General features: G+C 49.6%; 1 protein-coding gene across 3 annotated transcripts; it reads left to right on the plus strand.

The window, feature by feature from the left end:
- Nucleotides 1-20,322: 20,322 nt before the first annotated feature.
- Nucleotides 20,323-47,246, plus strand: LOC142465190 (uncharacterized). 3 transcript variants are annotated; one of them, XM_075569167.1, is made up of 16 exons: nucleotides 20,329-20,496; nucleotides 21,862-22,037; nucleotides 22,422-22,755; nucleotides 23,115-23,260; nucleotides 23,505-23,554; nucleotides 23,905-24,063; nucleotides 24,462-24,544; nucleotides 25,177-25,321; nucleotides 35,321-35,421; nucleotides 35,768-35,813; nucleotides 36,463-36,515; nucleotides 38,672-38,711; nucleotides 39,777-39,829; nucleotides 41,884-41,905; nucleotides 44,288-44,482; nucleotides 45,533-47,246. In XM_075569167.1, exons 2-16 carry the CDS (start codon nucleotides 21,889-21,891, stop codon nucleotides 46,387-46,389), a joined length of 2,433 nt encoding a protein of 810 aa, XP_075425282.1. In that variant the 5' UTR covers nucleotides 20,329-20,496; nucleotides 21,862-21,888; the 3' UTR covers nucleotides 46,390-47,246. The 3 variants fall into 3 exon arrangements, with proteins under 3 accessions (XP_075425281.1, XP_075425282.1, XP_075425279.1); XM_075569166.1 differs by having other exon boundaries at nucleotides 20,323-20,380; nucleotides 44,288-47,246; XM_075569164.1 differs by having other exon boundaries at nucleotides 44,288-47,246.
- Nucleotides 47,247-65,378: the final 18,132 nt, after the last annotated feature.

The raw sequence follows: 65,378 nt of genomic DNA on the forward strand, positions 1-65,378 counted from the left end.
GGGGAATGTTGCAAACTCGGTACTGAGTCACTCACAGTGTGGGGGCGGGGCTCGGGTTTTCCCGCCAGTCCTGGATAACTGTTGGCAACATTTTCCCGCGCGGCCGGGAACTTAGCACGTGGCTTCCTCCGCCTTGAGGGCTTCCCCATGGCGAAACAAAAATAGGACACAATTTAGAAAAAAAAACATACAGGGCACCCCAGGTCTGATCTCTCAGCAGCGCCTCCAAATGTAGCCCTTTTTGTGAACCGGCCGACCCACCCAATCTCACATTGGCCCCTCGTGGTCTAACCGGTTCCTTTCCCCGCAACACACCTGCTCTAAGGGACTACTGGTACTGAATCACACCTGTGGCTCCAGGAGATCTGAGCCTCCGCTAGCTGGGAGCCTGGGGAAACCCTTACCATTACCTGGTGCAGCGCCTCCACTTACCCAGGATCCCCGTTATGAAAGATAGCCCTGGGTAAGAAATACAATAACACACGTAGATAAAATACTAACACTTTACTAACACGACATGTCACACATCACATAACATAACATAACATAACCTGATGCTCTATCCGCATCACCTCAGCCCAATATCTGGTGTTCCCACCCAGTGTCCTGTGATCCCCCACACCCAATGTCCCGTACTCCTACGGAGGTCGTGGGTGACTGCGCAGTCACTAAATTAAGCTAGGGCCCAGTTGGTGCACTTATAATACTGAAGTACCTTCCGAGCACTCCGATGCTCGGGACCGCAACACACTTCTAAAAGGGTCAGACGTCCGTCTGATCCTATCCAGGTACTTCTCTCCGGGGACCCCAACGAGGGTTCCACCGCTTCCCGGGAACAGCAACAGAATCACGGCAACACCAACCGCATGGGAACAGCAACCGCCGCTATCCCTAACTAACCCTATCAGGACCGGAACCCTAACCTAGGGCCTGTCCCTGATGAACCGCAACCTGGGGTGGCTTGGGGAAAACTCCTAGGGCCTATGGAACAATAACCTGCCCCCTCCCCTAGCTACCCAGTCCTATCTGTAACTGCTAATCCTAACAGCCTAACGCACCTGCAGCCGACACACAGCTCACACTGTCAGCCTGCAGGGATTCACACACGCTTCACACACACTGCACGCAGCACATGCAGCGACACACACACAGACAGCTGCAATCACACACATCCACCTGGATTCCACAGCAAATCCACTGCTTGCACACTGTGCCTCTTTGCCAGTGCCCACAGCCCTCTCCGCTGTGGCACTGCCAAACCTGCACCTTCCAAACCTAAGGGTGACCTCCCTAGCTAGGGCCGTCCCTCTTCAGTTACCCCCTGCCCTTACCGGGAATTGGGGCCTGCCTGGGGATCTAAGGAGAACCCTTACCTGGTACCGGAGCCACGCGCTCCGTGCACCCTTCCTACTCCTTCCTTCTCCTCTGCCTGACTGACGCTTGCAAAGCCCGGGAAATGTATCTATATTCCCGGGCTGAGCTTCCTCCAGCCCTATTGGCCACACTCAGGCACCTGATGCCTGTCTCCCTAAGCCTCCTGGGGATTGTAGTTCCCAGGGGGCTGTCTATGTATTGGGGCCGCGTGCGCACTTGCCCTGCGCATGCGCGAACCCCTAATGGCCGCCTCAGCCTCCCTCTTCCCTGTCCTGCCCTCGCGCGATCTCTCTGGGGCCTTCCCTGCACTTTGTACCTACTGCGCATGCGCGAGCTAACGCGCAATGGCGGCGCCCTCTCCTCAAGCCGCCGAGCCGGTGGCAACGCGATCGCGGCCCTAGCGACGGCCCGATCGCGTCCCCGGCAACCACAGTCCCGATCTGCTCCCTGTTCTGGCCCCCACCCTCGCGAAGTGCCGGCGGGTCCGTCGCAGCCTCCGGCGGCACCCGCTACCACACGGCACTCGCGGAGAGGGGCCAGACAGCTCAAATTTACCTCGGGGCTACATATGTGTGCTCCGGTATTGCCTCTCTGTACATGTATGTGTGCGCCGCTATTGCCTCTCTGTACATGTATGTGTATGCCGGTATTGCCTCTCTGTACATGTATGTGTGCGCCGGTATTGCCTCTCTGTACATGTATGTGTGCTCCGGTATTGCCTCACTGTACATGTATGTGTGCTCCGGTATTGCCTCACTGTACATGTATGTGTGTGCTGGTATTGCCTCTCTGTACATGTATGTGTGCGCCGGTATTGCCTTTCTGTACATGTATGTGTGCGTCGCTATTGCCTCTCTGTACATGTATGTGTATGCGGTATTGCCTCTCTGTACATGTATGTGTGCGCTGGTATTGCCTCTCTGTACATGTATGTGTGCTCCGGTATTGCCTCACTGTACATGTGTGTGTGCTCCGGTATTGCCTCACTGTACATGTATGTGTGCGCCGGTATTGCCTCTCTGTACATGTATGTGTGCACCGGTATTGCCTCTCTTTTCATGTATGTGTGCGCTGGTATTACCTCTCTGTACATGTATGTGTGCACTGGTATTGCCTCTCTGTATATGTATGTGTGTGCTGGTATTGCCTCTCTGTACATGTATGTGTGTGCTGGCATTGCCTCTCTGTAAATGTATGTGTGCTCCGGTATTGCCTCACTGTACATGTATGTGTGCTCCGGTATTGCCTCTCTGTACATGTATGTGTGCGCCGGTATTGCCTCTCTTTACATGTATGTGTGCTCTGGTATTGCCTCTCTGTACATGTATGTGTGGGCTGGCATTGCCTCTTTGTAAATGTATGTGTGCTCCGGTATTGCCTCACTGTACATGTATGTGTGCTCCGGTATTGCCTCTCTGTACATGTATGTGTGCTCTGGTATTGCCTCTCTGTACATGTATGTGTGCGCTGGCATTGCCTCTCTGTAAATGTATGTGTGCTCCGGTATTGCCTCACTGTACATGTATGTGTGCGCCGGTATTGCCTCTCTGTACATGTATGTGTGCTCTGGTATTGCCTCTCTGTACATGTATGTGTGCTCCGGTATTGCCTCTCTGTACATGTATGTGTGCGCCTCTATTGCCTCTCTGTACATGTATGTGTGCGTCGCTATTGCCTCTCTGTACATGTATGTGTGCGCTGGTTTTACCTCTCTGTACATGTATGTGTATGCCGGTATTGCCTCTCTGTACATGTATGTGTGCGCCGGTATTGCCTCTCTGTACATGTATGTGTGCACCGGTATTGCCTCTCTTTTCATGTATGTGTGCTCTGGTATTATCTCTCTGTACATGTATGTGTGCACTGGTATTGCCTCTCTGTACATGTATGTGTGTGCTGGTATTGCCTCTCTGTACATGTATGTGTGCGCTGGCATTGCCTCTCTGTAAATGTATGTGTGCTCCGGTATTGCCTCTCTGTACATGTATGTGTGCGCCGGTATTGCCTCTCTGTACATGTATGTGTGCTCTGGTATTGCCTCTCTGTACATGTATGTGTGCGCTGGCATTGCCTCTCTGTAAATGTATGTGTGCTCCGGTATTGCCTCACTGTACATGTATGTGTGCTCCGGTATTGCCTCTCTGAACATGTATGTGTGCGCCGGTATTGCCTCTCTGTATATGTATGTGTACGGGAGGGGGGGGACATGCATGTGTATGCCGGTATTACCTCTCTGTACATGTATGTGTATGCCGGTATTGCCTCTCTGTACATGTATGTGTGCACCGCTAATGTCTTTCTGTACATGTATGAGTGCTATGGTATTGCCTCTCTGTACATGTATGTGTGCGCCGCTATTGCCTCTCTGTACATGTATGTGTGCTCCGCTATTGCCTCTCTGTACATGTATGTGTGCTCCGGTATTGCCTCTCTTTACATGTATGTGTGCGCCGCTATTGCCTCTCTGTACATGTATGTGTGCGCTGGTATTACCTCTCTGTACATGTATGTGTATGCCGGTATTGCCTCTCTGTACATGTATGTGTGCGCCGGTATTGCCTCTCTGTACATGTATGTGTGCTCCGGTATTGCCTCACTGTACATGTATGTGTGCTCCGGTATTGCCTCACTGTACATGTATGTGTGTGCTGGTATTGCCTCTCTGTACATGTATGTGTGCGCCGGTATTGCCTCTCTGTATATGTATGTGTGCGGGAGGGGGGGGACATGCATGTTTATGCCGGTATTATGTCTCTGGACTAAGGCCGCGTTTATAGTGCCCGTCGCCCGTCACCCGTCGCTGTCGCCACTTGCGAAAGTTGTATTTTAGTTTTAAGCGACATCACTGGTGACAAGGCCAGTGACGTCAACAAGGAGGAGGGCAGCACTCTGTGATTGGTTTAGAGACAGTTACAAGTGGTGACTGTGACTGGTGACTGGTGACTCAACTGGTGACCCAACAGAAGGGGGTGATGAGGATAAATGGAGGGGGGGTGAGAGGATGATGAAGGGAGGGGTTGAGAGGATGATGAAGGGAGGGGTTGAGAGGATGAAGAGGGGTGAGAAAGGATGAAGAGAGGGGGTGAGAGGGTGAAGGGAGGGGGGTGAGAGGGTGAAGGGAGGGGGGTGAGAGGATGAAGGGAGGGGGTGAGAGAGGATGAAGGGAGGAGGGGGGTGAGAGAGGATGAAAGGAGGGGATGAGAGAGGGTGAAGGGAGGAGGGGGGTGAGAGAGGATGAAAGGAGGGGATGAGAGAGGGTGAAGGGAGAGGGGTATGAGAGGAGACAGGGGGAGAGGGAAGGGGTGAGAGGATAAAGGGAGGGTGGTGAGAGGTTGATGAAGGGAGGGAGGATTTGAGAGGATGAAGGGGGGTGAGAGAGGATGAAAGGAGGGGGTGTGAGAGGATGAAGGGAGGGGGTGAGAGAGGATGAAAGGAGGGGGTGTGAGAGGATGAAGGGAGGGGGTGAGAGAGGATGAAGGGAGGAGGGGGGTGAAAGAGGATGAAAGGAGGGGGTGAGAGGATGAAAGGAGACTGGTATGGGAGGAGATAGGGGGAGAGGGAAGGGGTGAGAGGATGAAGGGAGGGGGTGAGAGGATAAGGGAGGGGGTGAGAGGATAAAGGGGGGGTGAGAGAGGATGAAGGGAGGGGGTGAGAGGATAAAGGGAGGGGAAATGAGAGAGGATGAAGGGAGGGGGAATGAGAGGATGAAGGGAGGGGTGAGAGGATGAAGGGAGAGGTGAGAGGATGAAGGGAGGGGGGATGAGAGGATGAAGGGAGGGGGGATGAGAGGATGGAGGGAGGGTGAGAGGATGAAGGGAGGGGGTGAGAGGATAAAGGGAAGAGGGATGAGAGGATGAAGGGAGGGGTGAGAGGATGAAGGGAGGGGTGAGAGGATGAAGGGAGGGGGGATGAGAGGATGAAGGGAGGGGTGAGAGGATGAAGGGAGGGGGGGTGAGAGGATGAAGGGAGGGGGGATGAGAGGATGGAGGGAGGGGTGAGAGGATGAAGGGAGGGGGTGAGAGGATAAAGGGAAGAGGGATGAGAGGATGAAGGGAGGGGGATGAGAGAGGATGAAGGGAGGGGGTGAGAGGATAAGGGAGGGGGATAAGAGAGGATGAAGGGAGGGGTGAGAGGATGAAGGGAGGGGGTGAGAGGATAAAGGGAAGAGGGATGAGAGGATGAAGGGAGGGAGGTGAGAGAGGATGAAGGGAGGGGTGAGAGGATGAAGGGAGGAGGTGAGAGGATGAAGGGGGGTGGGAGGATGAAGGGAGGGGGGTGAGAGAGGATGAAGGGAGGGGTGAGAGGATGATGAAGGGAGGTGGTAAGGATGAAGGGAGGGGGGTGAGAAAGGATAAGGGAGGGGGGTGAGAGAGAATGAATGGAGGGGGTGAGAGAGAATGAAGGGAGGGGTGAGAGGAAGAAGGGAGGGGGTGAGAGGACAAAGGGAAGAGGGATGAGAGGATTAAGGGAGGGGGTTGAGAGGATGAAGGGAGGGGGTGAGGATGAAGGGGGGTGAGATAGGATGAAGGGAGGGGGTGAGAGGATGAAGGGAGAGGTGAGAGGATAAAGGGAGGGGTGAGAGGATAAAGGGAGGGGGATGAGAGAGGATGAAGGGAGGGGTGAGAGGGTGAAGGGAGGGGGTGAGAGGATAAAGGGAAGGGGCTGGGAGGATGAAGGGAGGGGGGATGAGAGGATGAAGGGAGGGGTGAGAGGATGAAGGGAGGGGGGGTGAGAGGATGAAGGGAGGGGTGAGAGGATAAAGGGAGGGGGATGAGAGAGGATGAAGGGAGCGTGAGAGGGTGAAGGGAGGGGGTGAGAGGATAAAGGGAAGGGGCTGGGAGGATGAAGGGAGAGGGGTGAGAGAGGATGATGGGAAGGGGGTGAGAGGATGAAGGGAGGGGGGGTGAGATAATGAAGGGAGGGGGTGAGAGGATGAAGGGAGGGGGGTGAGAGGATGAAGGGAGGGGGGTGAGAGGATGAAGGGAGGGGGGATGAGAGGATGAAGGGAGGGGTGAGAGGATGAAGGGAGGGGGGGATGTGAGGATGTTGGGAGGGGGTGAGAGAGGATGAAGAGAAGAGGGATGAGAGGATGAAGGGAGGGGGTGAGAGGATGAAGGGAGGGGGTGAGAGAGGATGAAGGGAGGGGGGTGAGAGGATGAAGGGGTGGGAGGATAAAGGGAGGGGGTGAGAGAGGATGAAGGGAGGGGGTGATGAAGATGAAGGGAGGGGTGAGAGGATGATGAAGGGAGGGGGTGAGGATGAATGGAGGGGTGAGAGGATAAAGGGAGGGGGATGAGAGAGGATGAAATGGGGGTGAGAGGGTGAAGGGAGGGGGTGAGAGGATAAGGGAGGGGGTGAGAGGATAAAGGGAGGGGGATAAGAGAGGATGAAGGGAGGGGTGAGAGGATGAAGGGAGGGGGGATGAGAGGATGAAGGGAGGGGTTAGAGGATGAAGGGAGGGGGTGAGAGGATAAAGGGAAGGGGCTGGGAGGATGAAGGGAGAGGGATGAGAGAGGATGATGGGAGGGGGGTGAGAGGATGAAGGGGGTGGGAGGATGAAGGGAGGGGGGATAAGAGAGGATGAAGGGAGGGGTGAGAGGATGAAGGGAGGGGGGATGAGAGGATGAGGGAGGGGTTAGAGGATGAAGGGAGGGGTGAGAGGATAAAGGGAAGGGGCTGGGAGGATGAGGGGAGAGGGGTGAGAGAGGATGATGGGAGGGGGTGAGAGGGTGAAGGGAGGGGGGTTGAGAGGATGAAGGGGGGTTGGGAGAGGATGAAGGGAGGAGGTGAGAGGATGAAGGGAGGGGGGTGAGAGAGGATGAAGGGAGGGGGTGAGAGGATGAAGGGAGGGGTGAGAGGATAAAGGGAGGGGTGAGAGGATAAAGGGAGGGGGATGAGAGAGGGTGAAGGGAGGGGTGAGAGGGTGAAGGGAGGGGGGTGAGAGAGAATGAAGGGAGGGGGGTGAGAGAGAATGAAGGGAGGGGCTGAGAAGATAATGAAGGGAGGGGTTGAGAGGATGAAGGGGGGGTTTGGAGAGGATGAAGGGAGGAGGTGAGAGGATGAAGGGAGGGTGGTGAGAAAGGATAAGGGAGGAGGGAGGTGAGAGAGAATGAAGGGAGGGGCTGAGATGATGAAGAGAGGGGGTTTAGAGGAGGAAGGGAGGGGGTTGAGAGGATGAAGGGAGGGGGGTGAGAGAGGATGATGAGAGGATGAAAGGAGGGGATGAGAGAGGATGAAGGGAGAGGGGTATGAGAGGAGATAAGGGGAGAGGGAAGGGGTGAGAGGATAAAGGGAGGGGGGTGAGAGGATAAAGGGAGGGGGATGAGAGAGGATGAAGAGAGGGGGAATGAGAGAGGATGAAGGGAGGGGGGATGAGAGAGGATGAAGGGAGGAGGGGTGAGAGAGATGAAGGGAGGGGTGAGAGGATGAAGGGAGGGCTGAGAGGATGAAGGGAGGGGTGAGAGGATAAAGGGAGGGGGATGAGAGAGGATGAAGGGAGGGGAAATGAGAGAGGATGAAGGGAGGGGTGAGAGGATAAAGGGAAGAGGGATGAGAGGATAAAGGGTAGAGGGATGAGAGTATGAAGGTAGGGGTGGTGATAGAGGATGAAGGGAGGGGGTTGAGAGGATGAAGGGAAGGGGAGTGAGAGAGGATGAAGGGAGTCAGTGAGAGAGAATGAAGGGAGGTGGGTGAGAGAGGAAGGGAGGGGGAGAGAGGATAAAGGGAGTGGGGTGAGATTATAAAGGGAGGGGGGGTGAGAGAGGAAGGGAAGGGGGTGAGAGAGGATGAAGGGAGAGGGGATGAGAGGATGAAGGGAGGGGGTGAGGGAGGATGAGGGGAGGGGATGAGAGAACAAAGGGAGAGAGGATGAGGAGTGGTGCAACAATCTTGCAATTTGTGGGAGGAGCATTAAGATCAGTATTGCTCGCCATGTACAGTATGAGTGCAGGTTAGTTATTTATAAATGATCTGACCATTACGTCATTTGTTCTAAATGTCACTTCAAGCATGCACCAATTTGCACCAATTTGCACTATTTTATATTCTTATATTCTATTTCCTAAAAAAATCCCCTTCCCTTCCTGAGATTTTTACGAAATAGAATATAAATTGGTGCAAATTGGTGAATACTTGGAGTGAAATTTAGAAAAAAATTACATAACAGTCAGGTCATTTATAAATAACATTCTTCCCCACCAACGATTCTTGCGCGCATCGCACCTTTCACCATTGCGTCCAGTATTTTTGGACAAGCCACTTGGCAACCCTATATACAGTATATATACAGTGGTGTGAAAAAGATAGTACGCCTTCTTTGAATTCTATAGTTTTACTGTACATATCAGGACATGACAACAATCATCTGTTCCTTAGCAGGTCTTAAAATGAGGTAAATATAAATCTCAGATGAACAACAACACAACATACAAAAATAAAGCCAAAATGGAGAAGCCATGTGTGAAAAACTAAGTATACCTTATGATTCAAAAGTTTGTAGAACCACCTTTAGCAGCAATAACTTGAAGTAATCGTTTTCTGTATGACTTTATCAGTCTCTCCCATCGTTGTTGAGGAATTTTGGCCCACTCTTCTTTACAACGTTGTTTCAGTTCATTGAGGTTTGTGGGCATTTGTTTATTACAGCTCTCTTAAGGTCCCGCCACAGCATTTCAATCGGGTTGAGGTCTGGACTTTGACTGGGTCATTGCAACACCTTGATTCTTTTCTTTTTCAGCCATTCTGTTGTAGATTTGCTGGTGTGCTTGGGATCATTGTCCTGTTGCATGACACAATTTGTGCAAGGTTCCCAGTCCTGTAGCTGAAAAACAAGCCCAAATCATCATCCCTCCACCACCATGCTTGACAGTTGGTATGAGGTGTTTGTGCTGATATGCTATGTTTGGTTTTCGCCAAACGTGGCGCTGTGCATTATGGCCAGACATCTCCACTTTGGTCTCATCTGTCCAAAGGACATTGTTCCAGAAGTCTAAATGGTTTGTTCAGATACAACTTTGCAAACCTAAGCCATGCTGCCATGTTCTTTTTAGAGAGGAGAGGCTTTCTCCTGGCAACCTTTCCAAACAACCCATATTTGTTCACTCTTTATCTACACTGGCGACACACTTTATTCGAGCTTGGCTAGTCCCACGAATTCGGGTATACCCGGGTGTATTGAGGTTTGTGACTGTTTTCTGCCCGAGTGCATTGAGTTATTTTCCAAGCAGGGATTGAAGCATTTTATTCCCTCTGGCTGCAATACTGCACAGTATATATATATAAACTGCATTACAATTCATGAATTTATGCCATCTGGTAGACACGCGAAGCATTGCAGCCTATTAAATCCTAATCATTATCATTTAACAGATCAGCCGCCCATCAGCCAGGCATGAACCCAGGCTGGGAAGGCAAATGCAACGGGGCTTGTCAGAGGTCAGGAGTGGCGCATTCCAGGTATCTGCCAGGTACATACCGGGTATTTGCTCGAATAAAGTGTGTCGGTGCAGTAATTGCACTGTCATGATGAGACAGAGGCCCCAGTATGGGGTCGTAGGCTCCTTAAGGGCTGCGACGTCCTGATTGGAGTGAGCTGGTGGGGTCAGCTAACCCCCTTTCCCCCACGGAGTGGGGAAGGCTGCTTTCCTCTCCCAGGTAGGGGGAGGGGTTTGAAAGAGTGTATAAAGAGAGGGTCCCTAGGGGGAAGAGTCAGCGCTAACGGAAGTTTTTCCCTTACCTTACTGGATTTTTGCTGCGGATCTGCAAATTTTCCAGATATGATGACAGGCCTTGTGGATTACAGCAGCTCCCCGCTGTGTGAGGACCCCCGAGCCCTGCCAGCCTCACCAACCAGGATCCTGATTTCAATGCTGCAGCAGCAACTGAGGATCAGGTAAGTGTCCCTGCCCCGCGCAGATCCCAGCACAGAGGTGCGGGCAGAAACCCATGTGCCCATTGCCCCAGCCCGGCCGGGTCCCATGCCAAGTGCAGGCGTCTCCTGCCAGCGCCCGCTCGTACCCCGCCCCCTCCCCTGCTCCCATTGTCCCCCCCAAGCGCCCCCTTCCCGCGGCCGCCTCTCGGTTCGCGCCCCTGCCCGATGGCCAGGTCCCCCCATACCAACCCTCCAAACCCGACAGCGGGAACCATCTGGTGCCGCGTGCGCCGGATGGGGCGCGTGCCAGTCGGGCCCCGCTCCCCCTGCTCACTCACCCACCTGGCCACGGGGATAGCCATGTTCCACGTGCGCCGCCCGGCATGCACGCTGGCACCATTAAGCTCCACCGACCTCCTCACCCCGATCGCGGGGAATATCAGGTGCCACCCGGTTTGCGCACTGGCCAGGCCTCCCCCTTCCTGCTAAATCACCCCGATCGCGGGGACTGTCAGGCGCCGGCAGAGATGTGGGCCCCATTCCCCCTGCTCACTTACCCCTCCGGCCGGGTTCCACGTGCGCCGCTGCTGGCTCCTAGGCGCCATTACTCACCTCCCTTTCATGTGCAGCAGCAGGGGAGGGAGGGGCGCTCTTCCCCCCGCGCGGGCTGCAGCCTGGCCCCTCCCCCGCCGTCCCCAGGCTTCTATGAGCAGGGGGAGAGGGGGTTTCCCTGCCCGAGTTCCTTAAGGGGACAGGTGGTCACAGGCAGGTCTGCAGAGGCAGGCTGTTACCTTTGCCCTTCAAGGCAGCAGCGCCACCATGAGGCCCCTGCCGGTACTACAGGGCGACCTCAATTTCACACCTCAGGGCGACCTCAACCTTACCCCTCACAGTACAGGACCGACTGTGTGCAGGGTTACAACCGTGAAACACCAACATATTACATACCGCCACACATCATACCCAACCATCCCACGTACTTACCGCTACAGCCACCGTGGGGCCCCTGCCCCTCCCACCCATGGGTCATGTCGGGTCGGGGGATTTAATGTGACCCAGACCCTGGATCCCGCATGGGAAACGCAGGCTGGGTCCTCTCAGTTTCCGCAGGAAGAAGCGGCCAATGAGTGGTCAACCCACGCCTGGGATTCTGACCAGGACCCCTACCCACCTTCAGCGGCGCATGGCGAAGAGGACAATAGACGCTGCACCCAGTCGACATGCTCCACTTCTGGGTCAGCGCAGGATGCTGACCTGACCGACTGGATTCAGAGTAAGGAAATGAATCCTATGTCTAGTACTGAGAGTAGTGATTCGGATAGTGACAGCGACAGCGACATTTCAGAGTCAGAGAGTGCAACACGACTACACAGGAACCCGATGTATTAATTTCTAAAGAAACAGCTAGTGGGAATTAACCGGTCACTTAAGGCTAGGCCAAGCGGGGCAACGCAGGAGGCGCAGGAGGCAGCGGGGTAGAGCAAGGCCCCAAAAATAAAGGACGGTAGCGTCAGCACCAGCGCAGCGATGAAGGGGAAGAACACATATGCCTGCGCTATGACCTCTCTCTCCAGTTGGGTTACAGCCAAGGTGAGAAAAGCAATTATAAAAGGGAAATTCACAGACGTATACGACCTTTCTACTGAGGGGTTGCAGGCCAAGAAAAAAGCAAAGGCTACAGGCGATGAGAGTGGTAATAAGCATAAAACCATGAACAACTGGCAAAGGGGTTACCTAGTGTTAGCCAGCTGCCTGCTAGAGAAGCACCCAGAGGAGGGCCTGAATGTCCTTAAATACATTGAACTGATACATGACACACACAAAACTTATGGGGGTGCAGCGTGGTGCGAATACGATGAGGAGTTTAGGCACAAGATGCACGGTAACCCCGTCTTGAATTTTGGCACTAGGGACCTGGACTTATGGATTCGCCGGGTTACACCGGAGAAATTCGCTCCCTTTGCCAGGGGGCCGGGTGGGCGGCCAGCTAATCAATCACTGGATAAACCCAAGAGATCAGAGTGCTGGGACTTCAATAAAAGCTCTTGCTCAAGGGGAGGGGAGTGTAGGTTCCGACATGTTTGCTCCCTCTGCAGCGGTGGCCACTAGCGCAGATATGTTTTTAAAAAACCAGGACCACCGGCAAGCAGGCTGATAGTGGCCCCAGCACGGACGGCAACGAAAATTAAATTAGAATGTATGCTGCCATGGCTCCAGGCCTTCTCTTGTCAGGCGACAGCGGATTTTCTCGAGAAAGGTTTTAGGGAGGGTTTTGTCATCCCAGCTGGGTCCAATTTGGTAACCACCCACGCAAGTCAAAATATCAACTCCGCCTCGATATACCCGCACGTTGTGCGTGAGAAAATTAACAAGGAGGTAAGCCGCGGACGCATGGCAGGGCCATGTCAATCACTGCCCATACACAATTTAATCATATCCCCCTTAGGGGTAGTTCCAAAGAAAGTAACCAGCAAATTCAGGCTCATTCAGCACCTATCCGTCAATTAGAAAAAGGATGGTGTGATTAGCGCTAAAAAATGTACAATGCAGTGCAAATATTACAACATGTGATATAATACAATAATAAAGTAAGGCTGCCAGGGAAACTAACCCAAACACAGTTAGTGATAGACAAAGGAAACAATACAGACCGGCGCCTTAAAGTCCAAATGGGAGAGTTAGAGTTCAAATTGGTGAATTGGAGTGTCCAACGAATGTTGCTTTGATCCAGTTGTCAACAGGTTCCTCAGCATCAGGATTATTAAATCATGCAGGGGAGACAAAAGGACAAGATCATAGTGTGACACTGTATGACTATACCAATAAACACATACACATAGACAGACTGACATACATAACACTAGACAACACTAAACAATAGACAATTAAGCTGACTAATAGTATGATTGATTTAATAAACACAATAAAATAAATTGCAGCTGTGTGGTGACGAGCAGGTCTAGGATCCGGTGTGTAAAAACCAGAATCCTACTTACAGCAAGTCCCTAGAATAAATGCATGTGGCCACCATTACCAGCCGACAGCATAGGAAACTCCTGAGGGCTACACGTGGCACGCGTCCACCAACACCATCTGTCGGACGTCTACACTCTCCCCACCTGCATTTATTCTAGGGACTTGCTGTAAGTAGGATTCCGGTTTTTACACACTGGATCCTAGACCTGCTCGTCACCAGACAGCTGCAATTTATTTTATTGTGTTTATTAAATCAATCATACTATTAGTCAGCTTAATTGTCTATTGTTTAGTGTTGTTTAGTGTTATGTATGTCAGTCTGTCTATGTGTATGTGTTTATTGGTATAGTCATACAGTGTCACACTATGATCTTGTCCTTTTGTCTCCCCTGCATGATTTAATAATCCTGATGCTGAGGAACCTGTTGACAACTGGATCAAAGCAACATTCGCTGGACACTCCAATTCACCAATTTGAACTCTAACTCTCCCATTTGGACTTTAAGGCGCCGGTCTGTATTGTTACCTATCCGTCAATGACGCGATCGACCAGCAGGCGTGCCATGTACAATACCAGTCGTTTGATAGGGCCATCAACATAGTCAGGACTTATGGGACAGGGGCCCTTATGGCCAAGCTGGACATAGAGTCAGCATTTCGCCTGTTACCATTACACCCAGATAGTTTCAGGCTCATGGGTTGCAAGTTCGAGGGGGCATACTACGTGTGCCTCCCCATGGGCTGCGCCATTTCCTGCGCCTTTTTTGAGGCATTTAGCACGTTTATACACTGGTGCATAATGGAGAGTATGGGGTGTGACACTATAGCCCATTACTTGGATGATTTCCTCCTTGTGGGGCCCCCAAGTCCACACTTTGCAGGAGGCTCTTAGAGCTCAGCTCTGCACTAATGAGAAACATGGGGATACCTATAGCTGAGGATAAAACAGAGGGCCCGGTCAGCACATTGTCATTCCTAGGGATTGAGATTGATTCAGTGGCCGGGGAATCTAGGCTGCCCAGGGAAAAAGTTATCAAATTGAGGGGCCTTATTCAGGAATGCAAGGGTGCTAGGAAGGTTACACTAAGGCAGATGCAGGCACTGCTCGGGCTCCTAAATTTCGCATGTAGGGTCATACCCATGAGCAGGATTTTCAGCAGGAGATTAGAGAGGTCGACTGCGGGGGTATCCCGACCACTGCACCGCATCAGGGTCACTAAAGAACTTAGAGCCGACCTGGGAAGCTTTCCTCCAGGACTTTAATGGCAAAAACCTATGGATAGAAGGGGGCCGTAGTAACCAAGAGCTAGAGCTGTTCACAGACGCAGCGTGATCTCTAGGCTTCGGCGCTTACCTCAAAGGGTAATGGTGCGCAGAACCATGGCCCCAGGCATGGATAGACTCGGGTTTAACAAAGAATATCGCCTTCCTGGAGCTTTTCCCCATCATAGTGGCGGTAGAGCTTTGGGCTAAGGAGCTTAGTAACAAACACATCATATTCTGGTCTGACAACCTTGAGATGGTGGGAACAGTAAACAGCCTCTCCGCAACATCAAGCCCAGTGACCCGGCTGCTGCGGAGGCTGGTGCTGCTCTGCATGCGCAGCAACATCAACTTTAAAGCCAAGCATGTCCCAGGGAGATTAAACATGATAGCAGCTGCCTTATCATGGTTCAAATTGACAGCGTTTAGGCGAGCGCGCCAGCGGCAAATGCCATACATCTAACGTACCCACGTCACCTTTGGCAGATAGGGATATCGGACTAATGGACCTGGTCCAGAAGTCGCTAGCCCCACGCACCTGGAAAACCTACCTCCGGGCTTGGCACGCATGGCTATTATTCAAGCAAAAGGACAGAGTTGAGGGTAAGCGAGGTAGCAGTGCGCAAATCATTCGCTTCCCACAGGCCCAGAAGACAGCTGGGGCGACGCGGGCCATTGTTGGGGCCATGTTGGCAGGTTTGGCTTTCTTCCTGAAGCTCCATAACCTCAAGGACACAACTAAGGATTTCATAGTAAGGTGAATCCTCATAGGCTGGGATAGGGGCGAAGCCAAGAGAACTGACGGTAGGGAGCCGGTAACACCAGACAGGCTTGAGTTATGGATGATGGCAGCAAAAGAGGTATGTGTCAATACAGCGGAAAGGGAACTGTTCAGAGTAGCATTTGCTGTGGCTTTCTTTGGCACCTTCAGGGTCGGAGAGCTAATGGCAGTATCTAGAGCAAGCCAGGGTGTGGGTTTGCTTTTTGCAAACGTGGTTATCAATGCTACGTCGGTGGCGTGCAAGATCCTCAGGTCTAAAACTGACCAAGCGGGAAGGGGCGCGTGGGTTCACCTCACGATGAACCGTAAAGAAAAAGTGTGCCCAGTGGCGTTGATTAACGAGGTAGGGGGCAATTTCCTCATCCATCAGGACGCGATGCCGCTCACAAGGTACCAGTTTCAAAGCGTTTTTAGGCGTGCCTTGCAGCTGGGGGGATGGATCCTAGTTTATTTGGTACTCATTCCTTCAGAATCGGCGCCGCTACAGCGGCAGCTGAGAACGGCTGTACGCCGGAGCAAATAAAGAAACTGGGGAGATGGAATTCCAGTGCCTATAGGGGTTACATCAGGACCAAAGGGCACACCAACGTGAAGACGCAAGAATATTACCATGTTTTTCCCTCTCAGTAGGTCGCTGTGCAAGAACCCTGGACGTTTGGATCATGGGTCATTCCTTTATCCATTGGGCGACGAATGGGCGAAGGATCAGCGGTGCGGCCAGCAGCTGGGGTTTATGGAAGAGAGGATTAATTTGCGTTGGCTTGGGAAGAGAGGGATGCGCTTAGCTGATCTGCAACCGGCACTGGACAAGGCGCTAGGAAAATTGAAGGTGAAACCGGACGTTATTGTACTACACCTCGGGGGGAACGATCTAGCCAACACCAAAACTCTAGAGGTAATTTACGGTTACAGCAGGAATGCGCCCGCTTGAAGGCGCTGTGGAAGGAGATAGTAATCATTTGGTCGGAAATTATTCCAAGGCGGATTTGGAAGGGGCCGGGGAAATGGATCGGGAAAGAAAAGGCTAGGAAGAAGGTTAATAAGGCCATGGGCAAATTCATCCTCTCTTGTGGCGGTAAAACCCTTAGGCACAGAGAGATTGACGCAAAGGACGGCAGCTGGCACAGAAGAGATGGGGTGCATCTATCGCCAAAGGGTTTGGAGGTGTTGCTACATAACATCAAGAGGAGTTTAAGGAAATTAAATGGAGATATATTGGGGGAATCCTTGATGGAGAAGGATTTAGGTGTGCTTGTAGACAGCAGGCTTAGCAATAGTACCCAAAGTCATGCAGTAGCTGCAAAGGCAAACAAGATCTTATCTTGCATCAAACGGGCTATGGATGGAAGGGAAGAAAAGATAATTATGCCCCTTATAAAGCATTAGTAAGACCACACCTTGAATATGGAGTACAATTTTGGGCACCAATCCTAAGAAACGACATTATGGAACTAGAGAGAGTGCAGAGAAGATCCACCAAATTAATACAGGGGATGGACAATCTAACTTATGAGGAGAGGCTTGCTAAATTAGATTTATTTACATTAGAAAAGAGGCATCTAAGAGGGGTTATGATAACTATATACAAATATATTCGGGGACAGTACAAGGAGCTTAGAAAAGAACTGTTCATCCCACGGGCAGTACTAAGGACTTGGGGCCATCCCTTAAGGTTGGAGGAAATGAGATTTCACCAGCAACAAAGGAAAGGGTTCTTTACAGTAAGGGCAGTTATAATGTGAAATTCATTACCCATGGAGACTGTGATGGCAGATACAATAGATTTATTCATAAAAAGGTTGGACATCTTTTTAGATGGGAAAGGTATACAGGGATATACCAAATAAGTATACATGGGAAGGATGTTGATCCAGGGATTAATCCGATTGCCAATTCTTGGAGTCAGGAAGGAATTAATTTTTCCCCTTATGAGATATCATTGGATGATATGTCACTGGGGTTTTTGTTTGCCTTCCTCTGGATCAAAAAGTAAGTATAGATATAGGATAAAGTATCTGTTGTCTAAATTTAGCATAGGTTGAAATTGATGGACGTACGTCTTTTTTTCAACCTCATCTACTATGTAACTATGTAACTATGAGTTTCCGGGAGGAATTAAGGCCAGAGGTCACAGCTTTGAGTGGGCGTGTCAGCCCCAGGGGAGCCGGTGCCCGGCAGGGGGCCTCCGGGTGGCGGAGCAGCCGAGCCAACCAAGCTCAGGAGACGGAGAACGGGCGAGGACTTTAGGGTCTGCCTGTCAGCTGGAGCCCCCAGAACAGCTCGGCGGGCTGGAAGCGCCGACTTTAAGGCCGGGCCGGCTTATGCCCAATCAACTCTGGTAAAAGGTTGGGCACCAGCTTTAGGGCTGGGCCTAAGCTGACCCCGGGGGCAGGAGGGGGAGGGAATGCAGCCCAACATCGACTGATAAGGATCTCCCCCTCCCATTTTACAGTTCTTTGGGCGGGGGGAGGGAGCGCAGCCAATCGCTGCCCGCTGGGCAAGGATGTCCCCCCATTTCGCATGGATCATGCTGGGCTGGCAGGCAGGCTGGTTGATTTTAACAGCGGGTGTTAAAATAAAGCTGTGACCTTTTCTTAATTGTGTGGTGTGATGTTATTTGGTTTAGTGTTACTAAGGAAGAGCGGCACTTAAAGCCTTTATGATGAGATAGAGGCCAGTATGGGGTCGTAGGCTCCTTAAGGGCTGCAACGTCCTGATTGGCGTGAGCTGGGGGGTCGGCTGACCCCCCTTCCCCCACGGAGTTGGGAAGGCTGCTTGTCCCCTCCCATGTAGGGGGAGGGGTTTGAAAGAGGGTATAAAGAGAGGGTCCCTAGGGGGAAGAGTCAGAGCTAACGGAATTCCCACCCACCCATCCCCAATGTTTGGCTATTGTATTAAACTGTTTGGAGTGTTATATCAGCATGATTTTGTATCACACAGGAGCAGTTTGTCTCCTCATCACAGTGGAGCTGCCGCGCCAGCCAAGCTCAGGAGATGGAGAACGGCAGGCTGGAGGCGCCGACTTTAAGGCCGGGCCGGCCTATGCCCAATCAACCTTGGTAAAAGGCTGGGCGCCAGATTTACGGCTTGGCCAAAGCTGACCCTGGGGGCGGGAGGGGGAGGGAAGCAGCCCAACATCGGCTGATAAGGATCTCCCCCTCCCATTTTACAGTGCTTTGGGCGGGGGGAGGGAGCGCGGCCCATTGAGGGTCGCTGGGCAAGGATCTCCCCCCTATTTCGCATGGATCCTGCTGGGCTGGCGGGCAGGCTAGTGATTTTAACAGCGTGTGTTAAAATAAAGCTGTGTCCTTTTCTTCAAATCTTGTGTGGTCTCACGTTATTTGGTTTAGCGTTACTAAGGAGGGATGGCGCTTAAAGCCTTTATGAACTTTAACATTTAACATGCTAACTGAGGCCTGTAGAGTCTGAGATGTAACTCTTGGGTTTTTTGCAATTTCTCTGAGCATTGCACGGTCTGACCTTGGGGTGAATTTGCTGGGACGTCCACTCCTGGGAAGATTGGCAACTGTCTTGAATGTTTTCCACTTTTGAATAATCTTTCTCACTGTAGAATGATGGACTTTAAATTGTTTGGAAAGGGCCTTATAACCCTTCCCAGATTGATGGGCAGCAACAATTGCTTCTCTAAGATCATTGCTGATGTCTTTCCTCCTTGGCATTGTGTTAACACACACCTGAATGCTCCAGACCAGCAAACTGCTATAACTTCGGCCGATTAGCAGCACCTGTCTGCTACTTAGCATCTTAATTCCTATGGAAGCAGTAAGGTTGGACTTAGTTTTTCACACACAGCTTCTCCATTTTGGCTTTATTTTTGTTAAATAAATGATATGTTGTTGTTCATCTGAGGTTGTATTTACCTAATTTTAAGACCTGCTAAGGAACAGATGATTGTTATTATGTCCTGGTATGTAAAACCATAGAATTCAAAGAGGGTGTACTTTCTTTTTCGTGTGTGTGTGTGTGTGTGTGTGTGTGTGTGTGTGTGTGTGTGTGTGTGTGTGTGTGTGTGTGTGTGTGTGTATATATATATATATACAGCTCAACCCCCTTATAACGCTGTGCTTGGGGTCCAAAGAATCATATCGCGTTTTAAGTGGATCGCGTTAAAATAATGTGCAATTGTACGCACTGTACAATAAAGTATTTAAGATACCAATAATCGTGTTGTAAAGTATTCAATATTCAGTATTCATAATTGGGAGCCATGCTTGCATCGCGTTATAAGCGGATTCGCGTTGTAACTGATCGCGTTATAACGGGGTTGAGCTGTATATATATATAAAAAAACAAATATACTGTATATATAAATATATATATATATCACAGAGTTGCAATCCCAGCACCAGGTATAGCACATTTTTGCAATAACCCCCTTGGCCTTCATTCCCTGTGGGTCTAACTAACATAGTGTGTAGCACTGTATCTTTGTATCAATTTACAGTAGCTTAAACCTGTATAGTGTGTGTAGAGGGTCTGTTTCTTACTCTGACTCCCAGGGACTGGTTTAATTTATGTTTTCATAGACGTTGTTTAATAAACGTGATACTTATTATACACGAGTGCTTCATAGGGATTCTTTCTTACAGTAGTCATACATACAGTACATGTTTAACATGTATTATAAAGAACACCCTCCCACTGTCTCTGTAAATTCTCCCCACTTACCACTTGGATTATAAACTCTTGGGGTTAGGGACGCCACTTCCTAATGTTACTTTTATGTCTGTAGTGCTTATTCCTATTATATCACGTGTATTACTGCTGTGACACGCTACGTACATGGATGGCGCTATATAAACATAGATATACATAGAGTATACAAAATACTTTCAGATGGAAGGTATTGGTGTCTTCTGTTTGTATTGTGTGCTTATTGCTTCATGCATGTGCTTTGTATTCAGTATACAGTATAGCATTATCATACATTGCCCAGCAGAGTCAGCACTAACACAAGATTATTTGTTGCCCAACCCATATATACCGAAACCCGATCTCTGACACACACACACACACACACACACGTCACACCGGGGGAGGGGACGTCACTGTGATAACACTTCCTGTGTGTGTGAGTGCTGCAAGCACACAGCCCTGTGAGTATACTTTGTACAGCTGTGTTGCGTCCATTTGTTTAAACACCTTCAGTGCTGGAGTGGATGCAGCTCTTTGCGTTACAGATTTTTCTTAAGTTCAACGGTTGAAATAAACAGTAAGAAAAACTTCAAATGTTAGATATGAGTTTGGCTAAGTCAGTGTGTCATTTCCTGTTCGTCAGTATGTGAGTGTGTGTCTGTCTGTGTGTATCTTTATCTGTGTATGTTTGTACAGTATGTATTGGTGTGTTTTGTGTAGTCTGTGTGTATGTTTGTATGTTATGTGTACTCTGTGTGTGTTTGTATGTATCTGAGTGTCTGTGTTTATCAGTATTTGTGTGTGTTATTGTGTATATCTCTATGCGTAAGTTAGTCTGTATTTCTGTGTATGTCTATTATTTTATTTTTCTGTGTGTCTATCTATGAGTGTGTGTACCTTTGTGTGCCTGTGTTTGTCTGATGCTTTTGGCTCAGTTTTGTATTATCTGCTTATTCAGAAAGATTGTTTAGATTTTTTTGCTTTGACACAATTTTTCTTAACAGACTGTTACATATCCCCGTTACATATCTCTGTTGCATGCCCCCCCGTTGCATATATACTGTTGCATATCCCCGTTACATATCTCTGTTGCATATCCCCGTTACATATCTCTGTTGCATGCCCCCCGTTGCATATATACTGTTACATATCGCCTGCCATGTCCCCTGTTGCCTGTCCCCCATTGCATGCCCCCCGTTGCATTCCCTCACTTGCATGCCCCCAGTTGCATGCCTCCTGTTACATATACAGTATACTGTTACATATTACGTTACATATTGCATTACATATATACCATCACATATATACCGTTACATACAGTATATAACGTTACATATCGAACACAAAAATAGGAGCGCATGGAAAGAAGCAAAAAGTTGAAATTAGTACATTACATTTTTATATGTTAAAAATAAAGGACATATAACACTACATAGATTTTGATCACATCGATCTAATGGTCTGTGACACACACAGAGGGTTGGGCTCTAGAGATCAGAACCCCGCGATCAGAGTAAAGTCCTCAGTTTTTAATAGAGGAAGAGTCCAAGACTAGATGGAAAGTATTAAACAGACCTTGAACTCAAAATCCTCCTGTCGGCGTCCTCATGGTGTCTCTAGACTGCAGCCCGGAAGTCCGTCGTCACGGACGTCGCTGCGTATGACATCACCTACGCATTTCATGTCAAATGACACTTCTTCAGGGTTTAGTTACATATCGCCTGCCATATATACTGTTACATACTGTATCACCTGCCGTATAGTATATCCCATTACATACTGTATCACATGTTACATATCGCCTGCCATATATCCCGTTACATATCACATGTTACATATCGCTTAGACTTAACATTGATCTGTTTGCTAAAATCTGCATGTGATAATGTGGGACTGACCCCACGTGCCTGGCCCCACCCCTCCTGTGCTCTTCTTTTTCCAGATGTAGTGGGCTGAAGCCCCCCGAGTGATGGACAGCTGGAAACATGTTTCCCGCAGGTCACTGGATGGCTGGCAAGCTATCGGGGAGGGGACCTTCGGGTGTATATTCCGAGTGCGGCACACGGAGTGGAATTTAGACGTGGCCGTGAAGAAACTCAATGGGCAAAATCATAGTGGGTGAGTATTTCTCTCTTCCTCTGTCTCTCATTCTGTATTTCTCTTGTCCTGTCTCTCTATTCCTGTGTTTCTGTCTGCCTCTGTGTTTATCTCCTTGTATATCTTCACCTCTCTCCCTGTTGTATTCTCTCTGTATCGACCCTCCTTCTCTCCTATTGCATTTCTCTTTCTCTCTCTCACTTGTACCCATTCAATATTCTTGATTGGAACATAATTATTTGGTAACTGTGCATTCCCTGCTTCTTGTGGCATTGAATATGGGCCTTTATTCCTCTCTCTCCCTTTATCTCCTTCCTCCTCTAGCCTCTCATCTCCTTGAGTTCAGCTTGCAAAGCACGACTGCCATTTTATAAGTGAACACCAGTATTCCTCTCTCTCCATCAGGAATGTGTCTCAGGTTCTGGAGGAGCTTCTCTCCGAGGCACAGAAGATGGCGGTTGCCTCCCGTAGTCCTCACGTGATCAGCTTGTATGGGATATTGGAGCCTGAAGAAAACGAAAAGGGGAATTTCTGTCATGGCATTGTGATGGAGTACATGGAGAATGGAAGCCTGTACTCGCTCCTGGAAAGGGACAGCTCCGTCCCCTGGGCCCTGAAGTTCCGCATACTCCACCAGGTGGCACTGGGTATGAACTGGCTGCACTCTCTGTCCCCACCGCTCTTGCACCTGGACCTCAAACCCAAGAATGTCCTTCTGAACACAGAGCTGCACGTCAAGGTGAGAGATTCATGAGCCATGTGCCTCTGCTACAATTCATCAATGGGAGGGACCATCTCAATGGGCCTTAGGTCTTTTTGTCTATGCCACTGTGCTGTTAGAGGGACAGACTTAGTGGATCACATGCCTGTCACCATATGATAGAGCAATAGACTCTATGGGCCACACGTCTCTTCTGTCTATGTCACTGTGTCACCCTACACGTACAGGCACAAAGTGCTTTCCTGTATCACTGTATTACCCTATGGTAGGTGTGACAGACTTGATTATCCCTTGGTTCCCTCAGTCTGTGTCACCCTGAGGTGGGAGGGTCTGATGGTTGGGACATTGTGACTGTTGTCTTGTTACTGCAATTTCAGATCTCAGACTTCGGTCTATCTCGGTTTACCCATGGCTCCTCTTTATGTGGGGGGGACACAGAGGATGTGGGGGGGACCCTGGGGTACATGCCCCCTGAGGCATTTCAGGAGGGATACCGTCCAAATGAATCCACTGATGTTTACAGGTAACCACCTATTTTGCCATTTCTACATTTCATGAATGTAACTGGGCCCCATTCACCCCTTTGTAAAATGAAAGCATTATCACAGGTGTATTCCATCAAATATAACAACCCCTCTTGGTGGCTTCATCCTTCATTTCTCTGCGCTTTTTAACGATTTGATTAATATGCCCGGTCTGAACTGCTCTGAACTTAGAATCTTCTTCCTCTCTCTGTTTGTCCTCATCATGCTGTCTTTCCCCATTAGCTTTGCCATCTTAACCTCCACGGTGCTAACAGGAGAGGAACCTTACTCTGGTAAGTCCACTCAAGAAGCCATTCTCTGCAGGGAAGGGACTCGTGAGTGATGTTCTCCTGTTCTGATAAGTGATGGTCTGCAATTCACTGTTAAACACTGTTTACGGAGTGATGGTCCCAGAGGATTGAAGGGGAAAGAAAGAGATGTTCTACAGGGAAAGGATAATAGCTGTATCGCTGTGAACTAGCAGGGAAGAGAGTAGAGGGGGATGCTCTGCAGGTATTTAGCAGAAATTGGTTAAGGAGCAATGTTCTGAAGGATTATGTAGTAGGAAACAGTGATGCTCTGGGTTAAAAAGTGATGTCTCAGATTTGAAGGTGTCTCAAATGTGTCCTTTTTCCTCTGACAGATGCCAGGTCATTCCTGATAAGACAACGTGTCCCTCAAGGTGACAGACCCTCCCTGGGGTCCCTGGAACACGGAAGCTCTGTTTGGTGTCTAAACGAGGCAATCCAATTTATTAAATGCTGCTGGCACGAGGACAGCTCCAAGAGACCATCTTTCAAAGGTACAGATGGGCTGTCTGCAGATCAGCTAGGTCACGAGATAAGAGGGCCAATAACATAGAGGAAGGGGTCAGAGAAATGTTTTAGGGCAGCGGTCAGCTAGCATTTGGATGAGAAATCAGGACAGGTCCATCTGGAGGATGCAGTCACTAATGGAGCTGGATCCAAACCAAAGGATATCTGCATGTGTTCAGTTACAAAGGGATATGGTTATTTGCACTGAAGTGAGGACAGCATTTTGTTTACAAGTGGCTTCAGCATGGTTTGAAGGTAGTATATGGAGGCCAGCAGTGATGGGGGTGTGGAAATCATGGTTTGAAGGTAGTAAATGGAGGCCAGCAGTGATGGGGGTGTGGAAATTAGGGTCTGCTTTAAATATATGATTTCTCTCATTGTGCAGAGTGCTGTGGCCAGTGGGAGAAATTCTATTTAGCCCACAAGACTCAGATTATTTCCGCAGTGAGACAAGTACAAGATAAAATGGTAAGTTTAACAAGTGTCTGGGTACAGATTAAATGGCTAAGATCCTGGAAGACTTGATTAGGATGGTTTTCTGGAATACAGATTCTGGCACCTCTACACCTGGGTGGGTTGTGGCATCGGTTCAGGAATACAAACAATGACATCTCAAGAGCTGGAGTGTTACGGTGATGAGTATAGAATTATGGAGCATAGCATCTCTAGAACTGAATCAGGGTGGGCTCAATGATACAGGGATTCAATAGCTAAATGGGCAAGGCCAAATGCTGTGGTGCAGAACTGCGCACTTCTATGGCTGACAAGTGTGGATTCTATTATATAGGTGGTGGCCCTGTAGATTTGATCAGATTACAGCAGGGACACAGGATTTAGCACCTTTAGGGCTGTATGAGTCATGGTATAGGTGCAGATCCTGGTATCTTTAGGTCTAAAGGGTTTTAGAACTAAACCAGGTTCAATGATACAGAGCCTTGAACCTCTAGGGCTGTACTGTTAAGGAGATTCAAGGCCTGACACCTCTAGGGCTATGGCTTGCCATGCCCTACAGTTTGTTATTGGAGGATATGTTTGTGTGTGGGGTGATATAGGAGGAAGAGGGAGCCTTCCTGATGCTTCTTCTCTTCCCCCGGGATAAGATGGCGACCCAGGTGGAGACTCCCTCCAACTTCCATGGGCTAAGGACAGCGACCGTTCAAGGAAGCAACGCTACCAGCAACATGTCAGAAGTGGCCAAGATGTTCCAGACCCTCTACTACAAGCAGGAGCCATCAATGAACCTGGGTGAGAGAGAGGGGAGGGGCATCCAATCAGTGTGAGACCCGTTTTCCAATCACGATCTTGAACTGAGACAAATGGTGCATACATCTGCTTTTCTGATAAAGCCCTGCTAAATGGCATCATGGTATCATATACACACATACTCATTCTCACACTCACACATACAAACTCACATATGCACATGCACTCACTCACACATATAGTATACACACTATAGAAGCAGCACCTCTCTCTGTCTCCCCGCACAGCTCTTACAGCAGAGAGATCAGGGAGAAGCGCCCCCTCTCTCTGTATCTCCCCGCACAGCTCTTACAGCAGAGAGATCAGAGAGAAGCGGTCCCTCTCTCTGTGTCTCCCCGCACAGCTCTTACAGGAGAGAGATCAGAAAGAAGCAGTCCCTCTCTCTGTGTCTCCCCGCACAGCTCTTACAGCAGAGAGATCAGAGAGAAGCGGTCCCTCTCTCTGTGTCTCCCCGCAAAGCTCCTACAGCAGAGAGATCAGAGAGAAGCGGTCCCTCTCTCTGTGTCTCCCCACACAGCTCTTATAGCAGAGAGAAGCAGTCCTTCTCTCTGCATCTCCCCGCACAGCTCTTACAGCAGAGAGATCAGAGAGAAACAGTCCCTCTCTGTATGTCTCCCCGCACAGCTCTTACAGGAGAGAGATCAGAAAGAAGCAGTCCCTCTCTCTGTGTCTCCCCGCACAGCTCTTACAGCAGAGAGATCAGAGAGAAGCGGTCCCTCTCTCTGTGTCTCCCCGCAAAGCTCCTACAGCAGAGAGATCAGAGAGAAGCGGTCCCTCTCTCTGTCTCCCCGCACAGCTCTTACAGCAGAGAGATCAGAGAGAAGCGGCCCCTCTCTCTGTGTCTCCCCGCAAAGCTCCTACAGCAGAGAGATCAGAGAGAAGCGGTCCCTCTCTCTGTCTCCCCGCACAGCTCTTACAGCAGAGAGATCAGAGAGAAGTGGTCCCCTCTCCGTATATCCCCGCACAGCTCTTACAGCAGAGATCACACATACAATCATTCTCCCATATACACACACACAAACACATACACGCTCATTCTCCCATATACACACACAAACACATACATGCTCATTCTCCCATATACACACACATTCTCACATATACACATGCACACTCACTCATATACACACTCATTCTCCCATATTCACACACATACATATTGTATACACATACACACTCATTCTCATATACACATTAATTCTCCCATATGCACACAGATATACACATACTGTACACACTCACTGTGATATAGAGATGCAGCCACGAGTATTAGAATTCTTGCCTGGGAAATTCTGGGGCAGCCTCACAGTAAATGCCCAACATGCTGCAACATTTCTGTGAGATTCTTAATGGCCCATCGGATTAACACAGCAGGGTCCCTGCAGTCCCATTCAGTTTGAATTTGAACATGTTGAGGCATTTACTGTGAGACTGCCCCAGAATCTCCCAGAATTTCCCAGGTAAGTGTTCTAATACTGGTGGCTGCATCTGTACACTCATTCTCCTATATACACACACATATACACTCATTCTCCCATATACATATACACATACACACGCATTCTCATATGCATACTCATTCTGCCATATACACACACATATATACAGATACTCACTAATTCTCCCATATACACACACACTCATTTTCATATACACACACACATAACACATATACACTCATTCTCATATGCACACTCATTCTCCCATACACACACACACACACACACACACACACACACACACACACACACACACACACACACACACACACACACACACACACACACACACACACACACACACACACACACACTCATTCTTATATGCACACTCATTCTCCCATACACACACTCATTCTTATACGCACACTCATTCTCCCATACACACATACACACTCATTCTCCCATATACACACATACAAACTCATTCTCATATACACACTCATTCTCCCATATATATACACATACACACTCATTCTCCTATATACACACACACATATAACACATGTACACACTCATTCTCTCATTGTCACGCTGTGCAGCCCGCAGACCAGACCAGTCCCCTGTACTGAGGTGGGATGTAGAGTACACGCACCGACAGCAGAGGGGGCGTGTCCGGGATGTGGCGTAGTAGCGTGGCCAGGCCTGGATGTAGATAAAGAATGGTCAAGTACTTGCCGAGTCCGAGGATATAGAAAGTTCCGTAGTCAAAATCCGTAGCAGAGTCCGAGGGTCTTAGAGGTTAGAGTAGTCAGTAGGAAAGCCGAGTTCAGGAGCCAGAGGGGGTATTCAGATGAGCCAGGTCTATAGCTGTCCGGATATAAACACAAAGAGAGCACAACACAGGTTCCAGGCAACACAGAAGCTATGCAGAGCTAGAAGTGAAAGCAAAGCAGGATATTTAAAGCGGCAGTGACCAATCCAGACAAGGGGCATGGCGGCGGCGTGTCGAGGAGCTGCTCGTAAGTGGCTGAGAGACCAGGAAGTAGTAGAGCACAGCTGAGTCTGTAACACCAGTGCCAGAATCCAAGATGGCGGCCGCAGCAGAGTTCAAGGTATGTGCTGGGCGGCGGCATGGGTAGCGACGGGGGGAAGGGGCAGCAGCCGCTGCAGTACTGGTAGTGGGTAAGGAGGGGTCACGCCGCAAGGGACGTGGCCCCTGATTCTTTACAGTACCCCCCCCCCTTCAGGATCAACCTCAGGACGATTCATCCAAGGCTTCTGTGGAAATTTCTTGTGGAAGCGATTGAGTGGAGCTGGAGCATGAATGTCTTCCCTTGATATCCAGGAACGCTCTTCTGGACCATAGCCCTACCAATGTACAAGGAACTGTACTTTTCCCCTGGATATACGGGAATTCACAATGGACTGTACCTCGAATTCAGTGTGTCCTTGGACCGTAACAGGGTTGGGTTTACGGGCTTTTGCAGGGAAGCGATTGCTCTGAACGAAAGGCTTGCGCAGGGATACATGGAACGCATTGGGAATGTTCATGGATGAAGGCAACTGTAAGCGGAACGTTACAGGATTGATTTGTTCCTGAATCAAGAAAGGCCCCAAAGACCTAGGCGCCAATTTCGGGGTAGGAGTCTTCAGTCTTATATTCTTTGCTGAAAGCCAGACTCGGTCCCCTGGCTTGTAATTGGGAGCCTGTTGACGACGACGATCTGCTTGAGATTTGAACCTCTGAGCTGCCCTAAGGAGTGCGAATTGGATCTTGATTCAAGAGTTCTGTAGCGTGGTTACCCATTCATCGGCTGTTGGCACTCCTGAGGGAGTGTTGGAGATTGGAAGCCGACTTGGATGAAAGCCGTAATTCACGAAAAACTGAGATTCTTGCGTAGATTCATTACGGAGAGAATTGGAAGCAAATTCCGCCCATGGTAATAGATCAACCCAATTATCTTGGGTATCAGAAATAAAGCATTGTAGATACTGTTCAAGGCTTTGATTAAGTCTCTCAGTTTGCTCATTAGTTTGGGGATGATAGTCTGAAGAGAAGGATAAGGCCATACCAAGCCTTTTAGAGAAAGCACGCCAAAACCTTTATATGAATTGCGATCCTCAGTCAGAAACTATGGACGTAGGATTCCCGTGGATACGAAACACTTCTTCGGTAAAAATATCTGCCAGGGTGGGAGAGGAGGGAAGACCCTTGAGGGGAACAAAATGGGCCTGTTTAGAAAATCGGTCTACTATGACCAAAATGGTAGTCATACCTCTGGAGGGCGGAAGATCTACAATAAAATCCATCGAAATATGTGACCATGGACGATCAGGTACTGGAAGAGGCATGAGTAACCCGGAAGGCTTTTGATGAAGAGTCTTGTTCTGTGCACAAACTGGACAAGCGCGTGTAAATTCGTTAATGAGTTTTGCCATATTAGGCCACCAAAAGGTGTGCTTAATGAGATCCAAAGTTCTCTTGAAGCCGGGATGGCCGGCTGACCGGACGGGGTGACCCCATTCCAAGATCTTCTGACGAAACTTGGGGGTGGCATAAAGAGTTCCTTCCGGTACCTCTAGACCACTTGGAATCTATGACTGGGCTTATACGATCTTTTCAAGAATATCAAAAGAGTTGGCGGAGACTATGAATTTCGAAGGTACAATTGTTTCTGTATTTCTTCAGATCTTTCCTCAGGGGAAAATTGTCTGGACAAGGCATCAGCTTTTATGTTCTTCGTGCCGGGGATGTACGATAGAGTATAATTAAATCTTGAAAAAAAAAGTGCACAGCGGGCTTGACGAGAACCTAGACGACGTGCACTTTCGATATAGAGAAGATTCTTATGATCTGTCAAAATAGCAATTGGTTCGCGGGAGCCTTCCAGGAGGTGTCGCCACTCCTGTAAAGCCATTTTGATACCCAGTAGTTCTGTATTGCCAACATCATAGTTCTTTTCAGCAGGGGAGAACTTTTTCGAAAAAATCCACATGGGTGCAATTTATCTTGACGGGAGAGTCTCTGGGAGAGAATGGCACCCGCACCACAATCAGAGGCGTCCACTTCTAACGTAAACGGAAGACTAGTATCAGGATGACAAAGGATGGGTGCCGAAACAAAAGCTTGCTTCAAGGTTTCAAAGGCGGAGACGGCCTCCGGAAGCCACACAGATGGGTCGACTCCCTTCTTAGTAAGCGCAGTGATGGGAGCCACAGTGGTAGAAAAATTCCGGATGAATTTCCTATAGTAATTGGAAAAGCCTAAAAAACACTGAATGGCCTTAAGAGAATTGGGCAGGGGCCAATCCAAAACAGCCTTAAGTTTTTCTTGGTCCATCAAAAATCCTTTATCCGAAATGATATAGCCTAAGAAGGCGGTTGAAGACTGATGAAAAAGACATTTTTCGAGCTTTGCGTAGAGATTATTAACACGGAGACGAGAGGGGACAAGTCTAGTATTCTGGACATGATCTTGAAGATTCCAAGAAAAAATTAGAATGTCGCCAAGGTAAATAATTACAAAGGAATTGAGGACATCGCGGAAGACATCATTCATAAAATCCTGAAAGACAGCAGGAGCATTGCATAAGCCAAATGGCATCACGAGATACTCGTTGTGTCCGCTTCTTGTATTGAAGGCAGTTTTCCATTCATCGCCTTCTCGAATACGTATGAGGTTGTAGGCTCCTCGGAGGTCTAGCTTGGAATTTTTTTTGGCCCCTTGAAGCCTATCAAACAGTTCCGAAATCAGTGGCAGGGGATACCGGTTTTTGACAGTAATGAGATTGAGGCCCCGGTAGTCAATGCATGTTCTCAGGGATCCATCCCTTTTCTTCACAAAAAAGAAACCGGCAACGGAAGGAGACGAAGAGTTGCGAATGAATCCCTTCTCAAGATTCTCTTTGATGTAGGTTGCCATGGCTTCAGTCTCTGGGAGAGACAAGGGGTAGGACTTAGACTTTGGCAGAACGGCACCAGGGATCAGATCAATGGGACAATCATAGGGTCTATGAGGAGGCAGGACCTCTGACTGAGACTTATTGAAAATATCTATGAAATCAGCATATACTTCGGGAAGAGTGGAATTGCTATCAGAAGGCGTTTCCATTCCCGCGATAACTGTGGCAGGAGCTATGACCGACGAGGATGAGGCGTCTGACTCTGGCTCACATTGAATCAGTTTGCATTCCCTCCAATCTATGCGTGGGTTGTGATGCTGTAACCACAGAAACCCTAGGATAACTGAAACATCAGGAGAGTGTATTACGTCAAAGGAGATAATCTCGGTGTGAGAACCGGCAGATAAAGTGAGAGGAAGAGTCTCTAACGTGATGAAAGCAGGTTGCAAAGGACGTCTATCAATAGCCTCGAGTCCAATTGGTGCTTTCTTGGAGATAAGAGAAATCTTGTTACATATGGCGAACTCTTGGTCCACAAAATTACCACCGGAGCCTGAATCAAGAAAAGCAGCAGTAGTTACACGAAAATTCGGGCCTTCAAGCGAAACTGGGAGCATAATCCTCTTGGGGAGTTCCTCTTTAGAGAGGGAGCGAGAAGAAATTGATCCGAGGGTAAGTCCTTCTTCCATGGCTGGTCCCGTTTGTTCCTTGGGCCTCAAAGGACAAAAACGTACCACATGATCTGGTCATCCACAATAATAGCATAGGCCCTCGTTCTGGTGGCGAACCCTCTCGGCCGTCCTGTCGGGAGTACGGATCCGCTGACTGCCGATCTGCATGGGTTCTATAGCATCAGGAAGAGGCCGAAAAGCCGGAGGAGGCCTAGGATAAGGAGAGTCAGTAGGCACGAACCTGGGACGTTGGCGTTCGTGACGTCGGTCCTGGAGGCGCAGATCCACGCGTATGCACAGTGCGATCAAATCCTCCAATGCTTGGGGTCGGGGCTGGACTGCAAGTTCATTCTTTACAGATTCGGACAAACCTTGCCAAAATACAGCAATAAGTGCCTCTTCATTCCAACGAGTCTCTGCTGCGGCGGTCCGGAATTCCAGTGCATATTTGGCTACGGACCTACGACAAATGAACTAAAGAAGAGGCAGCAGTATCTTTGCGAACAGGAATATCAAATACCTGCTGGAATTCTTGGCGGAAAAGCTGGTAATTCGACGTGGTCTCCGGACGCAGCTCCCAGATGGGAGAAGCCCAGGCCAAGGCATCCCCTGTTAAGAGAGAGTAAACATAGGCTACCTTTGTGATTCCGTTAGGAAAGAGGCTTGGAGATATTTCAAACTGAATTTCACACTGGTTCAAAAACCCTCGACAGGCCAGAGGGTCACCCGCATATGCTTTTGGGCACAGGGATTCTTAAAGGTGCGGCTGCTTCTGGTGGCGGAGTGGGCTGTAGCGAGAGAGTGGATAGTTTTTGAATCAAATTGGTAATCTACGTTCCAAAAGTTTGGATGCATTGTGCAAGGGACGTAATTAGCTCCCCCACCTCAGCCAGGTCTGCATTTGGGCTCTGCATAATGTCACGCTGTGCAGCCCGCAGACCAGACCAGTCCCCTGTACTGAGGTGGGATGTAGAGTATACGCACCGACAGCAGAGGGGGCGTGTCCGGGATGTGGCATAGTGGCGTGGCCAGCCCTGGATGTAGATAAAGAATGGTCAAGTACTTGCCGAGTCCGAGGATATAGAAAGTGCCGTAGTCAAAATCCGTAGCAGAGTCCGAGGGTCTTAGAGGTTAGAGTAGTCAGTAGGAAAGCCGAGTTCAGGAGCCAGAGGGGGTATTCAGACGAGCCGGGTCAGTAGCTGTAAGGAATAAACACAAGAGAGCACGACACAGGTTCCAGGCAACACAGGTAGCAAGGAGCTATGCAGAGCAAGGAAGTGAAGGCAGAGCAGGATATTTAAAGTGACAGTGACCAATCTGGACAAGGGGCATGGCGGGGGCGTATCGAGGAGCTGCTCGTGAGTGGCTGAGAGACCAGGAAGTAGTATTGCACAGCTGAAAGTCTGTAAGACCAGTGCCAGAATCCAAGATGGCGGCCGCAGCAGAGTTCAAGGTATGTGCTGGGCGGCGGCATGGGTAGCGACGGGGGGCAGGGGCAGCAGCCGCTGCAGTACTGGTAGTGGGTAAGGAGGGGTCATGCCGCAAGGGACGTGGCCCCCGATTCCTTACACTCATACACCCGCATTCTCATATACACACCCATTCTCCCATATACACATACACATGTAATGGGTATTCCCCCATACAATCGCATATAATGTGTGTGTGCGGGGAACTTAGTGTTACCAGGTGTGGTGCTTTACCTGTTAGGCCCACAGGAGGGCTGAGCTTCCGCCACGGGGAACCTGGGGCATGTATAATACTACGAGTAACAGCGTACTCGGTGCAGCGCCTCCACCTGCGATGGCTCCCACCAGAGGGGGAGTGGTTCCTCGCAGGACAATATATATATATATATATCACTACACATACACAGCACGTAAACCAACCAATGACTTTACTGGCAGCAACCATAAGCATATACACGTATACCAACAGGTGTCCCTCCCTAGAGGAGACACTAACTCGGCGTCGCACAGAACGCTACCTTCACCTGCACCTCCACTGGATGATCCCACCCAGTGTCCAGTAACCCCACACAGTATTACCCCACCCTCAAGCGAGATGTATATGTGTGACTGCGCAGCCACTGTGTCCCTGGTGAAATGTGATAAGACTCGTTGGTGCACTTGTAGATTACCTGCCGGGCACTCCGGTGCCCGGGCCTGCAACTGGCTTCACAAAGGATCCGATGAGCTCCTACACGACATCCAGGATCCAGCCGCGTGGTGATCCGTCAGGGACGATCCCACTCTGAAGAAAGTCCAGCTCTCTTTAATGGCGGAGACTTGAGCCCAAGTCTCTCAGCAGAAAACGCAGCGTCCGCTGTGTCCCTAACTAGCAACGGCTAATGGGGCAGGGTCCCTAACCTAGGCCCTGTCCCTATAGCACTCAACTACAGGTGACTCAGGGCTATCTGGGGCCTAGGGGGATGCTGGCCTAGTGCAGGGAGTCACTGACTCCTGCACCCTACCTCCTTCCCTTAGCTGCTCTGGCCACCAACTAACTAGCGTGCTCCAAGCCCCCAAAATGTATCTATCCCTGAGCAGGGAGATACTGTAGCCCTATTGGCTCCCTGGGGTCATGTGGCTCTGCCTCTGTGCACCCTGGGGGCTGACTGCTCTCACTGCGCATGCGCGACCTGTCTGTGGGCCTTCCGGCGCTCCTAGCCCCTGCAACGCACCTTACAATGGCGGCACCCAGCACCGCGAGCCGCCGGGACCTCAGCAGCACGACCGCGGCCCCAGCAACGGGCCGCGCGCGTCCCCAGCAACCGGCCTGCACGCAACCCGATGCTCCGCTCTCTTCTCCTAGCCGAGAAGGGGCGTACACGCGTACCCGTGCTCGGCCGCAGTGAGTGGCAGAAGGGGGGGGTCTGCTGTGCCGAGGGGACCTGGCTACACACACATTCTCATATACACACACATATACTGCACGACACACTTTATTCGAGCAAATACCCAGTATGTACCTGGCAGATACCTGGAATGCGCCGCTCCTCACCTCTGACAAGCCCCGTTGCGTTTGCCTTCCCAGCCTGGGTTCATGCCTGGCTGACGGGCGGCTGATCTGTTAAATGATAATGATTAGGATTTAATAGGCTGCAATGCTTCGCGTGTCTACCAGATGGCATAAATTCATGAATTGTAATGCAGTATATATATATATATATACTGTGCAGTATTGCAGCCAGCGGGAATAAAATGCTTCAATCCCTGCCTGGAAAATAACGCAATGCACCCGGGCAGAAAACAGTCACAAACCTCAATACACCCGGGTATACCCGAATTCGTGGGACTAGCCGAGCTCGAATAAAGTGTGTCGCCAGTGTACACATTCATTCTCCCATATATACACACACATATACACACTCATTCTCCCGTATATACACACACCCACACATATATATATACATACACACACACACTCTCTTATGCACACTCATTCTCATATAAACACTCATTTTCCCATATACATATACTGTACACATACATTCTCATACATACTCATTCTCACATACACACTCATTCTCCCATATACACGCACATATACACATACACACTAATTCTCCCATATATACACATATACACACACTCATTCATATACACACTCATTCTCCCATATGCACACAGATATACACATATACACTCACTCATATATATACTCATTCTCATATACACAGCCACACATACACACGCATTCTCCCATATAAACACACATACACACTCATTCTCATATACCCACTCCTTCTCCCATATACACACACATTCACACTCATTCTCATATACATACTTATTCTCCCATACACGCTCACATTCACACTCATTCATATATGGTACACAGCCACATATGGACTCACACATTCACACTCTCATATTCACACATACACACTCATTGCCACATACACACTTATTTTACATACATTCTTTCTCACATACACACATAAATACTTATTCTTTTTAACAGATGCAACACCTCCCACTAATCAGCCAATGAACACTCCAAAAGCTCAGGACCTGCCTTTGAGAAGTTCCCAGTCACCCAAAGCTCATCAGGTGGCACCAACGGTAAGAAATGCACTTCTCATCTGTGCAGCCAGCGAGCTTGGTATCACTGTGTACACTGAGTGGTCCCGCTCTGTATCCCCACTTCAGTTTATAAGCCGTCCCCGCCTTGGAGTCTCAAGCTCTGTATGTCTGTTCTATCCATGGAGTTATTTTGTCCTAGATCTGCCAGGCTCTATCCATGTCTGCTAAGTCCTGCAGGTACCAAACATTGTGTCACTCTGTGCAGATCTGCAGAGTGCTACATTTACTAGGCTCTATACCCATATACTCTGTTCAGCAGTTCAGTTGTTAAGGTGAGAGGCTGTGCATCTTTCTCTTACATCTCTCTCTCTCTCTCTCATCTTAGCCCCAGGTCCCTGGCCATGAAGCTTCTGGTTCATTTCATAAAGCAGGTAGTCTGTCACCCTCTCTTTCTTTATTGTGAATTGTCTTGAAGGTTCTTCTTTCCTCCTCTCTGCTCTTCTGTCTCTGTGCTGATCTCTCTTCGAAGTGTATTATTATCTCAATCTCCTTGATAGATGTATGTCTCGCTGAGAGGTGTCTGTCTCTCTGTCTCTGTAAGAGGTGAATGTCTCAGTCTCTGTAAGAGGTGTATGGCTCAGTCTCTGTAAGAGGTGTATGTATATGTCTGTCTCTGTAAGAGGTGTATGTATATCTCTGTCTCTGTAAGGAGGTGCATGTATACTGTATGTCTGTCTCTGTAAGAGGTGTATGTATATCTCTGTCTCTGTAAGAGGTGTGTGTATATCTCTGTCTCTGTAAGAGGTGTATGTATATCTCTGTCTCTGTAAGAGGTGTATGTATATCTCTGTCTCTGTAAGAGGTGTGTATATCTCTGTCTCTGTAAGAGGTGTATATCTCTGTCTCTGTAAGAGGTGTATATCTCTGTTTATGTAAGAGGTGTATGTCTGTCTCTGTAAGAAGTGTATGTATGCCTGTCTCTCTTAGAGGTGTATGTATATCTGTCTCTCTGAGAGGTATATGCCACTGTCTCTCTGAGAGGTGTATGTCTCTCTGATGTGGCCTCTCTGTTTCTTATAGATTATTATCCTCCCTATCAGTACGGCCCAGGATACCACTACACACCAACACAGGTGAGTCATGTGCCGCACTCTGACCAATAGGAAGAAAGCATCAAAAAACACATTTACCATTTGCCAGCCATTATACATTCAGTAGTGTTCAGTACTACTACATCTTGTCATTGAGGTGCCAAGCTCTCTATCCTGTACAGACAGCAACCTCTGCCCAGATCTGCTCAATCCTAGAGGTACCAAGTATCTGACGCAGTATGGATATCCACGGGGAGAGTCAGTAGTGTAGAATGACCTGGGGTAATAACGGATAACTGGAGTCAAGAGTCCGGATCAGCGGTGCAATGAGCAGCGGAGTTTCCGGGAGGAGCAGGCAAAAGAAGTAGTCAGGCAAGCTAAGGTCAAGGTGGGCAGCAAGCAGGAGAATCGTTGGACGAACCGGTGTCATGGCAAGCAGCAAGCAGGAGAATCGTCAGATGGACCTGAGTCAGAGCAACAGCAGGCAAAGGGAAATCGGAGGGTCAGGAACAAGGAAGTAAACAAATACTGTATGTAGCCCCCTTTCCCCTGTGTCTAGGGAAGATACTGGTGGTAGAAGTGCTTAACCTGGATGGCTTACAGGAGGCCTGATTCTCTGCTGAAAGGAGCCTGAGGTGACCTTATTCACTTACACACATACAGCGCCTCTACCAGGAAGGGATCCTCACGTAGTGGGATAGCCCCGTCCAAGACAGTATAACAAGTAAATACACCAGATTATGATATAACAGTATTTACTGAACACTTTCTTATTATAAATTACCACACAATACAACAGATACAATATGTACATACACTTGAGTGGCATCCCCACAGTACTTAGGGGTGCGGTGGCATCGAGCCCTAGTGTCCGTCCCACAATGGCAATCTCCCAACCCAAGTGTAAGGCATAGCGCTAGCCCTTGGATCGTTGATGCACTTTGTTGATATACCTGCCCGGTTACTCCAGCACCCGGGTGTCACTGAACAATCACACAAACAGTCTGTTCCACCTAAGCTGTTCGCCTCTGCGTGGGGTGGCCTCCCGCTGGAGCGTCCCACCATAAAGGGTCTCTGTAATTTGGTGGGGCCCTGCGCCCCGCGAAGCGTCTGTCACCGGTGTGCTGTACCCTCACTGAGATGACTACTGGGGAAGTGTCCCTAACTATGGGCCTTCCCTGCAGCAGCCACAAGCTGAGGGTGATCGGAGCCTATCTGAGGCCTATGGGGCACCGCTCCCTGGACACTATCTCTCTGTTCTGTCTCCGGGTCCCGACTGAAGCGTGACTGTCCGTGTCAAATGTATCTCTTTCTCTCAGGGGAATCTTCGCAGCCCTATTGGCTGTTCTGTGCCCATGTGCTGTGCAGCCCCTGGGCTGCTGGAAATTGTAGTTCCCCTGCGGATCCTAATGGAATATGGCCACCGCTCCTACTTACTACTGCATGTGCGCGCATCCTGTAATGGCCGTCGCAACTCTCGGGTGCCACTGCGCATACACAAACCTAACTGCGCAATTAGGAAGATGGCAGCGCCCTGCGAAGGGAGACGCCACGGACCTCCCACTCACCTGGCAGCAACCTCCCTGCCTAGCCGCACTCTCCCCAGCCGCAGCGGAGCTAAGGGGGTAACCGGGGACCAAGGGGAACCTGGCTACATGTAATTCCCGGTAATGAAGCAAGGGAGCAATACAAACTCACGCCAGCAAGCAAAGAGCGCTGAGGGAGGTGCCTTCTTATAGGCTATGGAGGTCGTGTGTTCCAGTCTTCTAAACAGCTGCTCAGAATGAAGCAGTCTCTGTACGTGGGATCTGACACCAAGCTCTATACCCATATACTATGTTTAGCCCTATAGGTACCAGACACTATATCCCTTTTACTTCAGCAGTTCCATTGTCAAAGTGAGAGGCTGTGCCTCTTTCTCTTACGTATCAATTCAATACTGCTTTATTGGCATGACTCGTATTCACAAGCATTACCAAAGCAATGCATAACGGCTTAGGTAGGACAGCAGTATTCCTCCAAACATTGTCACTATGGGAAGCCCTGGCAAGTTGTTGTCCCTCTGCTGTGTCTGTTGGTCTTTGGGTGTCCGATAGTGCCACAAGCTGACAGATATTCAGCGGCTTTTTGTACCATCTCATGTTTTTCCCCCAGAAGAATTTGAATCTTATCATATCTCTCTTTCGTCTTCTCCCCAGGTCCCAGTCCATGACATTTACGCTCCAATTTATAAAGGAGGTAGTCTCTCTTGTCATCCTCTCTTCCTTGTTGTGAATTCTCTCTCTGCTCTTTAATCTCTGTCCTGTTATCTCTGATACGTGTATTATTAACTCAATCTCCATGGTAGATGTATAACTCTTTCATAGGTGTATGTCTCCCTCTGTCTCTCTGAAAGGTGTATATCTCCCTCTGTCTCTCTGAGAGGTGTATTTCTCCCTCTGTCTCTCTGAGAGGTGTATGTGTCTCTCTGAGGTATATTTCTCCCTCTGTCTCTCTGAGAGGTGTATGTGTCCGCTTGTCTCTCGGAGAGGTGTATGTCTCCCTCTGTCTCTCTGAGAGGTGTATGTGTCTCTCTATCTCTCCGAAATGTTCATGCCTCTATCTCTCTAAGAGGTGTATCTTTCGATATTTCTAATGCCGTGATTATAGTGAGCGCGAGGGCATGCGCATCGCAAACAAAATGCAGGACCGCTAGGAGGCCGCACGGCAGAATTTTGAGCCGACAAAAATAATTGTTTTTTCACACGACGACCGCGTCACGTAAGCGGTTCAGCCAATGAGGGAGAACCAGCCTGGTGACGCCTCCGCCACACCTCCCCATCTACAGTGCACACATCGGTCGGGCGACAGGCGCGCGTGATGCCATGCGCTCTGTCGTGCAAGCGCGCCCACTATAATAAATGCCTAAGAGGTCAATCTCTCTCTCTCTGAGATGTGTAGGTCTCTCACTATCTCTCTGAGAGGTGTAGGTCTCTCACTATCTCTCTTAGGGGTGTCTCTTTCTCTCTGAGAAGTGTATGCATATCTGTCTCTCTGAGAGGTGTATGTATGCCTCTGTCTCTCTGAGAGGTGTATGTATATCTGTCTCTCTGAAAGGTGTATGCCTCTGTCTCTCTGAGAGGTGTATGTATGCATATGTCTCTCTGAGAGGTTTATGCATGCCTTTGTCTCTCTGAGAGGTGTAAGTATGCCCATGTCTCTCTGAGAGGTGTATGTATGCCTCTGTCTCCCTGAGAGGTGTATGTATATCTGTCTCTCTGAGAGGTGTATGTCTCTCTGATGTGACCTCCCTGTTTCTTCTAGATTATTATCCTCCCTATCAGTACGGCCCAGGATACCACTACACATCAACACAGGTGAGTCACGTGCCGCACTCTGACCAATTACATAGTTACATAGTAGATGAGGTTGTAAAAAGACATAGGTCCATGAAGTTCAACCTATGCTAAATTTAGACAACAGATACTTTATCCTTATATCTATACTTACTTATTGATCCAGAGGAAGGCAAACAAAAAACCCCATTAAGGGGAAAAATAAATTCCTTCCTGACTCCAAGAATTGGCAATCGGATTAATCCCTGGGTCAACATCCTTCCCATGTATACTTATTTGGTATATCCCTGTATACCTTTCCCATCTAAAAAGATGTCCAACCTTTTTTTGAACAAATATATTGTATCTGCCATCACAGTCTCCATGGGTAATGAATTCCACATTTTAACTGTCCTTACTGTAAAGAACCCTTTCCTTTGTTGCTGGTGAAATTTCCTTTCCTCCAACCTTAAGGGATGGCCCCGAGTCCTTAGTACTGCCCGTTGGATGAATAGTTCTTTTGAAAGCTCCTTGTATTGTCCCCGAATATATTTGTATAAAGTTATCATATCCCCTCTTAGACGCCTTTTTTCTAATGTAAATAAATCTAATTTAGCTAGCCTCTCCTCATAAGATAGATTGTCCACCCCCTTTATTAATTTGGTGGCTCTTCTCTGCACTCTCTCTAGTTCCATAATGTCTTTTCTTAGGATTGGTGCCCAAAATTGTACTCCATATTCAAGGTGTGGTCTTACTAATGCTTTGTAAAGGGGCATAATTATGTTTACTTCCCTTCCATCCATTGCCCGTTTGATGCAAGATAAGATCTTGTTTGCCTTTGCAGCTACTGCATGACATTGGGCACTATTGCTAAGCCTGCTGTCTACAAGCACTCCTAAATCCTTATCCATCAAGGATTCCCCCAATTGGAAGAAAACATCAAAAAAACACATCTACCATTTACAGCCATTATAAAAAGTGTTCAGTATTTACTGATTTTTACCCAAAAATGACCAGGTTTTTTTTTATTAAAGGAGCCTTCATTGTACAAACTCCCATAACATCCTGTATAGGCACTGCCCGTTACATTACTGACCTGTGGGCTCCCATAACATCCTGTATAGGCACTGCCCGTTACATTACTGACCTGTGGGCTCCCATAACATCCTGTATAGGCACTGCCCGTTACATTACTGACCTGTGGGCTCCCATAACATCCTGTATAGGCACTGCCCGTTACATTACTGACCTGTGGGCTCCCATAACATCCTGTATAGGCGCTGCCCGTTACATTACTGACCTGTGGGCTCCCATAACATCCTGTATAGGCACTGCCCGTTACATTACTGACCTGTGGGCTCCCATAACATCCTGTATAGGCACTGCCCGTTACATTACTGACCTGTGGGCTCCCATAACATCCTGTATAGGCACTGCCTGTTACATTACTGACCTGTGGGCTCCCATAACATCCTGTATAGGCACTGCCCGTTACATTACTGACCTGTGGGCTCCCATAACAGCCTGTATAGGCACTGCCCGTTCCATTACTGACCTGTGGGCTCCCATAACATCCTGTATAGGCACTGCCCGTTACATTACTCACCTGTGGGCTCCCATAACATCCTGTATAGGCACTGCCCGTTACATTACTGACCTGTGGGCTCCCATAACATCCTGTATAGGCACTGCCCGTTACATTACTGACCTGTGGGCTCCCATAACATCCTGTATAGGCGCTGCCCGTTACATTACTGACCTGTGGGCTCCCATAACATCCTGTATAGGCACTGCCCGTTACATTACTGACCTGTGGGCTCCCATAACATCCTGTATAGGCACTGCCCGTTACATTACTGACCTGTGGGCTCCCATAACATCCTGTATAGGCACTGCCCGTTACATTACTGACCTGTGGGCTCCCATAACATCCTGTATAGGCACTGCCCGTTACATTACTGACCTGTGGGAAGTAATGAAACAACCATCAAATCACAAGTGAATAAACAGAAGGAATAAATGGCTGCGTTCGTGCCCTGTGCGTTAGGGGCTTTCATTAAGGCACCTGCAGTTATGTTATCTTCTTTCTCTTTCAGTCGGGGAAGGCACCGTCGTCCTGTGAGTAGCATTTCCTTGTACTTATTTTTATCATTTTTATGTCATTCACTTAAAGCACTATTTGGGAGGCCCCTCAAGGGGGTGCAAAGCTTTACTGCTATTCATAGGAATGGCAATAAAACGTAGCACCACTTTCTGGATCTGGGCCTTAGGCTGAGCTTATAGTGCAGGTGACGTGACGTCGCGTCAAAACAAATGCATTGAATTTGTAGCATGCGCTTATAGTAGGCGCGACGGAGCGACCTAAATCTCTGTAGTCAATAGAATTTGATTTTTACAGCGACGGTCTCACCATGTGACAGGCTGTAAACCAATCAGATAGCTTCTGATACAGGGAGAGGGGGAATGTGTGTGTGTGTGTGTGTGTGTGATTGTGTGTGGGATTGTCTGTGTGTGATTGTGTGTCTGTCAAGTGAAACAGACTATATTAACAACTTTAAACTAGTAAATTCTCCCGTAAGTAAAAGTAAAGTAAATTGAGCATACAAACAGAAATTACAACTCCTCTCCATTTCTGCGTTCCCCCTTGCTCTTGTCTCCGCCTGTCTGACTTCACCCTTGCTCTTGTCTCCGCCCCTCTGCCTTCCCCCTTGCTCACGTCTCCGCCCCTCTGCCTTCCCCCTTGCTCACGTCTCCGCCCCTCTGCCTTCCCCCTTGCTCACGTCTCCGCCCCTCTGCCTTCCCCCTTGCTCACGTCGCCGCCCCTCTGCCTTCCCCCTTGCTCACGTCTCCGCCCCTCTGCCTTCCCCCTTGCTCACGTCTCCGCCCCTCTGTCTTCCCCCTTGCTCACGTCTCCGCCCCTCTGCCTTCCCCCTTGCCTGCCGTCACTCCCCTTGTAGCCAGAGACGTCTCCAAAGCAGATTACAACTTTCGCAATGGCTACGGAGACGGGTGACGTCATCCGTAGCCGGCACAATACAGTAAGTGCAGCCTTAGGCCGCGTTCACACAGGGGGCTTCGCGACGCTGCATTCGCGCATCCGTCTGCTGAGCGATGTGTGATCATCCCCAACAGACGGAATGATCTGACAGAGTGGGCGGGGTGAGTGGCAGCGGCACAGTGTCACGGGCGCAGAGCAAATGGATGGTGTTTTTTTCCCCTCAGCACTGTGCCGGAGCTCCCTTTAGCACGTCAGGATAAAAGCAGCAATCCGGCTCCATCCGAGGCTGCTCTGGACCCCCCCGTGTCCTTCCCGTCCATGCCCTGCCTTGTGTCTCCCCCCTCTCCGTCTCCCGTCTTCACTGCTGAGTCTCAATTTCAGCAGCCAATCAATGTAAACTTCTGGACATTGATTGGCTGCTGAAATTGACGTCACGCTGTACTTTGCAGCCAATGGTAGTTTAAATACTGAACACTACCATTGGCCGCCAGGAATCAGTGACGACCGCGCGCACACGTCGTCACACAGTGTGCTGTGTGAGCGGGGCCTTTGTATTCATGCATCCAACTTCTTTCTGCTCCCCGGCATGCAGTGCCGCTTCTGGCCACTGGGTGTCACTGATCAATGCTCCCTTGAGTTTGCTGTAACTCCCTGGGGTTCCGTGGAGCTGTCCCAGGGGTTCCACCGACGGACAGGCCGTCCGCACTCTCTGTGCTGGATTTCCCCCTCAAAAAAGCAGTCTGTCTGTAGCTGCAATTTGTCAGTCAGGCATTAGGTGGCGCTGTACTGCACAGCTCATGCAGCACCTCGTCTGCATTGCTGCATGCTGTGTGAGAGAGTGTGTAAGAGTGAAAGTGTGACATGGGCAGAGTGGGGGTGAAAGAGTGACATGGGCAGAGGGGGGGTTGAAGAGTGACATGGGCAGAGGGGGGGGTGAAAGAGTGACATGGGCAGAGGGGGGGGGGTGAAAGAGTGACATAGGCAGAGGGGGGGTGAAAGAGTGACATGGGCAGAGGGGGGGTGAAAGAGTGACATGGGCAGAGGGGGGGGGTGAAAGAGTGACATGGGCAGAGGGGGGGGGGGGTGAAAGAGTGACATGGGCAGAGGGGGGGTGAAAGAGTGACATAGGCAGAGGGGGGTGGGGTGAAAGAGTGACATGGGCTACGCTAAAAATATTTTAGGGGTTCCATTCTGTTTTACAAAATATAAAAGGGTTCCACGACTAAATTTAATTGGGAAACACTGCTCTAGAGCATTGAAAACAGAATCTTATACTCAGTATTGTTGAACGTCCTGCACAAATGTTCCAGCCTCAGCAATTACAGACATGCGCTCAGTCAATTAGGGTGCTAAGGAGAAATGGTGAGCTCTTGTTAGCTAGAGAGTAAATGTCTGTGCCCCTCTGTTTCTTCTCCATTACACCCCACTGTCTCCCAGTTTGCCCAGTGATGTTCAGAGCCTGGCATGGAGTTGTAGCCTGATTTTCAGTTTCTCATTTTCAGCTCCTGTGATAAATATAACCGGAGAAGTGAGCGGATTGCAGGTTGGAAATCACAACTTCATGAGGGTAACGGAGAGAAGAGGAGAAGTTAGGAATCCGAACACCACACAGAGAGGAGCCAGGATGTACCAGGGCTCTCACCCACAGGGCACCACACCATCAGGAGCCAGGACATACCAGGCATATAACCTACAAGGTACCACACAGAAAGGAGTCCAACCAACCCAGACCTCTCACCCACAGTTCACCACACAGAGAGGAGTCCAACCAACCCAGACCTCTCACCCACAGTTCACCACCCAGCGAGGAGTCCAACCAACCCAGACCTCTCACCCACAGTTCACCACACAGAGAGGAGTCCAACCAACCCAGACCTCTCACACACAGTTCACCACATGGAGAGGAATCCAACCAACCCAGACCTCTTACCCACAGTTCACCACACAAAGAGGAGTCCAACCAACCCAGAACTCTTACTCACAGTTCACCACACAGAGAGGAGTCCAACCAACCCAGACCTCTTACGCACAGTTCACCATACAGAGAGGAGTCCAACCAACCCAGACCTCTTACTCACAGTTCACCACACAGAGAGGACTCCAACCAACACAGAGCTCAAACCCTTACCGACAGGGCACCACACATAGAGAATACCAGCCAACCCAGAACTCTCACCCACCAGGCACCACACAGAGAGAAGTCCAACCAACCCAGACCTTTCACCCAAAAGGCACCATACAGAGAGAAATCCAACCACACCAAACCTCTCACCTACAGGGCACCACACAGAGAGCAGTCCAACCAAATCAGACCTCTCACGTACAGGTCACAACACAGAGAAGATCCCAACTAAAACAGGTCACTGATCCATACAACACACAGAGAGGAGTCCAACCAAACCCAGACCTCTTACACCACACAGAGAGGAGTTCAAGCAACCCAGACGTCAAACCCACAGAGCACCACACAGAGAGGAGTCCAATCAACCCAGACTTCTCGCCAACAGGGCACCACACAGAAATAAATTCAACCAGTCAAGACCTCTCACCTATAGGTCACCACACAGAGAGGGGTCCATCCAACCCAGACCTCTCACCCGGAGGGCAGCGCACAGCGAATAGCTCAAACAACCTAGACCTCTCACCTACAGGGTACCACACAGAGAGATGTCTAACCAATGCAGACCTCTCAACTACAGGGCACCACACAGAGAGAAGTCCAACCAACCAAGGCCTCTCACCCACAGGGCACAACATAGAGACGAGTCCAATCAACCCAGACTTCTCGCCAACAGGGCACCACACAGAAATGAATCCAACCAGCCAAGACCTCTCACCTACAGGTCACCACACAAAGAGGAGTCCAACCAACCAAGACCTCTCACCCACAGAGAACCACACAGAGAGGCATCGAACCAACCAAGACCTCTCACCCACAGGGCACCAAACAGAGAAGTGTCCAAGAAACCAAAATCTCTCACCTGGAGGGTACTGCACAGAGAGGAGTCCAACCAACCCAGACCTCTCACTCACAAGGCACCATATAGAGAGAAGTCCAACCAATCCAGACCTCTCGCCTACAGGGCACCACATAGACAATAACCCAAACAACCTAGACCTCTCACCCGGAGGGCACTGCACAGAGAGGAGTCCAACCAACCCAGACCTCTCACCCACAGGGCACAACATAGAGAATAGCCCACACAATCTAGATCTCTTACCTGGAGGGCAGCGCACAGCGAATAGCCCAAACAACCTAGACCTCTCACCTACAGGGTACCACACAGAGAGATGTCTAACCAATGCAGATCTCTCAACTACAGGGCACCACACAGAGAGAAGTCCAACCAACCAAGGCCTCTCACCCACAGGGCAAAACATAGAGAATAGCCCAAACAACCTGGATCTCTCACTCGGAGGGCACTGCACAGATGGCAATCCAACCAATGCAGACCTCTCACCCACAGGGCACCACACAGAGAAGTGTCTAAGAAACCAAGACCTCTTACCCACAAAGCACAGCACAGAGAGAAGTTCAACCAACCCAGACCTCTCACCTACAGGGCACCACACAAAGAAAAGTCCAATCAACCTAGAACTTTAACCTACAGGACTTAACACAGAGAGGATCTAGGACGTACCAGGGCTCTCACCTACAGGGCACCATACAGGGAGAAGCCAGGACATACCAGGCCTCTAACCTACAGAGCACCACATAGAAAGGAGTCCAACCACTCCAGACCTCATCTACAGGGCACCACTCAGAGAGGAGTCCAACCAACCCAGACCTCATCTACAGGGCACCACTCAGAGAGGAGTCCAACCAAGCCAGACCTTTTACCCACAGTTCACCACGCAGAGAGGAGTCCAACAAACCCATAACTCCCACACACAGGGAGCCACACAGAGAGGTGTCAAACCAGCCAAGACTTCTCACCTACAGTACAGGGCACCACAAAGAGAGGATCCCAGCTAAGACAGGTCACTGACCTATACAACACAGAGAGAGGAAGAGGAGTCCAACCAAACCCAGCATATTCCCAAGAGTGGCATCCATCCAAACCAGACCACTGGCACAGCGCACCTTGCACAGAGTGTCCTGGCCAGATGTTATCATACACCGAACACCCTACAGCAAAGCCAGACCCACAAACACTGACCACACCAGCAGTGTATGCAGTCAAAATGGAAACCTAACCAAGTCTCTTCCTCACAATGCCAAATGGACCCCACAGAACCAGCACAAGGCATGCTTATCCTGGCTCCTACATCTCGCTGCTGTCTGTTGGATACATGGTGGTAAATATAGGACGAGCAGCTGTTATGAATTTAAAGCTGCCACTTCGGTGATCCCCAAATCTCCAGCGTTATACAGCGGTTTTGAACCAAACAGATTTCTTTAACTGAAAATTTATTTTTTTAAATAATTTCTCATATCTTAATAGAATTTATCAAACTAAAAAAAAGGAATGGTTGTTTTTTTCTTGTAAACACTACGTTCTGTCGTCATTTCATTTCTGTACGTCATAGGAAAGAGAGCGCAATTGCAATGTAGCATCTGGCCTACACAGCTTACAGTCTACAATGCCTATTCTCATACTGTAGCTCCAAAGAGTGACAATCTGCTGCTAAGGTGCCATTTAGATGCGGACTGGCATGCGAAGGAGGGCGAGAGTCCCAATGCAATAGTATCTCCAGTTGTATATACAGTATGTCCCCTCAAACGTCCTTCAAATAAATTAGGGAGAGATGCTTGTGCTGAAAAAGGAAGATACCCGAGGTAACCTGGGAGATATGCTAATTGCAATGCAAATTATATTTAAATGAGTCACGCCTCCTAAAATACTGGCATTAGACCCAACAGGATCAGAACCCACCCCCACTGCTATTCAGGGCAGCAGCTCTAGCATTGAACTAAACCACCTGTTACATATCTCCAAGGTGTCTCAGGTGTGCTCCTCTTTGTGCACAAGGAACATTGATCTGACAACCAGGAAGTAGAAATCTTCTACTTTTAAAGGAAGTGAGGGGGAGGAGCTGCAGGTGTGAGTAGTAGAGCTCAAAGTTTGCTTTCACAATAGTATTTCCTAGCAACTGGTTTAGTTCAATGCTAGAACTGCTGCCCTGAATACGAGAGGTTGTGGGATCTGATGCTGCTGGATCTGACACCAGTATTTTAGGAGCTATGACTTATTTAAATATAGTTTGCATAGCGACTAGCATCTGGGTACCTCAGGTATGTTCCTTTTCAGCACAGGCATCTCTCCCTAATTTATTTGGAGGGAGGTTTGAGGGGACATATATACTGTACAACTGGAGATACCACACTCCCCCCCCCCCCCCCTCTCCCTCAACCAACCCACCAACCTTGGCAGCCAATGAGTTACGCTGCTTCGACAGTCGGGCGACTTAAGTCTCACACAGGGAGGGGTGCTGCAGGGCTAAGTAACAAATCGAGTGGTAAAAGTATCCACGTCTGGGACGGTGACACCTGTCTTGGTACAAGGACAGTGTCCTATTCCTGGGTTGCGCTGTCAGAGACACACGTGTTCTGCAGCTTCCGATGAGAAGGCTGGCACTGTCTGGGGAGTGTGTCATTAGCAGGAAATAATTAGTGGGCAATTAGTTTGCAGATTACTACTTGGTGTATGTTTGCTGCGAGAGCTGCCCTCAGCTATATACAGACAGGAGAGGTCTCCTCAGTGTTATATACAGAGAGAAGTGGTTACCTCAGTTACTATATACAGATACGAGAGGTTCCCGACCCCCCAGCCCCATGCCATATACTGATAGGAGAGGTCCCCTTAGGGTTATATACAGATAGGAAAGGCCCCCTCAGTGTTATATACAGATAGAAGAGGTCCCCTAGGTGTTAAATTAATATAGTAGTGATCCCCTCAGTACTATATTCAGATAGGAGAGGTCCCCTCACTACTAAATACAGATAGGAGAGATACACAATGTGTTAAATTAATATAGAAGTCCCCTCCGTGTTATATACCGATAGAAGAGGTCCTCTCTGTGTTAAATTAACATTGAAGAGTTTCCCTCAGTGTTATATACAGATAGAAGAGGTTGTGTTATTTACAGATAGGAGAGGTTCCATCAGTGCTATATACAGATCGGATAGGTCCCTGCAGTGCTATATACAGGTAGGAGAGGTCCCCTCAGTGCTATATACAGGTAGAAGAGGTTCCCTCTGTGTTGCATATAGAAAGGAGATAGTGTTAAATACAAATGTAACATGTGCTCCCCCACCCTCTGGGAGATTTCACTGTTACCTGGTGTTGTGCTGCTCACCTGCCAGGCTTACAGGATACCGCGTGTCCGCCGGTGGTAGTGGGGACGAACAGGGTAGACTTTAGGGATCTTCCCAGTTCTTTATAGGTGCAGCACCTTCATTTCCAGCAGGCCCCAGCAGGGCTGGGTGCAGTTCTTGCAGGAAAACCCTCTTCCCCTCCCCCTGATAAACTGCAGTCTCAGGCAGGAGTATAAAACAGGAACAGTTCTTTATTCTTAAACAGCATACAACATGTACACTCCTCTCTTTCTGGTCCCTGGAATCAACCCAAGGAGCTTGACGCCCCAAAGGTCCATCCTTAGCTCCCCTATTCCCTGGTGGAATAAGGGGTAGTATCCCACTCCCCTAAGGGAGGGGAAGGAAGGTGGCCAGAGCCTTGGCTCCACACTCCCTACAACTCAGAGAACCACTTAAATTTAGGCTCTGCAGTCCCTTTTGTAACCAGGAGGAGGTTCCTATGTCTGAGCCCATTAAAGGGCAGTACACAGGCCTTAGGCCCAACCCCCTGTCACTCAAGGGAGTTGTTTACTGCTGCATCAGCAGCAAGGGCATAGATTTAACACTAACACTGCCTGCGCTGGTACCAAGGCTTATGTGTTAGGTAGGGCAGATTAGTAGAAAAGAGGATACATGGCTAACCTCCCCCCCCCCCCCCCGGTGGATTCTCACGTACCCCACTAACAATCCAATTTACACACCATCCCTAAATTGGATAACATGGAACAAGGCATAACAGTGCATGTCATAACTTTTCATGACATACATTTGAACCATTGTGGTATGTCTGGATCCCTAGAGAAAAAAGGTGGTTTATACAGCGCTAAAAATGTATGAATGTGCAATACTAATATTAAACAACAAAGTGAATAACAAAATGGTGAGGCAAGGCTGCCAGGAAAACTAACCCAAACACAGTTAGTGAAAGACACAACGAAAACAATACAGACCGGCGCCTAGAGTCCAAATGAATGGAAATGGGATAAGTCCAGAGATTGGTGTCAGTGTCCAATGTATGATGATCCAGCCGAATATACAGCAGATTCCTCAGCAGCAGTAATAGTATATGATGCAGGGGAGACAAGAAGGAAAAATCATAGCGTGACACTGTTTAAAACAACATAACACATAGACATAGACAGACACACACATACAACAATAAACAGATAGGCTGACTAATATAGAGAGAATTTATTAAACAAAAAAAAGCAGAAAACTGATGAGGAGCAGGTCTAGGATCCGGTGTGTAAAACCGGAATCCTACTTACAAGATGTCCACAGGATATGAGCAGGTGGATATGGTAGTGATTGTCCGGCGGCAGCTGTTGGTGGACGCGTGCCACTTGTGGAGGACTGCAGGCACCTCTCTCGATCAACGCCGGTCAAGGCGTCACCTCAGGCAACTTCCCACACGGCTTGCTCTCCGCGCCCGGAATGACGTCACGGTAGGCGGGACCGCGCTCCGGAACTAGCTCTTGTAGTGATATATCTCCAACACACCGCTATTCAAGGGGTCTCCTGCAAGGCTCTGCTCCTATGCCAGTACACTGCTGTAATGATTCTCAAAAAGCCCAACGCGTTTCGTGCGCATGCACACTTCTTCAGGGGATGGATCCCTCCCATAACCCATACCCCTTTAGTAGTAGTATTTTGGGGCAGGTTTTTTAACCAACCTACCCTCTTGGTCAGGAACGGTAACGGAGTACGCCCCCTTGGGACCCTGCTCAGGGATATATTCTACCCGGTCTATGTAGATGTTCCTCCATACTCGCATTAGATAACATTTTCTCCTCATTGTAGTACCTAGAGATACCACACCTGGATGCCAGGTTTTCTAGGACACCTTCCCATAACCTCTCCTCTTGGTTGGCCTCTATTTATCTCATTATGGGCTCAGGGACATAAGGGTAATCATACCCATGGACTGACGGTACCTCTGCACTATCAATCTGTCAGCCCAGCTGAGTTTGGTTAATTTATGGCCAAAGGCCTGGAAGCACCCAGAATAGTGGTTCATGAGAGGGCTGTTCTTGGTAGGTTAGGGTAAAACCGGTTGGTTGTATCAACCCTAGTTTAATTTTCCTCTCATTTTTTCTGAGGGCCTCTGCCATCTCTTCCACAGAGTAGAAGAGATGTGATGCATCCAAAATCGGAGAGAATTCCTCCACAAGATATGTTAATAATCATGATCAGTGGTTGACAAATCACCAAAAAAAATCTACTCGCCACACAAAAAAAATCTACTCGCCACCTAGTACCAAACGTGTGCTGCTTGGGCCAATATTTACTCGCCCGGGGGTTAAATCCACTCGCCCGGGGCGAGCAAATGTATAGGTTTGTCGAACACTGATCATGATGACAGTGGGGAGTCCTTGAGTAATGTAAGCGTATACTAGGAAGGGCTAAGTGTCTAGTGGGGTCCACTGACCACCACAGCTTAAACACTGTATACACCCAACCAAATGAATTATTTTACAATGCAAAAGCACAGGTATGTATATATATATATATATATATATATATATTGTGACAGAAACCAGGGGTTGGTAATAAACTCCATATACAGGGCTCCCAGGATACTGAACAGTTTCTGTCCTGTCTAAGCTGAATAGGGCAGCCTCGTGGTACAGGCACTCCATTCCACAGTTTGTCTGCTGCCTGTTTTCTGTCACCTGTCATGCTGATTAGAGTTCAGGTATATAAGACCTGTTTCCTGTTTCCTCTGGGCCCCGCCCAAGAGCCTGGAAGGCTGCTGAACTGCAGAGGGGTGAGAAAGCCTCTTTCCCAAATCGCTTCATTCATTCTGTTAATTTGTCTAAAGACTGCAAAGGTACTTATTTTGTTGGTGGAAGTGGACAAGCCACTTCCAACTCTGAGTCAGGGACATCTAAGTTTAAGTTATCGCTCAGACGAGCAGCTTTTTGTTTGGCTTTGTTTTCTGTTTAAACTGTGGCAGTCTCAGTGCCTGGGACTGAATAAACCAGGCATAGCCTGTTTAAAGGAACAGTACGTGACGTCTCATCATTTAACCTACCCTAAAAGACCGTGTTCTAACAGTCCCGGACAGACGGCGGAGCCCCGGAGTAAGCCGTTTGTCACATATGGTGGAGAATGCGGGCAGAACACTGAAAGGTCTGGGGGTTAAAGAACTTTAAAAAAAAAAAAAAAAGAAGGTTTTTTTTCTCTCTCTCCAAACAAGATGGAAGACGTGGTGAGTGCGCTGGTACGCAATGTCGCTGTCCAGAAAGACGCGAATGAAGCCCAGCAACAGGCGAGTGAAACCCAGCGACAGCTGTTAATAGCCCAGCAAGAGACTAATGCAAACCAGCAAGAGACAAACCGCCTGCTGAGAGAGGAGCAAAAGCGGTTCGCTCAGGGCTTACAGCAGGAACTCGAGATCCTGAGGGGGACTATCAGTAACCTTCCACTGGCAGAGGCAGCCCAAGTTCCGAAAATGACCAGGGCAAGCCACTACCTTCAGAAGATGGGACCCTCGGATGATGTGGAAGCCTATCTTCTCACGTTTGAACGCACGGCACAGAGAGAGGGATGGCCAGAAGCTGAGTGGGCTGGTCTAATCGCACCCTTCCTAAGCGGCGAACCCCAGAAGGCTTACTTTGATCTAGAGCCAGCCGAAGCTAACGTCTATGCAAAATTGAAGTTCGAGATCCTCGCCCGCCTCGGCGTAACCACGGCTGTTCGTGCCCAAAGGTTTCACGCATGGTCCTTCACGATGGATAAAGCCACCCGAAGCCAGATGTATGACCTCATCCACCTCGCCCGGAAGTGGCTACAACCCGAGATCAACTCAGCAAGCCACATCGTGGAACGGTTGGTCATGGACCAGTTCTTGAGGAAACTTCCCTCTGCCTTACGCCGTTGGGTCAGTCGGAGTGACCCCCACAATGCGGATGAGCTTGTGGCCCTTGTAGAAAGGTACAGTGCAGCAGAAGAGCACCCGCAACCCACAGTCGTGGAGCAACCCCACTATCCGAGGTTCCAGGACTCTTCCAGAGACGGTAAAAGGGTACCGGGGTTAAGGGGCGCTGAAGAGCGGCGACCACCTTCACGCCGCTCCAGCAAAAGTGGTTCGCACACTAAGGGCAATAGCCAACATGGGGAGCCGGGAAAAGGCTCTAAGTGGGACACAGACTATGTACCTAAATGTGTAAATTGTCATGAGAGGGGCCACACAGAAAAAATCTGCCCACTAAATGATGAGCCCATGCAATGCAACAGCGTGGAACCTTATTCGCTGTTGTCCCAATGTATGGGCCCTAGCCCAGAGGACCCCTTGAATAACCATCTGTGGGCATTTGTAAAGGTTAATGGTAAGAGGGTTCGGGCACTTCTTGACTCTGGGAGTATGGTCACACTAGTGTCCGAATACCTATTGCCCATTAAGAAGAAACAGGTAAACAGTTCACAAAGAGTGGCAATTTGTTGTATACATGGGGATAATCATGAATATTCCACTGTTGATGTTTTTTTTTAAACAGAATTTGGTTCTTTAGATTTCAAGGTGGGTGTTGTACCCAAACTGGCACATGATGTGTTAATAGGGACCGACTTTCCCCATTTTCTAAAAATGTGGTCCCCAGCTCAGAATAGCGCCCAGAGTTCAATAGCAGACCATAACGAAGTGTTAGAAGAAACAAATCCTTTCCCTTTTTCAGAAATGGAGGTTGACGAGGGCCCAAATAAGAAGGGGGAAAAGGAGGAGTGCTGTGAAATTCCCTTCCCCATCACTACTTTGGTAGGGAATACTCCAAATCAAGATGTTGATCAGGCACTTACCACCCCAGTACAGGATAAGACCCTCGCTGACCTAGAGGTCAGTCCTGGGAGTTTTAAGAAGGCCCAGTGGGAGGACCCCACATTAGCGGTAGCAAGGGGAAATATACGGGACCAGAATAGTACTCATGGCCAACCAGATAGGTCACTTGCTTACCCCTACTTCGAGGTAGAGAACGACCTAGTATATCGGGTTGATAAAAGAAAATCAGTTACAACTAAACAATTGTTGGTACCACGGACATTCCGTAACGTAGTATTACACCTCGCACATAGTCATCCATTGGGGGGACACCTAGGGGTGGAAAAGACAAAAGAAAAGGTTCTCCGAAGCTTTTATTGGCCTGGGGTTCTGGCAGAAATTACAAACTATTGTTCCTCATGCCCAGAATGTCAGATCACCGCCCCGTTCAAAGCATACCGCAGCCCATTGGTACCCCTTCCCATAATAGAGGTACCATTTGACCGGATTGCTATGGATCTAGTAGGACCCCTAATAAAGTCTGCTAGGGGACATCAGCATATATTGGTAATATTAGATTATGCTACCCGATATCCGGAGGCAGTTCCCCTACGTAGCACCTCTGCTAAAAACATAGCAAAAGAGTTAGTACTTCTGTTTTCCCGGGTCGGAATTCCTAAAGAGATTCTATCTGACCAGGGAACACCATTTATGTCCCAAGTAACAAAAGAGCTATGTAAACTCCTAAAAATCAAGCATCTCAGAACCTCAGTCTATCATCCACAAACAGATGGTTTAGTGGAAAGGTTCAATAAAACCTTAAAGAGCATGTTACGCCGGGCGGTCGATAAGGATGGGAAAAACTGGGACTGTTTGTTACCATACCTGTTATTTGCCATTAGGGAAGTTCCCCAGTCATCCACAGGCTTTTCCCCGTTTGAACTATTGTATGGCCGACATCCAAGGGGCTTACTGGATATAGCCAAAGAAACTTGGGAACACGAGGTTACCCCTTACAGAAGTGTAATAGAGCATGTTGCCCAAATGCAGGACCGCATTGCTGCAGTCCTACCCATAGTGAGGGAACACATGGAGAAAGCTCAAGAAGCACAAAGGAATACGTATAATAAGGGTGCTAGGGTCAGAATTTTTTTTCCAGGTGATAGGGTACTAGTTCTGGTTCCCACCGTGGAGAGTAAGTTCCTTGCTAAATGGCATGGGCCATATGAGGTCTTGGAAAGAGTGGGAGAAGTAAATTATAGGGTAAGGCAGCCAGGTAGGAGGAAACCTGAGCAAATTTACCATATAAACCTACTCAAGCCCTGGAAAGATAGAGAGGTCTTGTTAACCCTAGTACCCCCAGGTCCGTCAGAGAATCAAGAAACTGACCCAGAGGTTAGCATAGCTGAAACACTGTCCGTGCATCAGAAACGAGAGGTCCAGAGTTTAGTGAGAAGGAACAAAGAAATCTTCTCTACACAGCCAGGTAAAACTAACGTAATTAAACATGACATAGTCTCTGAACCGGGGGTCCGAGTTAACCTTAAACCGTACCGAATCCCAGAGGCCAAGAGAGAGGCTATAAGTTTAGAGGTTAAAAAAATGCTAAAACTAGGCGTAATTGAGGAATCCCAAAGTGGGTGGAACAGCCCTATAGTTTTAGTCCCAAAGCCAGACGGTACAACAAGGTTTTGTAATGACTACCGGAAACTAAACGCGGTGTCAAAATTTGATACTTATCCTATGCCCAGGGTGGATGAACTTGTAGAGAGACTGGGCAAAGCCCGATATCTCACAACCCTAGACCTAACAAAAGGGTACTGGCAGGTTCCCCTCACAGAAAGGGCAAAAGAAAAAACAGCCTTCTCAACCCCAGACGGCCTCTTTCAATATAAGGTGCTGCCTTTTGGCTTACATGGAGCTCCCGCCACATTCCAAAGAATGATGGATAAAATTTTAAAACCACATGTTCGGTACGCTGCCGCCTACCTGGATGATGTGGTAATCCATAGTGAAGATTGGCAGTCCCACCTTCCAAAGGTCCAAGCTGTGCTCGACGCAGTTCGGTCTGCTGGACTAACTGCTAACCCCGCTAAATGCACTATTGGTCTGGAGGAGGCCAAGTATCTGGGGTATTCTATTGGTAGAGGGTTACTCAAACCACAAACACTCAAAGTAGAGGCGATACAAAATTGGCCAAGGCCAGTCACAAAAAAACAAGTAAGGACCTTTTTGGGGTTAATTGGCTACTATAGGAGGTTTATTCCCAATTTTGCAACTAAGGCAACCCCACTAACCGACCTCACAAAAGCAAGAGGACCGCTAATGGTAAAGTGGTCCCCCGAAGCCGAACAGGCCTTTAGAAGCCTGAAAGAAGCTCTCTGTGCCCAACCAGTGTTGGTCACACCTGACTTCTCCAAAGAGTTCGTAGTCCAAACCGACGCATCTGAGGTAGGGCTGGGGGCGGTACTCTCCCAGGAGTCTCAAGGGGAGGAGCACCCCATCCTTTATTTAAGTAGGAAACTAAATCCCCAGGAGAAAAATTACTCCATAGTCGAGAAAGAGTGTCTCGCAATAAAGTGGGCTGTAGAGACACTCAAGTATTATCTGTTGGGGAGAAAGTTCCGATTGGTCACAGATCATGCACCCCTTACCTGGATGTGTCAAAATAGGGAGAAGAACGCTAGGGTGACCAGGTGGTTCCTAAGCCTACAGCCCTTTAAATTTTCTGTGGAACACAGGTCGGGGCACAAACATGGCAATGCCGACGGGTTGTCAAGGATGCACTCCCTAATATCCATGGTCGCTCACCCCTCGAGGTCTGAGCTGGGGGGGAGGATATGTGACAGAAACCAGGGGTTGGTAATAAACTCCATATACAGGGCTCCCAGGATACTGAACAGTTTCTGTCCTGTCTAAGCTGAATAGGGCAGCCTCGTGGTACAGGCACTCCATTCCACAGTTTGTCTGCTGCCTGTTTTCTGTCACCTGTCATGCTGATTAGAGTTCAGGTATATAAGACCTGTTTCCTGTTTCCTCTGGGCCCCGCCCAAGAGCCTGGAAGGCTGCTGAACTGCAGAGGGGTGAGAAAGCCTCTTTCCCAAATCGCTTCATTCATTCTGTTAGTTTGTCTAAAGACTGCAAAGGTACTTATTTTGTTGGTGGAAGTGGACAAGCCACTTCCAACTCTGAGTCAGGGACATCTAAGTTTAAGTTATCGCTCAGACGAGCAGCTTTTTGTTTGGCTTTGTTTTCTGTTTAAACTGTGGCAGTCTCAGTGCCTGGGACTGAATAAACCAGGCATAGCCTGTTTAAAGGAACAGTACGTGACGTCTCATCATTTAACCTACCCTAAAAGACCGTGTTCTAACAGTCCCGGACAGACGGCGGAGCCCCGGAGTAAGCCGTTTGTCACAATATATATATATATATATATATATATATATATGATAGGGCACTGCGGCCCTTTACCTTGGTGCTTGCAGGACATCCAGACATCCGGGGCGTGCAGCCCATCCAGGCAGGTAAACAGGAGAATGAAGGATGGTGATGGATCGCACAGCCACGAAGATCCAATTCCAAATGGGACCGGAGAGTATAAGACAAAAATGCACATTCCAATTATGCAATAGGTCAGGTTTATTGCAGGTGGGTACAGCAACAGGACAACATGAACGCACCCGTGCGTTCGTGTTGTCCTGTTGCTGTACCCACCTGCAATAAAGCTGACCTATTGCATAATTGGAGTGTGCATTTTTGTCTTATACTCTCCGGTCCCATTTGGAATTGGATCTTCGTGGCTGTGCGATCCATCACCATCCTTCAATCTCTTCCACAGAGAAATCTCCTTCCTCCCACCAATGATCCACAGTGTCCCCGCTAAACAGCAAGAACCGTGTCTGGTTCATATGAGGAACATACCCTTGAAACATGGGGTCCCACCACGGCAATACCGTCCCAAATTTGGGTTACACACAGACACATCAGATTCGGAAGTCACTCTAGAGGGTGTTCCCGATCTTTCTGACCCTTCTCGGGAGAAAGCCAGGTACTCATCCATCCCTCCCCCAGCAGGATCATCGTCAAACCCAGCCCAGTTTCCCCAGTCCTGGGTAGATTTAGTTACCCTCTGATTGTCCTGGGCAAGGTCTGTGGAAGCCTTAGGCTCCGCAAGGTCTCTGGGTGTATTAGTCTCGTTATGCCTACCACAGCCTGTTACTGCCAGCACTGTATGGTTATCAGGGTCCGTAGAGGCCTTAAGTTCTCGGCCCTTGGCTCGGTTGTGGTGTCGCTGTACAAATAGGTCAGTCGGGGCCTTGCTTATCAGAGCGGGTGTACCAATGTCCTCCTCCGCTCCGGCGGTCGCCTCCGTGATGACCACATCTGGTCGCACCGGAAGGGTGTTGACGTCTGCGGTGCGGAAAGAAGTACCGGCCGGTACCTCAGATGGATCCCTCCGCTGGAATCTGGGAAAGAAACGCATCCCCACCGCTCCGTTGGTCCTTGGCATCCGCGTGGTTCTCCCGGCTGAGAGCAGGCACCGACGCCGCCTCTCGAGGAACCGCCAAGACCTTGGTGCTCCTCTGCTCCGGGAGTACCGTCGCCTTCGATGACGTTACCGTTATGGGACTCGGCTCCCGTTCGCTCTTGGGGGATAGCGTCTCCATGGCAGCAGCACTTGAGTGGCACTCCGGCCGGAGCATCACGATGAAGCGCCCCCTTTCACAATTGTCCGACGTAGCATTGGACACGCCCCCTGGGGAAGAGGAACGGGACACCACACCATCGCTGGCGGGGGCTTGGAGGCAGCATTCCCGCTCCTGCACCACAAGCGGAAATGCCTCATCCTTCTCCCGGGCTGCCATTTCACCAGGTAAGTCTTTTTCCGGGTTTGGAACAGGGACACACGGGTCTCTTGGAGGGTACGCTCCCGATGCTGCGGTCCAGTTCGCACACCTCTGTAGATAGACCGTGTCTTCCCTCTGGCCCAGCAGGGGTGGTAGCAACACTTGGGCTTTAGGTGGGGAGTCCCAAGCCGCTTGCATTTGGATGTTAGGCTCACCTCTCCGCCCGGGAAATCACAATAGGGGCAGATACAGTGCACAAAACTCTCCCCTTTCACTTGCACTACCAGGAAGCCTCCAGGTAGTCGATAGTGGGATGCAATGCACTCAGCCATGGTAGAGTATTGTGCGGGAATAGTGGCGATTAGCTCCTGCTCTGCTGACTCACAACGTGCAACTGAGGGTGCGGTAGACACATCTGGCTACGCCCCTAGTGGTTACACTCACTTAATCATTAGAATTGTGCCTGCTCCCCCTGGTGGATCCAGGAGTACAGGCCCACTATGGATGGGCGCGGCTTCGCTTTCGCGCCAAGCCACTCACAGCAGGTGGGCGCAGCTTCAGCTTTCGCACCGGACCAAGCCCAATTTCTGCAAAAGAAAGCTTGCAACTTGCAAACTTCTCCACGCGGTCCTCCTGGTTTTGACAGGAACTGCTCCTTCCACGCGCTGCAGCTCCTCTGGTGGGGAAGGTGGTCCCTTGCTGGGCAAGAGTTTCCTAGGACGCTACACACGTGGACAATTCAATTATAGCACACTGCGGCTCTGTCACGGGAATATAGGAGTGCTCACCACAAACCGGACTGGACCGCGAGGCCGAGGTGGGGATACAGGATAACCACCGCCCTACAGCCACGTGAGCGGGTCCGGTTAGCAGAGTCGTGTAGATAGCCTGGTTCGGGACAGGAGAGTGTAGAGTGGTAGAGGTACTTGCCAGATCCGGGGTTGGAGAGATCAAGAGTAGTCGTGTCCAAAGCCAAAGTCGAGGAGAAGGTAGAAGTCCGTAGGGCGAGCCGGAGTTCGAGGGTGCCAGAGATCGGGAGTCCAGGTTCAAGCTAGGGTCTGTAACGGAAGACAAGAGCAGACTGCGAAGTAGCTTGTAGCAAGCACAACTAGAGACTGACTATGCTCAGCAATCAGCTCTGGGCTGGTAGCACTATATACTGACAGGAACCAATGAGAACCTCCAGCGGTGATGTCAGATGGACGTAGAGCGCTGATAGGCTGAGGCAGGATGCAGGACAGGTGGGAACGGAACAAATACATTGGCGGCAGTGGAGATGGACATAGTAGCGCGCGCGACGGAAGGGCGGGTTGAGTTTGCTGGGAGGAAAAGCAGGTACTGTAGGCGCACGCGCGGGTCTACCACGGCGGCGCGCATGGGCAGCAGGAGCTGCAGGAAGAGACGGGAGAGAAGGGGGACCACGTGACCGGGTGCCGCGCGTCCAGACAGCGGAGGTAAGAGCCGCAGCAGGCGCCGTGGGTAGCGGCCTTACAGTACCCCCCCCCCCCTTCAGGGTCGGACTCCGGACGATCCTTACCAGGTTTAAGTGGAAATTTTAGATGAAATGCCCGGACCAGCCTGGGAGCGTGTACCTGGACTTGCGGAATCCATGCCCTTTCTTCGGGTCCAAAACCCCTCCAATGCACCAAATACTGGAGCCCTCCTCTTGAGATACGAGAATCTAGGATGGATTGTACCTCAAACTCTTCTTGTCCATTGACAAGTCTGGGGGAAGGTGCTTTGTGTTGGATCTGAGGATTGGGTATAAACGGTTTTAACAGAGAACAATGAAAGGCAGAGGGAATCTTCATAGTAGCAGGTAGTTTGAGTCGGTAGGTAACCGGATTGATCTTCTCCAATATAGAGAATGGACCGATAAATCGGGGTGCCAGCTTTGGGGATGTGACTTTTAAGCGTATGTTCTTAGTAGATAGCCATACTTTCTGACCTGGGGTATAATTGGGTGGTCTCCGACGATGTCGATCAGCCTGCCTTTTCTGCATAGCCGTGGCCCGCTTGAGATTATCCAGAATCTTAGACCAGGAAGCTTGAAGATCCCGAATCCTTTCTTCTGCGGCTGGAACTCCTGTACTCGGCCCAGACTGAGGGAGGATGGAGGGATGAAAGCCAAAATTAGAAAAGAATGGAGAATGTAGTGTGGACTCATTCCTGAGATTATTGTGAGCGAATTCTGCCCAAGGGAGTAGGTCGAGCCAATTGTCCTGAGAGTCCGATATGAAACAACGAAGGAACTGCTCCAGTGACTGATTGGTTCGTTCAGTTTGACCATTGGTCTGTGGTTCGTTCAGTTTGACCATTGGTCTGTGGGTGGTATCCAGAGGAGAAGTGAAGCGCCACGTTAAGTTTCTTACAGAAGGCCCTCCAGAATCTCGAAACAAATTGCGACCCCCGATCAGAAACTATGGTCTGAGGTGATCCATGGAGCCTGAAGACCTCCTTGACAAATACCTCGGCAAGTTTAGGAGCACTGGGTAGACCTTTGAGTGGGATAAAATGCACTTGTTTAGAAAAGCGGTCGACCACTACTAGTATAGTGTCCATACCCTTGGATTTGGGGAGGTCGACAATAAAGTCCATCGAGAGATGTTCCCATGGACGATCGGGAATAGGGAGGGTTTGCAGGAGTCCTGGAGGTTTATTACGTGGAGTATTGTTCTGTGCGCAGGTGGAACATGCTGAGACGAAATGTTGAATGTCCTTGCGCATGCCTGGCCACCAAAAGGTTCGTTGCAAGAGGTCAATAGTCCTTTTGATCCCTGGATGACCTGCCATTTTAGCGGCGTGCCCCCATTGCATTACCTTCTGGCGGAGGGTAGGGGTGTGAAAAGTCATCCAACTGGCACCCTGAGACCCTGAGGATTTTGATCTTGAACCTTGGTGATCTCCAACAGTGCGTCAAAGGTACTGGCAGACAGGACACATTTCGGAGGAAGGATAGTCTCTTGAGGATCTTCGGTTTTGTCCTCTACAGAGAATTGACGAGACAGTGCGTCAGCTTTAGTGTTTTTAGAACCCGGAAGATATGAAATAAGGAAGTTGAATCGGGTGAAGAAGAAGGACCAGCGTGCCTGCCGAGCACTCAGACGGCGGGCAGTCTCAATATATAAGAGGTTTTTATGGTCCGTAAGGATGGTGACGGGGTATTCAGCGCCTTCCAATAGATGCCGCCACTCCTCCAAAGCCATCTTGATCGCGAGGAGCTCACGGTTACCCACGTCATAATTCCGTTCTGCTGCGGAGAATTTTTTAGAAAAGAATGCACAGGGATGCAGTCTGGCCTGTGGGTTCTTCCTTTGGGATAAGATCGTCCCTGCCCCTATGTCCGAAGCATCCACCTCGAGAGTGAAGGGTTGTGCTGGATCAGGATGCACCAAGATGGGTGCTGTGACAAAGGCTTCCTTGAGAACCTGAAAAGCCATGATGGCCTCGGGGGACCACAGTGCGGGATTGGCGTTCTTCTGAGTGAGAGCTGTAATGGGTGCGACCAGAGTGGAGAAATTCTTTATGAACCTGCGGTAATAGTTGGCAAAACCTAAGAACCTCTGTACAGCTTTCAGAGAGAGGGGACGGGGCCAATTCAAGACAGCTTCCACCTTGGTAGGATCCATCGCGAGTCCTGTGTCAGAGATTATGTAACCCAAAAATGACGTGGATGACTGGTGGAACTGGCATTTTTCAAGTTTGGCGAACAATCGGTTCTCCCGTAACCTCTGAAGTACTTGTTTGACGTGCCGAGTATGTTCCATGGGATTCTGCGAGAATATAAGAATGTCGTCTAGATAGACCACTACGTGTTGATCCAGCAGATCTCTGAAGACGTCATTAACGAAATCCTGGAAGACGGCTGGCGCGTTACAGAGACCAAAGGGCATCACGAGGTACTCATAGTGCCCATCCCGCGTGTTGAAGGTCGTCTTCCACTCATCTCCCTTACGAATCCGAACCAGATTGTAGGCTCCACGAAGATCCAGCTTGGAGAAGATAGTGGCGCCTTGTAACCTGTCGAAACGTTCGGCAATCAAGGGAAGAGGATACCGATTCTTGACAGTCACCTTGTTGAGACCACGATAATCAATGCAAGGACGAAGTGTGCCGTCCTTTTTCTTTACAAAAAAGAAGCCTGCTCCTGCCGGAGAAGAAGACTTACGAATGAAACCTCTCTGGAGGTTCTCCTGTATGTAAAGTTTCATCGCCTTGGTCTCGGGGGGGGGGGGGGAAGCGGGTAGGTACAACCTCTGGGGGGAATCGCGCCAGGAAGAAGGTCGATCGGGTAATCGTAGGCGCGATGGGGTGGTAATTCCTCCGCCTGAATTTTGTCGAAGACATCTCTGAACTCCCAGTAAGCGTCCGGAAGGAGGGGATTCTTGGATTCCGGATGTGTGGCACCTACTAGGGCTTTAGGCGAAACCAGACAAATGTCTTGACACCGATCTCTCCAGGTGAGGGGTTGTTACTGGAGCCAGTCGATCTGGGGATTATGGTGCTGGAGCCAGGGAAGACCTAATATCACGTCTACAGCCGGCGTGTGGATGGCATCCAACTGAATTTGTTCGGAATGGTGTCCTGTCATCTTAAGACGGAGGGGAATGGTCTGATGTGAAATAAATGCGGGTTGCAAAGGCCTACCGTCAATGGCTTCTAGGCCTACGGGCCAATCCTTGGCTACCAGAGGAATCTGGTTCTTCTCCGCAAAAGATTGATCGACAAAATTCCCACCAGAACCGGAGTCTAGGAAGGCCCTCGTGGTGATGTCCCCAAAGTCCCCTGATAGGGTTATAGGAAGAAGTATCTTGGATGGTAGTTTGGGAGAGGAAGGAGAGGTGACCATGCCCAGTGTAGTTCTCCCAGAACTCACTGGGGGCTGGCGTGTCCCAACTTGGAAGGACAGGTACTCACCAGGTGTCCACTATTTCCGCAGTAAAGGCAGAGTCCCGCCCGACGGCGACGTAGTCTTTCCGTTAATGAAAGGCGAGTTCCACCCAGCTGCATGGGTTCTTCGGAGGATACGGCTACGGGCTCCCCTGTGTGGAGAAGGTGGGTTGAGTACCTTTTTGGCGCTTTCCCTTCTCTGCTCTTCGCTCCTGGAGCCGCTGGTCCATACGGATACAGAGCCCAATGAGTTCCTCCAAAGATGTAGGGTGCTCCAGAGCGGCCAGCTCGTCCTTGAGGGAGTCATTCAAACCCTGCCAAAACACTGCGGCGAGTGCTTCATCATTTCACCTTGTTTCTGCCGAAATAGTGCGAAACTCCAGTGCGTAGCGAGCCACCGAGCGATTTCCCTGCGAAACATTGAGGAGAGAAGAAGCGGCAGTTACCCTCCTACCTGGTGTATCGAACACCTTCCGGAATTCAGCACAGAACCGGTCCAGGCTGGAAGTCAGATCCGGGCGATGCTCCCATATGGGTGTAGCCCAGGCCAGGGCGTCATCGGTGAGCAGCGAGTAAATGTACGCGACCTTTGAACGAGAAGTAGGGAAGTGAGAGGGTAGAAGCTCAAATTGGACGGAACACTGCCCCAGGAAGCCACGACATGCTGAAGGCTCTCCCGAATAGCGATTGGGAGAAGGTAGACGAGGTTCCGGAGGATGAGACAGAGGTGCCGGCGGAGAGAAGATAGGAGCAGGAGGAGCGGCAGCCGTCTCAGGAGAGGACAGAAGGGATTTGAGTTGCTCTGAAATGGTACCCAGGGAGTTTTGGAGCAGTTCCATACGCTGGTTATTTTGGGAGAGTCAGAAACATTGTTTCTGATTCACTTTTCAGTTCACAGTTTGCACCCACTTTCTTGGATTACCATTTATTTACTCATTATTTGCCTCAATTAGTGTGGTTTTGTGATCACTCCCTAACCCTAGAGTTATTTTGGGAGAGACAAGTCTCTACTTCCTTGAACAGGCCATCGTGTTCGCTTAAGCGTCGACCCACCTCGGCGGAGTCCAGGTCTGTTGGGCTGAGCATAATGTCACGGGAATATAGGAGTGGTCACCACAAACCGGACTGGACCGCGAGGCCGAGGTGGGGATACAGGAAAACCACCGCCCTACAGCCGCGTGAGCGGGTCCGGTTAGCAGAGTCGTGTAGATAGCCTGGTTCGGGACAGGAGAGTGTAGAGTGGTCCCCGGTACTTGCCAGATCCGGGGTTGGAGAGATCAAGAGTAGTCGGTGTCCAAAGCCAAAGTCGAGGAGAAGGTAGAAGTCCGTAGGGCGAGCCGGGGTTCGAGGGTGCCAGAGATCGGGAGTCCAGGTTCAAGCTAGGGTCTGTAACGGAAGACAAGAGCAGACTGCGAAGTAGCTTGTAGCAAGCACAACTAGAGACTGACTATGCTCAGCAATCAGCTCTGGGCTGGTAGCACTATATACTGACAGGAACCAATGAGAACCTCCAGCGGTGATGTCAGATGGACGTAGAGCGCTGATAGGCTGAGGCAGGATGCAGGACAGGTGGGAACGGAACAAATACATTGGCGGCAGTGGAGATGGACATAGTAGCGCGCGCGACGGAAGGGGCGGGTTGAGTTTGCTGGGAGGAAAAGCAGGCACTGTAGGCGCACGCGCGGGTCTACCACAGTGGCGCGCATGGGCAGCAGGAGCTGCAGGAAGAGACGGGAGAGAAGGGGGACCACGTGACCGGGTGCCGCGCGTCCCGACAGCGGAGATAAGAGCCGCAGCGGGCG

Source organism: Ascaphus truei, chromosome 13 (assembly GCF_040206685.1).
Source record: "Ascaphus truei isolate aAscTru1 chromosome 13, aAscTru1.hap1, whole genome shotgun sequence".
In the NCBI taxonomy this organism is placed as follows: Eukaryota; Metazoa; Chordata; class Amphibia; order Anura; family Ascaphidae; genus Ascaphus; species Ascaphus truei.

Bases quoted from the DNA above. Each gene is read 5' to 3' on its own strand.
- LOC142465190 (XM_075569166.1), top strand. From the start codon at position 21,889: ATGGACAGCTGGAAACATGTTTCCCGCAGGTCACTGGATGGCTGGCAA. The intron at 38,712-39,776 runs GTAGTCTCTCTT...TGTTTCTTCTAG, and splicing joins CGCTCCAATTTATAAAGGAG to ATTATTATCCTCCCTATCAG. The intron at 41,906-44,287 runs GTGAGTAGCATT...TCTCATTTTCAG, and splicing joins GGGGAAGGCACCGTCGTCCT to CTCCTGTGATAAATATAACC.